The sequence below is a fragment of the Aythya marila genome (genome assembly GCF_965140915.1).
Source record: "Aythya marila genome assembly, chromosome: 1".
In the NCBI taxonomy this organism is placed as follows: Eukaryota; Metazoa; Chordata; class Aves; order Anseriformes; family Anatidae; genus Aythya; species Aythya marila.
The window spans coordinates 65,231,830-65,287,512 of NC_139042.1; the positions used below are offsets into that span (position 1 = coordinate 65,231,830).

At 38.1% G+C, this 55,683-nt stretch overlaps 1 protein-coding gene across 1 annotated transcript; it reads right to left on the reverse strand.

Moving 5' to 3' along the window:
* Positions 1-1,104: 1,104 nt before the first annotated feature.
* On the reverse strand, positions 1,105-31,806 carry MRPS9 (mitochondrial ribosomal protein S9). Its single transcript, XM_082759255.1, has 11 exons — positions 31,645-31,806; positions 27,515-27,694; positions 19,884-19,946; positions 19,759-19,789; positions 17,335-17,414; positions 11,462-11,544; positions 8,699-8,774; positions 5,928-6,096; positions 4,092-4,200; positions 2,748-2,917; positions 1,105-1,438 (listed from the first exon to the last, which is right to left on the reverse strand). Exons 1-11 carry the CDS (start codon positions 31,729-31,731, stop codon positions 1,347-1,349), a joined length of 1,140 nt encoding a protein of 379 aa, XP_082615381.1. The 5' UTR covers positions 31,732-31,806; the 3' UTR covers positions 1,105-1,346.
* Positions 31,807-55,683: the final 23,877 nt, after the last annotated feature.

Consider the following 55,683-nt stretch of genomic DNA (forward strand, 5'->3'; position numbering starts at 1 on the left):
TTCTGGGGAAGCAAGGAGTCAGAAATGCACCAGTCATGGATGCAGACCGCTGAAACCCAGTTTCTAACCTGCTGTTTTCTTCAGTCCAAGAGATTTGTGTGTCTAATGCCACCTCCTGAATTGCACTTGGGAAAACAACGACACATACAAATCACTCACAGCTATTTACTATCAGCTGCAGTGGACTGCTAGCACCTTTTGGTACCTCTGAGGTACAATATTTTTGGCATAATCTACAACAAACATGAGGTAGGGCTGCGTTCTCACACTTAGAGAAACTTAAAAAGGGCCCTGTTGCTACATCTACTGAGCTGTATTTCTTTTTGTCTGCTTTCTCCAGGCTTGAGGAACCATACTTCTTCTGCTACAGCCCAGTTCATATGGGAAAGATACAGGATATGCTTTTCCTGGATGCTCGATGTATTTGACCTCTGTCCCAGGAAGGAAGATGGAAATAAACCAAAGTTTTGCGCTTTTGGGGGAGTGCTGCAACCGCTGATCTATTTTGGAAGGCTACAATTATAGAGAGGAGGTGGGCAGCACTGCCATCACCTCCTGCTTCTGATTTTAAAAAAGTTATGACTGTTTTTGGCAAAGAGTCCAATGCTATCTTTGCACATTAGCCATATTCAGAACACGCCTCCTTGATCAGGCCCCTTGAGATTTAAAGGGTGGAGAAGATTAACTTCAGCCTAACCCCTTCAGCTCTTTCTGCATTTGGGGGAAGAAGAAAAAGCTGACTCCTCCAGAGGGTGATTCAGAGCACCTAAAATTAGATATTTGCTCTGAATCACTCCCCACTTAACCCTAGGGAGGCATCCTGGAGAAAACTGTTTCCACAGACAAAGGTTAGCCTGTGTGACTGTTCCGCTGTCAACATCCCCTCAGTTGTCAGTGTCATTCTCACTCGTTTCTCAACTCCACCATAGCTTAGGTTGGAAGTTATCACTTATCTTTGGACACCTGCGAAACAAAAAGGGAGACACTTCAAAACTCTCCAGACACCTGTCTAGGAGCTGCCTGTGAAGTCCAGAATTTAGACAGCTGAATCACTGAACATACTCGTTTCTCAAAAAGTTACAATCCACCAACAATTTCATACATTGCCACTAACCTCAGTACAGCTAAGATGGAAAGCTGGCACTCAAAATGCATTATTTCGACAAATTGTGAATTTTTTCAATTTTAAATAAATTTAGAAAAAGATGCTTTTTCAACAAAAAACATAGCAGTTATAATGGAAAGAAGTCTTTATTAGTAAATATATTTATACAACAGCTCTAAATCATAATTGTGTATCTTCTGAAGTTCTTGGAGCTTTCTGCCTTTCTTTTAAATACTCAGCTTTATCGCTTTTTCCAGGTGAACTTCCGTCGTGCTCCCTCTTGACCAGGCTTTTTTCGTTCCTTCACACGTGGGTCAACCGTTAGAAGCCCAGCTACAAAACACAGAGAAGCACCCATTTGTTTACTGTTATTAGTTAATATTGTAGGAGTAGTACGTGTGCATGACAATAGAGGGTTTCAAGACAGCCAAGAGGAAAAGTCCAGGATAAAACAAGCTAAAAGGAATTTAATCAGATCCTCCAACACTTCAACTTTTCTTTGGTAACTGAATTTTGTTCACATTTAGAACCTTTGAGCCTTTAGAGCAGTGGTCTCAGCTTTTTTTAATTGCACAATCCTATCCATAAAAGATTTTTGAGCACTTACCCCTATTATGTATATTCATTAATTTACAAATTACATACATATACTACTGAAGTTCTGGTATTTTCTTCCTGCATCACAGTAGATCTTGTGCACTCCTGGGGTGCACGCACCCCTTTTGAAAGACTAAGCATATTCTAAAACAGTGGTCTCCAAACTGTATTTTGCAACGTCCAAAACCTGTTTGGAATCACACTGATGTCCTTAAAGATACCAAATGAGTTAAAATGCCAATTTGTATTCCCAGCAAGTTACACTTGTCAGTACTGAAGAACTATAATCAGAGAAACTTACTGCAAAAATACCAGCATGAATACGGTTTTACTTCCATGGGTGGAAACAGAGTGGAAAAATAGTAACTGTCCTGCAAGTAATACACGCAGGTATTCCCTACTGGTCCAGAAAGAACATAGTTAAAAGCTCATTGTTTGTAATTCTGTATTTGCTACAGCAGTATGGCATCTAATCACTGAGAGGTATAAAGTACTAGAGAACCAAATACCAAGTAATTTCTATCTTGTTTAGGTAAATTGTCAATTCTAAAGCAAGACAGAAAAGAAGCTCCTTTAGTCTGACTAGTTCCGTGTAGTATGCTTACACTCCTTAATATCCCTTTAAAGTCAACACTCCAGTGTTTAACTTTGAGAATACATATTTTTAAACATGAACAAGGTGCAACTATGAAAGTAAAATAAAATATTAATTATCCTACTGCTCTCAAATGCTTGATCCAGATTTTATAGTGAATATACATGCATGTTTTGTGATTTTATATAGATGCAATATAAGCTGGTTTATTGACCTAACAGAGGTCACGAACAAATGAAAAAAATGCTTACATAATCTAAAACGCACACAGAAGAAACTAGGAAAAAAACCTGGAAACAATTTTTACATTCAGATCCCATTCATACAATAGACAAGGTTTCACTTGGATTATCTACTCAAATTTGCACTGATCCTTAATGATTCTTGTATTAATTCAGCTAATTACCAGAAACACACTAAGAAACATTGAAATAAGATTTCTATTCCTACCTTGCCTCATAGATTCCACCTCCTTCTCTGTCACAAAACTCCTCAAAGCTTTTGCAGAGGCTAAACGTATTGCGCCAGCCTGTGAGGATCTTCCTCCACCAGAGACCGTGCAAACCATATCATGTTTTCCAACTCTGTCAAGAAACTGGAAAGGGAACAACAACTGCTCTCTAAAAAAAAATAAAATAAATAAATAAAATTATATACATGTAGGTAAGATTATATTACGTATATTTCCTATTGTAGTATATAGAAAAACATGGTTAACTTTCAGACAGAGATCCAGGAAGACATTTATATCCCTAATGTCCTACTAAAATACACTTTGTCAGCCTGGAGAGAAGAGGCTCCAGAGAGACCTTCTAAAAGGTGTCTACAAGAAAGCAGGAGAGGAATTCTCTATCAGGACAAGGACTAATAGCTTTCAACTAGAAGAGGGTAGATTTAAATTATATATAAGGAAGAAATTCTGAGGTGATAACGCACTGGCACAGATTGCTCAGAGAAGCCCCATCCCTGGAAGTGTTTAAGGCCAGACTGGATGGGGCTCAGAGCAACCTGGTCTACTGGGGGGTGTCCCTGCCCGTGGCAGGGGGTTGGAACTGGATGGGATTTAAGGTCCCTTCCAACCTAAACCATTTTATGAAAAGCAAATTACTAGCAAGGATCATGTTCAAACTGCCAATGGTAAGTACTTGAAGATCAGTTTTGCAATTAATTTTGTCTCACTAATTATCTATGGCTGCCAAGATCTGAATATTAAAGACTGAGAAATCTCTCCCTCTATTCTTGAGCTTGGAAACCACAACATAAAATAATCACTTAGGGTCGACAAAGGAAGCTTTCCATCCCTTTTGAGAAGTCTTCTCTATAGCAAACCGCACATCTTCAAAATCTGAAGCTGTATACAAAGTGTCTTGCTTTGTTTGCTTCTACTCATTACTCTATGACAGAGTAATTACATACAAATACAATTCACAAGTCTCTCAGGAAGTTTGACACCTTTGATTATTATTTTTTGTTCAAATAAAACTGCAAGTCCTTTTTAAGGCAACCAAAATTTGAATTATCCAAATAGCCTACTTTCTTGGTATCTGCATCCCTGCAGAAAGGGAAAGAGAAGAAACAGAGCAAGGCTTACCTATCACTTCTGACAGTGCTCACTCCTGGAAACTAGGAGGAGAGGCAAGACTAATTTTCATAAAATAGACAGACAGGGGAAAAAAAAAAAAAAAAGACCAGCATCAACTGCGTACAATACAGAACCAAAAGTAATAGTATAGCATGACTTTTGGTGGCATATTTTCAGTACGTTAAGAATACAGCATTTCGTAGTGCTCTCACCTGTCCTGCAGCACTGGGAAGTAATGTAAAACATCTATTCCATTCACCGTAATTTTTCCAGTCCCATTGTCATAAACTGTTACAGTAGCTCTTGAAGTTTTTCTTGCACCTTAAAGGAATTAAAAGCAATCTGTTATGTGCCTTCAATATTCTACAAAATTTCAAATACCTAAGAAGTTAAGCTGATCTTCAGTCTTTCAAACCGTACCAGATGTTTGTTTTTTGGAGGCTAACATAATAAAAAAGAAGGAGGAAACAAGTAAATACAGACAGTGAGCAGTCAGCTTTCAATACATTTTAATCAATACTATTAAGAAGGTCAGGACCACTTTCTGGACCTGGTGAAGTCAGTGTGTGAAAATACACAGACTGTTGAACACTCATTTTACCATAAACACAGCTTCAAAGTCTTTAATATTAAAGACTTGATAAAATCATACAGAAGTTTAAGAAAATTCACATGGAAAAGGTTAACACTAAATATGCTGATATAAATAACGCTTACGCATCATTTAGCATTGTTTCCTCTGAAATTACTAGTTGCAATTCAGTTCTGTAAACACATTAGCTTCAAGTTAAAACACAACAAACTCTGTGCTAAAGCCTAGGACCAATCTTCTGGGGGCAGAAAGGAAGCAACCCTAATAATGAAACACATTAGACATTTTGCTTAATTAAGGGGGGTGATGGGACACAAACGAGAATGTTCTTGAACTTATAGAGATGTCTTTTCTTAAGATGGGTTGCACGTTTATCGAACTTCAGCAACTACTACTCTGAAGATACTGTTGAAAACTAACAGTGGATTAAATTCCAGTTTGGCTCTTTCACATCTCCTTGTTTTCGTATCATCTTGAAGTCAACCCAGTGAGAACAGAGCTCATCAGCTATTTTGCTCCTCAAGCTCTCTGAGGTTTTCGTTCTTATCCTCCTCCTACTGCTTAAGAATACATGCTCCTCTTAAACATACAGCACAAAGCGTGCATATGCAGACACAGACTTGCATGTGCTATGTCCAGGAAGAATCTTCAGGCTTTCCTACCCACGTTTTTGATGCATTAGTTTTCCTAATCAATCACCCATATCATATCATATCATATCATATCATATCATATCATATCATATCATATCATATCATATCATATCATTCTTCCACTGTGTGTCATTTCACTGAAAATGTAAGCCACTTGTATTTAGAAGATGCACAGGCCCTCATAGCTTCTCTCTAACATCCCCTGTCTCAGTATCAGTGACTGAATCCTGTCTCTGTAACATAATGTACAGTTCATCAACTTGTTTGAAAATTTAAGAATTTTCAAATTCTTTGCATTTTCCTCAGCTGTTTGTAGATACTGAAATGCCCTATTTGTTATTTGCGTCTTCAAAATTCTCATTTCTTGAATTGCCTACAAAAGTCATGATAAAGGCTACTTAGTGGTCTAAGCACACCACTTTTACACTATGCAACCAACACAGAACTCTCCATATGTGTTTGGGATCCCCCAGTTCCCCATCCTTTACGTTCAGTCAACTTTTCACAGCAAAGTCTTTTTTTTTTTTTTTGTACAATGTGCAGCACAGTGAGGTCCTCTCTACACAGATAGTACTGTATCAGAACTAATAGCTGACAGACTGTGCCAAAATCTGACTTTGTTAAACCAATCTGAATCATAACTTAGTATGTCAAAACATAATTAACAATTATAAATCCCATATACACAGAAGCATATAAGAAGAAATAGTGAAACTGTGTTGTACATACATTAATATTATACAGAAATTAGTGGGAAGAGGAAAAAAATTCTGCATCTTTACCAACCAACTTGAAATTTTTACCTTCACCGGTGCTGAAGGCCACTCCTTGCTCATCATACTTCAAGGGCTCAATAACAACTTTTTGCAATTGCGCAGAGATTTCTCTGGAAAACTTTTTTATATAATTCTCCTCGATGTTACCACATGGCATCATCACCAATTTTTGTAAAAGTTGAATAAATCTCGAATACTGTAGACAACAAGAACTTCATTAAAGGATGCAAGTGTAATTGCATTTGCTAAAAACTTTCTATTTTTATGTACTTAATCTTTCCTACTTCACTCTTATTGATGATTTCTGACAAGATGACACTTTTGCACCTACATGCTGATTTAAGAACAGCATGCAGATGCATCATTTGCTGTGTGACTAAAGATACCTGGTTCTTTCTTCAGGCAACAATGAAGCTTTAATTCAAAGTATAACCACCAACCCCTTTGTAACACAGGATTATTGTATGAGAATGAAGTTCATCTCGCTTTTAGAAAGAAAACATTGAGGGGGTCTTCATTCTTTTGTTGTCATTAAAATGGCAAAAGGAAAAGATTTTTACCTCATTTTCAGTAAGTCAGCATATTCATTGACTTGGAAATAATTTTATTTCACTAAACTGAGCCTCTTAAATGATTATATTTCATAATATATACAGGAAATACCTATCTATCTATCTTTGGCTGTTCAAGCTGAGTTGCTTTAATGTTTATGATTTCCTTTAAACCGAACAATCAAGCTATTTAAAAATTCAAGAGATACTTGACTTAAAGGGCAACCTCTTGAAATAAATTATCCTTTGCTACTGTGTGGTTCTCCTTCCCCCTTACACCTCCTCCGAAGTTCTTCAACATGTGATTAAAGAGTAAACACCACTGTGTTAACCCATTTGTGCTAAAAGCTGGGATGTCCTGTTATGAAGTGTTACTGGCAGGAGTACCAGATAGCTGGGTCACAGGATGTAAAGGTATGCCAGCTTTTAAAACGGATTTTTCATATACATATCACATCTTTATTTTTGAAGTTTTCTTAACTCACCAGTTGTTATGAAAAGTATTTTCTCTTCTGCTTCTAGAAGTTTCTGCACAAAATTAAGTCTTTTTTTGGTAATTTAGCAATCGCTTCTGCAACTCGACATCACTCAAAAAGCTACTTCTGTCTAACAATCTGACACAGATCTGTGGCAAAGCCTTCAAAGAGCAGAAATATAATAATACAAAAATTTAAAAATTATGGTGGCTGTAGGTGAAGAAAGCTTATAACAGTTCATTTGCAGAGTGAAAAGAAAAAAATCAATAGCTTTGATTTTGTTTAATACAGCAAACACCACAGAATATTTTGTTGCAGTGGCAAAATAATAGAATTTGAGTGGGTAACACTAGCAGCTCTTACCTAGGTATTTCAAATGCATTTAAACATTAGTGGGGCTTTGGGGTTTTCACATGTTGAGAAGCCAGGACATAAGTCTTTTTTTTATAGTCTACTGCAGTCTATCTTCACAGACATGTAGTGTACAAAACCAAGCAGAGAAGAACACCAAACTGGTTGGTTGTACAACTAGACCAGTTTCTGGGACTCTAAGAGGAAAAACAAGCATCCCAAACACAGGAGCTAATGAAAACACTGAGATTGTAACTACTACTACTAGGAGCAAGATAGCTGAAATCTCCTGGGTAGATCAGGATGGAGAACTTACAACAGCAACTTCTAACTTACACTTACGGACATAAAACTGCTGAAAACTTTTCCACTTTACTCATAGACAATAAGCCATGACATGTTGCTGTCTGGATGACAAATGAGCAAAGAGTACGTTTGCTGCTGCCATGCTATTCTGTAATGATCTTGTCCACAGGGCAAAAAAGTGATTCAGTACTGCTTCTAAGTGGAAAAAATATTTGGAATGCTCAGTGTTAGATTCTCATACTCAAGCTTAAACTTCCCGAAGAAAACCGAAGTTGGTCACACAGACTAAACCTGCTGTTACAAATCTAATGCTATTTAGGGGATTGCAGGAAAAAGCTCTGAATAAGAAAAGTGGATGACTATCAGGCTTGATAGTCTTATTCCCAGAGAAGCATGTAAAGTACTCCAAATCTTGATACTGATACAGCCTACTGATACTGGCAAAACTACAAAAATCCTCTTCTCTCCTCCCATACTTCATATCAAGGAGAATGTAAAAAGAGCTATCCCAGATGAGACCACAGATCTATTTAGCTTTATATCTTGTTTCTGATATTTGATTCTGTAGCCAATTGCTAAGAAAAGGAATCCTTAGTTCATCCTTCTCTGTGACTTTATCACTATCATGGCCTTAAGATTTAGTCAAACACCCTCTACAGATTTACCATTACACAAATCCATCACGTTTCGCCATCTTGAACATTCACCCTTTCCCTAAAATAAAGAGAAGAGGTTCTAGCCCTGTTTTTAATCTGTAATTAGAATAAATAACTATTTATTTCTATTACAAGCTGTCACTATGCTCCATTTTTGTTAACACAATTAGATGAAAAGAGACAAGGCCTACCACAAAGCTACCAGAAGAAAAAATGAACTTATGTTAGCAACAATGGAAAACCCTTAATTGTTCTGTACTATGCTAGATATAAAAGGGACACAGGGTAAAGAGAACATGAAAATAATGTAGTAGTGCTGTAAACATGTGCATTTTATGGAAAGAAAGTTCTTTTGAAGAGCACTTGCCTCTATGTAATGCCTTTACAGTATCCAAAAATGCAGAGTCCATGTTTTTAAGACACAAGCCTCCTTAAGATTAGAAGGATTAATTACTTACATCATCATCTGACAGTTTTTCTAACAACATTTCTTCCAATTCCGTCTTAGTCAGCCATCTGCTGCCAACCAGGTTCCTGTTTAAAATATCACATATATCCTCCCTTTAATTAACCATGCAATTAGAGTTACATCACAAAGGACCACACATACAGTCTTAGCTCAGAAATATATTTTCCATCACAAATGAATACAGATCACATTCCCATAGTAAATAGAAAAAGGCCTACACTGATTTTAAAAGATCTTTTGAAAGAAATGGTAACGTCACATATTGAATTTACCAAATTAAAATTATGTATTTCATTTACACATTATTCATATTATTGAAGTCTGATATTGAGCAAGATTACTCTTGCAAGAATAATCTATCTTCTCCTCAGCTTAAAACTTAGTTTGACAAATTTGCTGCTAGGAAGAGTTTGGTTTATTAGCAACAAAGAAACACATCAGAAGGCAGGATATTAAAAAAAAAAAAAAAAAAACTTAAGCAACAAAATTTTGCCTGTGGTCTCCAATTCTTTGGCTCAATACCAAACTCTACTAGCAGTAAGTATGGTCAAGGTACTAATGCAGCAATAACAACCATACTGTATTTTAACTACTATATAAACTCGGTCTGCTCAGTACAGAAACTGAACCAACAATAGAAAAAGCAGAAGTTAAGAAAACAGCCTCATACAGAGATGTTAACACAAATAAAAAAAAAAAAGTGTGAAGTCTTTGGGAAATATGTATCATACAAAGTGTCTGACAAAACAGAATGCTACCATGAATATACACATCAACTTTATCAGGTAAATTTAAGGCAAAGCACTAACTTTCTTACCTCTGTAGGATTTTTTTTTTAATTTTATATATATATATTTAAAGAAGCAATCCTAATGAACAAGCTCTGATTCAGAAAATCATTCCTACTCAAGGTGATTTTAAGTAGTACTTCTGAAGTTCTGATTTTCATGTTTTTCTGAGTCAGGGCATAAGAAATATTTACTTAGAGACAGTGCTGGTTTTAACAGAAATCTTAAGAAGTACCTAACCCTGACAGCTTCAAGTATATAGTATATGTATTTACGTATAGCTACTTCCAGTGAAGCCAGTGATTTATTTAGTTTAAGCTTATAGCTTTTTGCACATTTAAGTCTTTCAAGATCAGGTTCCTACCCCACAGTTAATTTTACAGTGTGTCCATGACAGATTGCTTGCTGGAAAAAACAAAAACAAAAACAGTTCCTACCAGCCCCTACCTACATTGAGGAGATGAATTATTGAGGCTAATCTCAAAGGAAGTACTACATCCCTTAAACCCTTTAAATTCTCAGAGTTTTTACAAACATAACAGAGGAAAACAAAAACTTTCAACCCTGACCACCTTTAGGTCATTTTTCACATCAGTAAATCCACTGGCTGAGCTCTCTAAGGTTATTTTTCAGCAGCATACACCAAGAAACTAAATTCATTTGTTCTCGTCTGCTTAGAAACTAATACAGATCTATAATAAAACATTCTGTGGCTCACAGGACACTATATATATACACACACACACACACCATGACCAAAGATGCACTTCTGGTATTTAAGAAGGAAATAATCTCAACAAATTAACCCCTTCTCTTCCTAACATAAATGATAAATGGCTGAGATTAAGAAGTGACAAACCAACACGATGTGCAACTGGAACGGCGCACAAACCTGGCCAGAAAATACACAGCAAGAACATAAATCAAAATTTTTTTCCAGTGTCTGAATTGTAACTATATAAAAACTGGTAAACACTGAAAACAAACCTTCCTAGCTGTATCCATTTCTTTTAGATACTTGCTTGATTTCACATTCCAATATATCAAGATCTTTGCAGAAAAATATATTTAAAAAAAAGATCAAGAATGCAGCCTAAGAGAAGTGAACAGTTTATAAAACATATATCCATTTCAAAGACAACCCTGACAGTATGCACTGAGAAACCAACAACTATAGTATTTCACAGCTTGTTCTGGTTAACATGCATCTTTTCTGTCCAGTGGCTATGGCCAAGCTAAAAAGCTTACTATGCACACCAGAAAAGTTAAAGAAAAGAAAGGAAACCAAATCCAATTACCATTAATGGTGATATTAGAACAAACCGAACCAAATAAACTTTTCTAAAATAAGTACAGCTTTGATGATTCAGCTGTACAAAGCCATTAGAAAAAAATAATGGAATTAACTATTTTGATGCTCTTCAGAATCAACATTGGTAAGTAAAAATATTCAAGAACAGCAATCAATGAAAGACTATTAAAAAGCTCAGCTTCAGATATTAGGATTTTTCCAACAGTTAAACAACATATTTGATATTTACACAGGCCTTATTTTCTCATAAAAATCTTACTACCCTTTTCAAAAAACTTTACTAAAGAAATAATTAGGAAACTTCGTATATGGACAAAGAATACTGGATATTCTCTACATATTTTCAAGTCACACTTTTGAATTTTTATATAGGAGAGAACATTGAAAAGAGCTGAGATATATTAAATAGCAAGAAATATAGTTGGGGGTTCCCTATTTCAGCAGTGAGCACTCCACACATACAGATTACACACAGACCTTTCAACCTGAAATTAACATACAAATATTCAGTCAGGGAATAGGGAAAAAGTCTGAGAATGTGTTAACGGAATAAAAGGCAGGTAGGATGGGAGACTACGACATGTGCCAAAAACAGCATACTGAAGCATTTTAAGGAAAGTAATATCAATATGGAATCCAACTGGAAACGTACTTTTTTTCCTTCTGAGGTGGCAAGTCTTGAGCTGCCAGTTGGTCTTGATGTTTCTGAACATTTAGCAGTTTTTCATAGGTATCCTACAATATATACGAAGAAGAATTTAAATGCATTTTTTCATTTGTTATTTGATTTTATTATGTATAACATGCTTATGTGGTTTTGGCCTCCAAACATCTAAAACTCAAGAGGTTAGAAAACAGAGCTCTATCAAGTTAAAAAAAAAAAAAAAAAAAAAAAAAAAAAAGAGCACATTAAAGCTAAACCAATAAACATTTAGACAGTGGGTGTAATATTTTCATATGTAGTTCAAGGTAATTAATTTTGAATTGTGCTGTTGTTCTTCAGTTTGTTGCCTTCTTATACGTGCTTTTACAAAAATTCTCAAATGTATACAGAAAAGAAGCTACGTTTATATAACGGATATGCCTCCAGAACATACTGCACAATCTTTCACAGAGCATTCGCATTTTAGCTTGTCTTTCTCAAAATAGTGAGGAGATTTAAAATTGTAAATTATTTCATTTAGCTAGATTTTTTTACATTTGAATTGTCAGCTCTATCAGTAGTCTGTATCAATCAGAACTCCCTCTTACCCAGGCACATCCACAAAAACATACACAATTAAATTTATCATAATCAGAATTAGTTGTGTGGTTTTTTTTTTGTTTGTTTGATTTGTTGTTTTTTTTTTCCTTTCCCCTCCAAACATTACAGATATACTGGCTCTACATTTTCAGTACTTTTTTCCCCCTCAACAGTTTTCTCAAAATTCTTAGCTATGTAACTTCAAATCATGCTGTGACAGGGATTTACAACTTCAGAAAACCAAAAGCAAAAACATCCATAAAGCCACACAGCAGATATTACATGAGACATGTTTTTTAATAAATTATCTTCAGTTTCTTAATTTCAGAAACTTTTGGAATCTATTTTGTTTTAAAGTATTACATCTAATACTAAGAATTACAGCAGTGATTTAAACTAGAAATAGGAATATCTGGAAAAATAATTACAAATAATATTGAAACAAAACAGAATTGTATTACAGCAAAGTGCTTGAGTGTAAAATAATTTACTTTCATTAACAAGTGAAAGTACAAAGCTTATAACCACTTTCACATACTTTAATAATGTAAGGACTTTAGCAAATACTAGGGAAACTACAGATTAGGAATTACCGGGAACAGGGAAGGATCTTTTTTTTTTTTTTCCTGTACTACTTACAAAGAATAGACTATTAAAAGAAAAGCAAGACAGAAACATACTGTTAAAAATTAACCACTGAAATTCCAGTTCTTAACACAAGTAATGTCGTGACTTGCAACAGGATGCTATGAGATTTCTGCAAGTTTACAATCTTTTTTTTTTAAACAAAAAACAAAAAAACAACAACTTGCTTAGTTACAAACATCTACTGTCCAAGCTCATTTATCCATTGATATAAAAAAACACTGGCTGACATACTAAAAATATGTGTACTTAAAGTACATGAACTAAGAACAGATTGCTATCTGAGCTGCACTCGAAGCATTTAAACAGGGACAATTCACTGAGGCCTTTGACGCAGGTCATCGATGACATTTTTAACAGCACCGTGGAACAGAAGTATTTTTGGAATAACTCCACAGTATAAAATCCTGCAGTACAAAACTGCCCACTTTTCCTTGAGACTGCACAAGAACTCACATATTATAGTGATATGCCTTCCAGAAATCTTTCAGTTTTGACAGAGATAACCCATTTCAGGTAGGAACTAGGAAAATTTTTCAATTTAAAACATACTCTGACTTTACAAACATGAAACATCACATAAAAGGGCATAACCAATCATATTTTCATATACTCCCAAACCTCAGAAATACATCCGTACCTTCTTATCTTAGAGATCTATGGTAGCACTACTTTGGGTATCATTCATATCACATCATCTTTCATAATCCTAACAGCTCTATTCAGAGCTGACTATTAGGCTGCAAAAAGTTTTCTGTGCAGGCAAAACAGGCACAAGGTTTGGGTTAGAAGGTATGAGATGTGCCTGACACCAAGAATTTTTTTTATGCATTTGTAGTTAGACTGGAAGAAGAATGAGTATGGAAGCTGTCGTGGGGATGGAAGAGAAGGGAAAAGGATTTAGCTGCAGGTCAGGTATCTCTGGAAAGTCCCTGGAACAGGGGCTTCAGAATACTTTGAGTATTGGGAAATCAGCAAACCAGGCACAAAGATGATATTTTAGGAATTAAGATGATCTCTTTAAAATGTTCAGGTTAAATTATAGAAGCAATGGTCATTAAAAAAAAAAAAAAAAAAAAAAAAAACACCAACAACACCCTAACTAAAAAACCTTTACACAGGAGATGAAATCAAATAAAATTAGAAAATAGTATTATAAAACATTTTGGCATGGAAGTCAAATTCTAAATATAATTTCCTGCATATTTCTGGCAATTAAAGTGGACTTGAATCTCTAGTGAGATAAAATTTTGGTCTTAAGCATTAAGAAAAAAAAAAATTAATGCAAGCATTTAATGTCTGTAGAGAGATGAAGTCAACAGACTAAAGAACCACTCACTTGTGCAGTAAAGTACATGGATGAGTCTTTGCAAAATCAGGAATCGCATGTAATGCCCAATAATTTATCTGACAAATCTTCACTCCCCACAGGCTAAAGAAAGCGTCTGAAGACACACTTGCTTTTTCAAAGCTGGCAGGTGAAGATTTTACTAATCACTTCAGGATTCAATAGTCCAATTCATGAATGTACACATCTGTGTGTCTTGTAAACTCAGCTAGTACACAATCAAAATAGCTGATTTTACAAGATTGGCTATGTGCTAAAATGCTTCCATTTCTAATAGAGGTATCAAATTTCAGATCTGTGTAAGGATGAAGTCTTCTAAAACACAAAGCAATATTCTTCTTTTACCCTACATAAAAATTTTGGGAAGAAATTAGCAAATGGAACCCTAGAAAAATGAGGGTTTCTTGGTCCTTTTTTTTTTTAAATGGGAATTTAGCATTGTAGCATTTTGGTTAAAATATGCTGCAGAGCTCATATCATTTTGCCTTTCTTCATGGTTTTTTTTCACTTCAGCATATACTTTAAAAAAAAAAAAAAAGTTAAAATGTTGTATTGCATATATTATCCACAATCTGATATTTCTAAAAAAGTAAAGTAGCAGTTACATAAAATTACTATTTTGCTTCACAGACTGGTATGAAGAGACCATTTTGTCTTGCTCTGTGCATTACTAAAATATGACATTTTCTCCAAAAAACCTTTAAGTTAAATGATGATCAAATATACGAGCAAATACTTGTGAAACTGTTTCATGCAGTAACCATTCTGTTGTGTATCAAAAGTAAAATAAATTGTCCTTCCCTGACAGCTAAACTTTATTCAAACAGGCAGAACAAAGGCAACAATGGAGTATAAAGTGAGTATCCTTTATGAAAGTTCGTTTAATATTCAAGTCATAGCAACATGCATATTGGCTGTTATAATACACGTGAATACATATGGTTTCTATTTTCACTAGGTGGGTAACATTATTCCCTAGCATTAACTACACAAACAATGCTGTGACCATTTATGCCACCAGAAATTAATAAAAGTGAAGTTCCACATGAGTCTGTGTAGTAATTAACAGCATACAAGTTTAAGCTAAATATTACATTTATCCAATTTATGAGACTTAACGTAGCAATTTTAAGGACATCCTCAAATGGGATTGATTACTTACACTACACTGTATTAACATACAACCTTTCTTTTTTCCTAGCCAAATTAATTAGCTTTGAGACTCACAAATATGTTTTCTTAAATACACATTAGCCTAATAAGAGGTTAAAACAACATTGGGAATTTCATGCAGATTTCGTCTTTCATTTGGCTGGCTGAAAAAAAATGTTAAATCTCCTTTAATGGATTCAGGCTTACAGAACTCTATTTAATGAAGATATTTAGAAACATTCTAAGAACGCTGAAGTACTTAAATATCCTATACTAATGAAATTTGTGTTTGTCAAAGTGGCTTTGTTTGAAGGTGGTTGCCACTGTTAGAAACAAGATGCACACTATTCTCTTTGAGATTTCCAAGGCAATCTTGCATACTCTTTCTAACTGCTTGGAAGAGCTAAAAATAAACTTGTGCTCCTTGTAAAATTTGTAATTTCTTCATTATGATGGAATGCAACAAAACATCTTGCCCTTGGGTTGCTCCGTTTCAGCCAAAACAAATGCAAATGGCTTGTCAGATGACAGCTGTTTGATAAGGCTCCTCTACAAGACCTGCATGCTTTACTTTTTTCCGTGAAACTTGGGATGAAAGGCAGAAGGCAGGAAGAGAATTAATGTAGCATACAGTCTAAAGGCAATGCTACAACCGTGATTAAGTAGAAAAGTTAAAAGGCACAGATTTTCCACAGCCTCGCTGCGTGCAACCCATCCGTGTAACAAGTTGACAGGCCTAGCGCGTCAGCTCCATCATCCTCTCCGACAGCTAAAACGCAGCATTGCATCCCTTTTCAGAGAAAATTTGCGTCTGCACCATGAAGCGTTGTACATTATTTCTTAGCACTGCAGGGGGCTCAAGTCCATATGGAACCTTCACAAATATTACCACAGATCAAACCAGCGGCGTTTCGAGGCAGATTTGACATACCTATTTAAATGAACAGCAGGGGTCCTCGGGCTGCCTCAGGCTGTGCAGGAGAAAACCTCTGTGGAAAGCCTATGCTGCAGCTCCATTACTCAGCAAAGATACACTCTACATTTATCATTCATTTCATTTCTGCCAGGGCAAGAAGCTCATTTGCCCAAGGTCAACAACAACAAAAAAAAAAAAAAAAAAAAAAAAAAAAAAGAGGGGGGCTGTTTTTTATTCTCCCAAAGAAATAAATGTACCTGACAAGTGGGGATTTTGTCCTTTGGGTACGCAGTACACAAATAAACATCAGATAATTCTAATAAAATCATGGCACTCCGTAAAACTGTGGACTGACTTCAACAACGTAAATTTTATTCTTTTGAGAACAGACTAATCACAGAAATAACTTTTTAAGACTATCTAATGAGGAAACAAAATCCGAAGTGACTGTCCAGTGAAATATTTCTGCATACAGCATTAATGCTTTCATTTCCTATAAGTACACATAAGAAACATGCATAAACTCTTCTAAGGAGGTAGATAATGCTTGCGCTATTGATGGTCACAGATATGAAGTGCCTATTCATAATCCACGTGAAGACTCAGAAGCTGTATCTGATAGAACATAATGAGACCCTACCATAAAGGTAAACAGATGCAGATCTTTTACTCCTGGAACCATGCTAATCAGAAAAAGCCTTAAGTTTGCATGAATGAAACAGTCTTAGAAAAATCAATTAAGCAGTTTAAATGCAAATTTTCTTCATACTAAATGTCAGCACAAATAACATTTCCTATAGCTTTGCCCTTCAAGGGGAAAAAAAAAAAACACAACAATTTTTTTTTTTTTTTATTCTACAGCGATTTTTCTTAGGACTAGCTGGTTTTGTTGTTTACACATTCTCCACTACTAACTTTATGCTACTAAGTGGGTACAGCCTATAAGAAAGCGGTCAGACTATTCAGATGCAGATCATAGTCAAAACTGTAAAATAAACCAAAAAATAAGCAGGAACTATTATCCTCTGTTCTCTTAAACTTGACATAAAAACACCCCTAGTAATAGATATTGTGGCAAAAATTAGCATTTCTTTCATGTTCAGTGCTGATATGGCCTACCGTGAAAACACTGAGTAAAGTCAGGAGCTCCTAATACACATCCCTAGAATAACGTGTCCTTGACTGGGAACTAACATTATTTACTACAGGTACCATACTTACATGCATTAATGAGTAGTATGACTGCTTGCCGGTATAAAAGAGGAAGTGAAATGGCCGGCCATCTTCTCCCCACTGGATTTCTAATGAAAAGCAAGATTAGACAAGAAAGCAATATACACTCATTAAAAAAAAAAATATATATATATATATATATATTTTTTTTTTTTTTTTTGTATTTAATTGCAGTTACAAACCTCTTCCATAATACTGATTACCCTTTAAAATATCAGAGAACAATGACATTTCGTGGGTATACAACCTGTCTGGAAATCTAATGATTTAGACTACCTTGGTAAAAACAAACAAAAAATCAAAACTCTAGCTGCAATTATAAGTAAATATTTAATACTTCTAAACATCTTTTAACACAAGGGAATCCCTCATGCACATCTTAAATGAACTTTCAAAGACTGTGTAGTTGGTATTACAGATGCAAATATCCATTTTAGAATAGAAAGAAGTACAAATTAAGGGACAATTGAAATCTACATAATGATGGCAAAAGGCTAAATATTAACTGCTCTGGAAAACAGTGCTTTAAACTCTGAACAAATTACTTACTAGTATAACACATCTAAAACAAATTTAGTATTCATACAATTGTCTTTTGCATGTAACTGCAAATATTCAGAACTTGGGAGATTTTAAAGCTTGTTCATGTTGATGCCTGTGGGATATTTAAACACAAGACCTATGCTATGCTTTACATAATTAGTACAGCAACAAAACAGGCTTTGTTTAATTCATCACATCCAGATTACCTTATTTATCAAAAAAAAAAAAGCTATTTATGGACATGAATTTCAACTTAAGAAAAAATTATGTATCAAATTTAAGTGTCTTAACATTACACCCATCTCTTCCAAACACAGAAAACTAACAAAAATAAACACCTGAGAGCTTTTAAAAGATTGAACTGTAAAGAAACTGCCAGCCATTTTATCCAGTAAGTTCAGCTGAAGCAAACTACAGACAAAAGATAAGACTCCAAGAACCTGTCTGATAAGTATGCTGGTGTATTGCACTGAAACATTACCACAGAATACAGCAGAAGTGGAATAAAAAGATGTAAAATTAAAAAAAAAAAAAAAAAAAAAAAACAGAAAGAACACTGGGGGTATTTAACCAGGTATACTACTGGGGGAATGTATGAATTTCTCTTTATGTGGCTGTGAAAGCACGTTTAGTTGAAATCCCTATTCAGGAAACATTCTGAAGTATAAATTTATGGTTTTGTACTTCCAAATTCTTAAAGATGTAATACACAGTCAAGAAAAGCTGCCTTAAAAAAAAAAGATATTTATTGAAAAGTGTTAATTTTAGACACATATATTTACACTAATCCTAGTTCTCAGGACAGAGTTAGAATCTCAAGTAACTCTTTGGTCCTGGAAACATATACAGTAGTAGCTTAGATTTTAAAATTGCGTAATTATGATTAACTGTCTTACCCTTTGCATTCTACTTTCTATTTCATGATACTGTGAAGTTAGAAATTAATGTGTGATACCATTTAATAGCTAACATTCCAAGACTTCTAGCAATGCAGAGATCTTTCTAGAAGATGCACAAAATTCAAAATGAATCTATTGATTCCAGAACAGTAGAAGGATGGAAGGAAGGAAGAAAAGAAGGAAAATGATGGGATTACACTGATTATCAGAAGTTTCTAAATGGGACTCAATAGTTCAGCAAATAGAGAATTTCACATCCATGCTAAGAGTTCATGCTAAACAGCCAAAAAAATGAAAAACAACTTTGTAAAATTCTTTGTAAAATTTAATTTGGTGATTTCAACCAGGTTCTCACTAAACAACATATTGGCACATCACTGACCTCTGGGTGCCTCAGGAAGCAAGGCCGAAGACTGTATGGATCGAATGCAGATTTAAGACTTCCAGGTCAAAGATGAGACATGATGGGAAGAGGTTCCATTCACATCACCCCCTATTCTCTCAACTGGCAATTTTAAGGCTGTAATTTCTCTGCTTTTAGAGCACCGAAGGTACCAGGAAAACTTTTGGTTTAAAATAGCATTAATGAATATTTTATGGATGTGATAGACAGCACTGACAAAAAAGCTACTGAATTCGACAAAAGGTTTTCCAGTGACTTCAACAGATTTTGCACGTCATTCTACCTGCTGTTTATTTTTAAACAATGAAAAACATTTATCCATAATCAGTTCACACTATGCCTCAAAGGGCTACTGGTGTTCCAGAACCCAGCAGTATTTTTATTTTATTTTTTTTTACCCTAAAAGCTAGAATACTAGATCAGGCTTTGTACTGCTCACGTCTTATCAGTTTCCTCCCCCACATTGTTCCTAATAAAAATAAATTTGTGAAAATAAGGCATTCTACATATACAAATTTTCTTAATACTTCGAAAAAGAATATGGAAAAAAAAATTATGAACACTTACTCCTCTGTTCTGGAAAAATTTCTGTGGGATGCTGCAAATAAATAAACAAATAAATATCATCAAAAGGAAAAAGTTACTTGAAATATCATGCTATGGTTATTCAAAAATGCAACAAGAATTCCTACCTTCATCATGGGCCTGGCTCGTTTGTCGAATAAGCCCGAAGGAAAGAGATAGGCAATAGCTCTCTGAAAGCAGAGATCACATATGTAATTTTTCCATAAAAGAAGCATCACAACATTGCTTAGGTACTTTCTCATACAGAAAATTGAACAATTTTTGCACATACATAAGCAAAACAGTTAACAACAACTGCCACATATCTGCTGTGTGGAAAAGAAAAGCAGTTTCCTCAGGAATCCGCAGGTGGAGTAAAAAATCTCATTATGAAGGTTGCGATCTAATATATCAGAATGAGTGAACATTCCTTTGCAAAGTTTATTTTTTTATAACAGTACACATTTACAATGACTCACCAGAACTACTCGAGTGCAAAGACCACGTTTTTAATAAGTAAATGCAACACTCATTTTTCCTTAAAACTTCAAATGCTGCAACTTCTATGAGAAATTACATTTTATTCATCTTTCTGAAAATATCAGATAGTGCCTCCTGACAAACTGAGCATGAGAATTGTATTTATTCAAACACAAAACAACTGGACACAAAGTTTTGCAAATTTGGAAGCCCAGTTTCTATAGACTTAGGTTCCCAAAGTCTACTGCCACAACAAACGTTGCTTTTAGAAGATACTTTACATACCCTAAATAAGCATTTCATTAAACACTGCATTTGGAAACAACTGTGAATCACTGCAATCTTTGCTGAAGTTGAACTAATAGCGCAGCAAAGCAAGACTCCTAAATGCCATTTTTCTTTTATAAAACATCAATTCTCCCACTTTCTCGATACCTAAGGGTTTGGTAAAACAATTTAGAAACAAGTATGACATTACACACCCATGATTTACCACTGTTTGTACGGAGTACAACGTACCAGATGCATCACTTTCTTTTACTTAACCAATATTCTGCGTTTCCTGTGATATATAAACTTTGTATTATTTGTCTCCAACAAATACAGTAGGAATGACAAAATTCAAAGTCATTCTGGCAAAATGCAAAGCAAAGCAGCTTACAAGGCTAAACCCAATGGCATGTGTTTCCATTCAACATCATTTTACTGTCCCTTTTCAGTGCAACTGAAACATAAATGTTTATATTTTTATTTACAGAATGGTTGGGGGTTGAGATTTCTGGAGGCAACCTACTCCAACCCCTGCTCAAGCAGGGCAGCCCAGAGCAGGCTGCCCAGGAGCATCTCCAGGCAGCTTTTGAACATCTCTGAACATTTCTGAACAGGGAAAACTTATTATAAAACATTACTAACATATGAGAGCTGTTCATTTCCATTTGTTTTCAGAAATGGAAGAGACAAAGACAGCCACCAAAACCCCCCAGATGCATGGCTCTGGCGATTGTGGTCAACTTCAGACAGCAGGCAGTAGAACTTGAGATAGAAGTCATTTGCTTGTACAATAACATGGAATAACTGAATAAAACCCTCTGGCTGTCATCTCACTTATATTTCCACTAGACAGTAAGGAAAAATAGAATTACAATAAAATCACAATTAAAAATCTGCTCTTAAGAAGAATGCCTCTTTGTTAGTCAGGCAACCTTAGGGCTATTATTTGCTGATCGTTTTTTCCATGGACATGGAGTAGTTTGTCAGTGCTTCAACAGATTTAATATGCATGGAGTGTAAAAGGACCTAACCTATTACTTTCATTAATCCCCTACTGGTATTCTGAACAGAAATTTTGAGAATTCTGAAGCAAACAAAAGGCTTAACTTGATTTTATGAAATGGTAATTTTGTTTCTCTTAGTGACTACTGTATTCCCATTTGTTAGTCAATGGGCATTTTATGCATACACACAGTAGGTGAACACCTATTTATGAACAAATGGGGATTAATTATGATGACAATAGAGAAATCCGCTGTGAGCCAAATGATGTTAAACAAACACATTATATAATATATTAAAAGAATTTATTACAGGATATTGAGACTGACTGTGCGTGTACTTAAGAGGTAGACGTTATACAAGCATCTCCGGAATCTCAATCAAAACAGCTACTGACACCTTAATAAATGCCAAATTTACAGTTTACCATTTATAATGGAGAGTGTCTGTCATCTGAGATGTGCTACATCTTGGAAGTTTATTTTATATTGCTTGAGTCGCATGTCTTTCATGCTAAATCATAAACAAACCCTGCATTAAGGAATCTTAACACCTACTTTTAGCTCTCTACACATCAACTAGCCAAAGAATAATAGTCCTATTTTATAAGTTTCTTTTTTATGCTGTTGGGGTTTTTGTTTTTCCCAAAATGAAAATAAGTAGTCTTCCTGCCCTCTCCTTTCTTATGGAAAGTTATTTGGAGTATTTCTATCAGGGAGTATTTGCCTTTACAACCTGTTCAGAACTATCCTGGGATGCAACAGACTACAAGTAAAGTCTTGCTCTCCTTTATTCAGAAGACTTTCTTCGTGTTAAATAGCTGTGCCCTCAGTTTTTACTGAATTTGACCAAGAGCTGCTTTCCTTAGGCTATCATTTCAGGTAGGCAAGATTCATCCATTCTCCTCTAACCTCCACAGATTCTGGGCTACTCCTTCACAGTTCTATCTGTTAAACCCCACTATTCCCATTGTTTTCTAAAATAAAACACAGCTTTCTAGAAAAGGCACAGCCATAATTATTTTCAACAGAAATGCTTAAAAATCCATGTACATTGTAACAGCATGGTGTTTCCAAAATGACTATGTAAACTGCTGGAAAAAAAGGTGGAATGGGTACAGTCTGCATTTGCTATGAGTTGCTGCAAAAAAAAAAAAAAAAAAAAGTACCTGTTTCCTCTAAGGATTTGAAGGTGTTTGTTTTTAAACTCTGTTGAGCCATTCAGAAAAAAAAGAGGAAAAAACCATTTGTAATCACACCTGCTAAAATGCTAAATCACAACGAATACACATTAGTATCAAGATGGTTTATCTCAGACATTGCTACACTGCTGAAGGACCACATAGTATTTCCCTTCCAGTTAGAAAGTCTGAATTCGAGCCAGTAGGCATAATGAGAACAAGCTTCTATCCCTATCAAAAATTGTATCTGGCAGTCCTTCAACCAAATTACATGCAAAACAATTCATTAAATAAACTGCCCGGCGCTGCATGGGGCATGTTGTGCAAATCCAACATACCTGCCACACCCTCAGCTTCCCTCCTCATCGTGGATGCTGCACATGCTGACTCCTCGTCCTCGCTCCCCTTCATACCTACAAGCCAGGAAGCTTTTCTCAAAGCTCAACAGACTTTAGTTCTGAGTGAGAGAGGTTCAGCTGGGTCAGGAAGGGTTGCTTCCGGTTTTTCGTTTTCGTTTTTTTTTTTTTTTTTTTTTTTTAAGAAATACCTTGAGGAATTTGATACCTTAATTCCAACGGAGCTGACCGAGTCATACTGGGGTAGGGGAGGGACACTGAGGCACTTCAATCCTTAAATTACCCGCCATGAACTGGGGAGATTTGACAGGGCAAATTCATCTTGCCCAAGTGCCTTCCCGAGCTTTTCTCAAATACAAAACATTCTAATTTTCATTGCTCAAATCACGTGTAAATAAGCTAAGGAGCATCCACTGAAAAAATATGTTTTGTAGAAAATAAATATTAAAAAAAAAGTCCACCCCAGGTGGGCTGCCTTGCAGCAGCATCTTCCTTGGCATAGAAGGCTCAAGAATCCAGCTCGCTTTTTTAAATATAAATTCTGATGTGGACAGAAAAGCAGAAAGACAGCATTTTAACCCCATCACTTGAGAAAAAAATACAGCCATTAAATGCAAAAAAAAAAAAAAAACAACCACTTCTTTTAACATTAAATTATATTAATTAAACACTTTCAAAACTAAAAAGGTGATATCTTGTCCAGAGCTCAGACAGCAAAAAGCTTTTGAAAGAAATAAATATTTGTTTCTTTATTTTCACTGTAACTTTTTAAAAGACTGAACGGTATTTGAAAGAAGAAAAAAAAAAATAGCAGTCATCAGTTCAAATGGACTGATGTGGAGTTTGTCTCCACTAAAATGAAGTTTTATAAAAGTATTCTAGATTCAACTAACTATTTAAATAAACACTGCAAACCCCAGTGTTTCTGGTAAGGGCAGTGCTGGACATCATGTTCTTACAGACATGAGGAAGTTCAGAAACGTATTTTGTTCTGAGTAACGCTCCTGACATTTCACATATGTTAATATTCACTCACTTCTAACAGGCTGGGTTGCTAAAACTGGAACGCTACTTAGAAATCAGATGCTCTGAGCCATTTTTAAAAGCAACCGAGTATCACCCATTTTTCATTAGAGAAGTCTTAATTCATTGAAAGAAACCATACCCTCTAAGGAACAAAGCTTCTCACGTTTATAACATTTTCATGCTGAAAATGCTGCCTTACTGGTAATTTTGCAACAATATATATTAAGTGAAGATATTTATTTCTAAATGTGTATTTTAGATTTTTTTTCCCCCATCTGCTTGACAACAATCTATTAGGTCATACAGCAGACAGCAAAAGAAAATTAACACATTTCCAGCTTTCAAGTTTTGCTAACTTATGGGGAAGAGTACGGCTTCATGATGAACTCCTCCTATCTTAGAGAGCATTTAGCAACTGCATGGAAATGAATAATAAAAATACTGGCATATAAATAGGTCACAGAGATTAAGATGCTTTTCCTATATTAATCTTACTTAGATTTCTGGTCTTTAAAGTAGAATATCTCAGGACTGACAGTGGAAAATGAAGGTGGGCTGTTTACTACAACCATAAGTTAAAGTTAAATCAAAAAATAAAAGGATTACAGCCTTGACTGGGAAAAAGCACTGGGTCAGGACTGCAATCTCTATTAATTAGGTATCCCAGCTGGGCAGTGGGTATGCAGCTGTTAACTTGATCAATGACTTACCTAAATGTCATCTCTACTGATTCGCTTATAAATTACCAGCAAGTGAGACTAATGTACAGGTGCTAATTTATTTAAACTGTTCTCTGCAGTTCTACATAGCTTTATAAACTGCATCTGGCACTTAATGTTAGCTGTCAGTTGTACTTAGACATGCCTGTCCTAACGACTCTGTTCATTAGAAATGAGCACAAATTATGAAATATTGTGAAAAATGATACATCAAATGGAATGGGCAAAGCAAATCAATTAGAGAAACTTCATACCACGTATTCACACATAGGAGAATAAAACATCTCAGCTTCAGAGCAAGGTCTGTAATACCAATTAAAAAGCAATTGGTAGACTTCTGCAGAGTTATATATCAATTTGCTGGTTTTTTTTCTCCTCCAGAAATACAGTTGTAATGCACAGCTTAACTTTTCATTCCCAAATAAAAGCATCGATAAGAGGCAATTCTGCTTCCACAACATCCAGGAGAAGGATTAACAAGTCAACTTATTTTCCAGTTTAGAACTTTACAAGGTTTAGCTTCTATTAAACTATACCTAAAACTCTAGTGAAGGACAGAATCCTGTGATGCTTACTTTGGAAATACACTGCACAGACTGATTAACAGTGGAAGACATGGAGCGCTCACATGCTCGATGTAAGCACTCATCAGAAAGAATTACTTCTGTTTGAAATGTAAAGCTTGATAATTCTCCTGCCAGTGCTTAAGCAGCTTTTATATTTTTATAACAGAAATTTAATTATGCATAGCAGACACTATTATAGACTGAGTATTTTCCAACACCTGATGGAATATGAAGAAATTAAACATGCACCACAGATACTTGGTATCCCTAAACAAAATACTACTCTTTTAGCTCCACTTCTCCATCTTTTAAGAAACGGAGCCAGCAAAGAGGTCACATACTTATCACCTGCACTGCATGTGTTAAAGCTAATTTTCAGAATGAATCTGCTTTTACTAATTATGGAGCTCAGTTAATGTTGTGCAAATTATAATAGGGCTGTGGATTCATAAAGAAAGAACAACTACTTGACTATAAATGGTCACCTTTCACTTGCAGTCTTGCTGTCTGTAAGCCTTCCTTGTAGACTCTATCAAGAGAAGGAATCCAGACTGCAGGTAAATGCACTGTCCTACCTTTAACCTTTCAGGCAAGCTAACTAAACTATCAGGAGCAGCATCTGTAGTAAAATGAGAGGGCTTTTTTTTTGCTGACAAATCTGCGCATGCATGCCTTTTTTAGTTACTTTCTTGTAATGTGTCATTAAACGTAGCGGAAAAAAAAATAATAATAAAAAAAAAAAAAAACAACATCTGAAAAATGCAAGGAAAATAAATTCTATGGTCTGTTAAAAACTGCAGAAAAGAAAGCCAGAGTAAAGCAGGCTTTTATCGCTGACCCAGATGGCTCAATGAATACTTTCACTGTTGACCGGAAGGGTCTGCAATGCCACTTGTCTTTAGAAGAGCAAAGTGATATCTGTGATTCTGAAAGAAAGCAGCCACAGTACCAGTGCATAGCTTTGTCCTCATGAAGTTTGATTTCCTATGGACTTCTGACTCAAAGTCAACTTTCCCTTATGGATTTTGTGATGCCTGACAAGACTCAAGTCTCATTTCAGCCTTTTTCTCTGCAGGCCATTAACTGCGTCTCTTCTCACTCCGCCATCTATTTTCAGAGAAGTTTAAAAAATTCATTTTGAAGCCTCTCTGTCAAATGTGGTTGAAATCGTCCTGCATTACCACCTACAGGTGTAGCTCTTCTTTGGCATAAGCATGCTGTCACAACCTCCTATCTGGACACAGCTACGCTGACACAAGTTTGCCACAGAGAGGTGACAAAACCATGCTAGCAAAACAATCCCCTGGAAAAAATAAGCCACGTACACCTCTTTCGGCACATACAACATCAACCCTGGGGGACCCACTGCTACACTGTGCTGCCATGGCTCGAGTAATAGTATCACTGCTGCGCAGAAAAAGCTCCGGCTACGAGACTTCATAAAGCTTCACCTAAGACTGAATGTCACCAAATGACATTTCTCCTCACTGCCTCTCATGTGTGATAAAAGAAATGACAGAAGTGAAGCACAAGTTGGACGTTAAAAAAAGAAAAAATTTAAAGAGAAAGCACATCTATACACGAGCCTAAGTGATATGCAGAAAGAGGAGGCCACCCACCTGTCAGTTGTCAGAGGGAATGGCAATAAAATAGTATGTTTTGAGGTACTGATATGAGCTTAAATGCAGGTCTACGTTAAAATCCCTAAGCTAAGCCAGAGTGTTAGTTGTAAAACATCCTATAAAATTTAATTTGCATTACCAGCAACCACAGTATCATACAAGAAAACCCAACCTAAATACACACAGCAGGTCAAATTGTGGGTAAACGTTTCAAAGTGCTACATAAACCTTCACAGTGCCTCTTACAACCTCAGATCAAGGGGATTATCCATTAGTACTTTTAAAAAGAACCTACTGTGCTTTAGCAAGATATGGTATATAGCTCTATACTGTGATGCCTGACCTCACTTGGTAGCAGGAGTAGAATCTCTATTCACAGTCACAGTTGCAATGTTTGCAATGTATAGTAGTAGTCTTTCTTATTCTGACAGTTTGATTAAAATTCACAGAGAGCTGAGGGGCTCATGCTGAAGTAAAGTGCTTTCAATATCTGAAACTCTACAGTAAATTACTTCTCCAACAGAGCAACTGTACTTACATCAATATCCTCTTGGGTAAAAGTTTCGGGATCTTCTCCCATCATGTTGGCTAAATGTCTCTTTCCTAGGTTGAACTCTTCAATCTGTTTTTTAATAAATGCCTCTGTGTACTTTTCAGGTCCTGAGGCTGCTACATTTTTCTTCCACGCTGCTGTAGTGGTATAGATTAGCCTCAACGTCTAACAAAAACAAAACAAAACAAAAATGAGAGATTTATTTTGTATTTTTGGCACAGTGAGCTCTACATAAAATGAATAGTAAAACAAGCCATGCATACCTATAACAGGATTGAACATATTACTGTAGTAAGTTAGAAAAGGCAGGTATACTCACAAAACCACTTTCTTCCAATTGTTTAATGCCCGTAAACAGATAAACACATTCTAGAAGGTGAACATTTCTGCACATTACCATTAATCTTGGCAATTGCTTCTCTTCTTATTGAACATATTTGTATTGCACCTGCCTTTTAAGTTTTTCTTTTTCTTCTTTTTTTTTTTTTTTTTTTTATTTATTTAGCAGGATTTTTCTGATTTAAAAAAAAAAAAAAAAAAAAAAAAAAAAAGATGTAATATCCCATGTTAGGATCATCCAGCAAAAGCAAGACACAGATCTGATCAACAGATGCAGTCTTAAAAAAAAAAACAGAACAACAATAAAAATAAAATAATAATAATAAAGAACAGCACATAAGGAGGTTTTGCATTCACCTAAAGGCACCCTATAGTGAAGTATGAAAAGAAGGGCAGCTCTCTTGTGGCTTTTGGAAGCACGTGGGTGCCCCATGTCCCACGGCACAGCGGACAACCACTGCTGAAGGCTCTGGAAAGGCTATGAAGCCCCCCAGTTTTCTCAGTGCCAGAACATTTCTTCAGCTATCTTGTTGTCTCAGGTAGAATGATTGGAAAATGAAGCAGGGTAATTCTCATCAGTATCCACTGCTGAGCAGGGTTCCAGGTCAGAAGTCATAACTCAGGGGACACTTACCTTTTGATGTTTGTGGGAGGCAAATTTTTCTTTTCTTTTACCAAAGGATGACTAATTTCAATCAAGACCTCTAGCAGAGGAACAGGAACTTCAGTACCAGGGCTGCAGTGTCCCAATTTCAGCGTAGTGCCAATAGCATGCACTATTTTGCCTCTCCAACACTAGCGTTATCAAAGTCTTCTGCAGCTTAATTATTCCACAAACTGACCAGAGAGAACTGATTATCTGCGTGGCCTTCTGGGGTGAGAGGGTGGTAGGTAATCACCAGAAAAAAGGACACAGAGTAGAGAAAAGCAAAGATAGAAGAAGAATCCCTTCTGAATCAGAAAAATGCCAACTGTTGTTCACCAAAGAGCACCCTACACCATTTATCTTGAACCTCTTCAGCATGTCACTGCTCAGATGAGCAGTTTCAGATGGCAGAGCATCTCACAGCTCACCAGACCTCGCATTGCCCTCCCCCTGTCCCATTACCTACTACTTACTGCTCGCTCTGGCACTCAGACTCTTCCTCAAGCCAGCTCAGCTGCCTGGCCTTGGCAGAACACTAATTCCTGTGTCCTCCCCAAGAGCAGGGAGCTCTCTGCTGAGCCAGCAAAAGCAATTCAGAGAAGGCTCTGAGAAGTGCCAAAGCCGACGGGGAATGCAGCTGAAAGAGGGAGAAGGAAGAAGCGAAGTCCCCTCTTTATTTCTTCCAGAGAATTATTAAATTGTCTCTCCTTCTCCTGGAGTTGTAGCTTCAGTGTACCTTTGGCCAATTATTAAAATCCACACACTTAGAGTAATGAGATCCCTTATTATGAGGGACAGAATAAACCCTAGCATTTGAAACAACTAAACACCCCGAGAGTCACAGAAATAGTCCTCTGCAGATCACAATCACTGTTTTGACTTGACTTCTCTTAGTTAAGCTAATACGAATAGCTCAAAATACTTACAGTCCTCCTATAACTAATACAAACACAGCAGCAATCTTCAGGCCTGGATGCAACCACAAAGACATGAACACACAGATGTTCATTTGCCACAAAAGGCTTAAAAACAGCCCCAAGAAAGAACTCAGTGCTGAAGATCCTGCTGTTGCTTTGTGTTCTCCGTGGCTTATAAGCATCACATGCAATGCTAGTCCTGGTTTGCCCCTTTTTTTTTAATTTATGTTTTCTGTAAGATTATATTTACACAGAGAATTAAAACAAAACAAACAAACACACACCACAATTTTAAATTTGAACCATTTCTACTGGCAATGTTCTTATTACTTCCTTAGAAAGCAGGAAGGTATCTGCATATTCCCTATTCTTCTCGCAGTCGCTCCTCAGGAAAGAATTCATCTTCTGTCCTGCTTGTCTTAATAGTAACTAATTATTTGTAATTCTTGTCAATGAACATATGATTCCTTATTACTTGGCCCAAAATTGCTTTCTGGCTGCTATGCTTTAAACAGGATACTTTAGAAAGACTGCTTTCATCTTATTCTTGTCAATTTCTATTGTAATTTTCTCATTTTTGTCCTCCTTCCCTCAAGCTATTCACATTCTTCCCTGGTTTCAATTCGTCACTAATCAAAAGTCCCCGGACACACAAACTGTTCATAATTAGAAAACAGCCTCTTATGCAAATTAATATCTATTGTATTGGGTACCTCTTCGGGGATAAGAGGCCTATTTCATGGGTGGTACAGGCGAGAACTGCAAAGCAGAGCCAAATGCTTCTGGCATTTCAGTCAAACAAGAAAGCCCGCTCCTCGGCTTTCTAGGGGAAACCACAGAGGTCTGCATTTACTTTATTACACATTTCATGAAGCACTACTGCAGACAACAGCCTCACCATTTCAGAAGTAGTGATGGCCATTAACAGCACCCCTGAAATAACAGGCTGTTCCACCAGGAGAGGGAGAAGGCAAAGCCATCTCTTCTGGACCCAGCTCCTGAGTGTTAACCCTTCCCAACCAATCCCTCCCCAAACAACCTAGCATTAAAACAGGATTAAAACAAATCCTTATTTTCCACGGAGACAGTCAGTTTATAGAAAATCAGTTTCTGTAAAAGTTGCCTCAGAAAAAAAAAAAAACAGCTGTTTTCAGGCAGCTTCAAGTTCGCTGGCCTACTAATTACAAGATGAGAAGGAGCAAGGACCTGTTTGCTTACTGTTGTCCCATGAATTTTGCTTCACTGGCGTACAGGTGGAAAACTAATGCATATCACCAATAGAGGAATCAAGCTTCCTATGCTTTTGCAAGGGAAGAAAACGGGAAGCAGAGACAAAAGAGAAAACTTTCAAGAGAAAACTCTATTTTACCACGTGGCATAGCTACGGAGGTGAAAGGAGATATCCCATTTACGAGGCATGTTTGCACCTGCACCATTTTCAAGCTGCTTCCACGCTGTAGGCCAGCAGATTTCAACCACCTCCCTTCCCAAAGCCATGCAGGATGCAGAGATCACTTGTTTTGGTTTTGTGTTCTCTGTCAGCAGAGAAAGGTGGTATCATCTTCCTAATATTGATACAGATATAGTGGTTCACATGGAGCACTGGTCCCGGTCAAACACAAATAGCATATAAGGTACCCCAAATCTTTTTGTAGAGAAGAGAGCTATACAATCACAACAGAAGCAGTAGACAGTGACAAAGCTAGATCATTTTCTCTTTATAAATTGTACTAAGTATCCATGCTTTGCTTATTAAGAAGAATAGACTACACCTATTGTCCAGTAAGAGGTAAGGGGAATGGAATTACAGTGACTCTGCCATTTCCACTCTCAACATGACAAGCTTAAAAATTAAAAAACAAACAAACACACATATTTATTATTATTATACTGTTTTATATAGATGTAACAACTTCTTGCTATCATAGTTGGGGAAACAGTTTACTGTTCTGCAAGTTGCTTTTGGCGCTCCTATAAGCGGTCAGCGCCCACCCCGCGCAGACCTCACGGCCGCTCAAATCCCTCCCCCCGCGCCCCCTTCCCCTTCCCTTCACCTCCGCCGGCTCCGCCGCGACCCCACGGCTCCCAGCCCGCCCCTGCACCCACGGCAGCCCAGTTTTTTAATCACACCGCGACCCCCTGAGCGCCGGCACCTCTCAAATCCCGCGGCCAACCCCCGTGCATTCCCGGGAAGGGTCCGGCCCGGCTCTCACCTGCGATCCCGGCCCGCCCGCCGCCGCCACCAGCGCGGCGCCCCGCCGGCCGCCCGCCCGCAGCAGGCGCCTGATGGCCGCCGCCATCACCGCGGCTCCCGGCTCGGCTCGGCGCGGCGCGGTACGGCCCGGGGAAGGCCCCGGTGCCGACGATTGGCGGGCAGGGCCGCGGCCGCGCCTGCGCGCTGCGCCGCCATGAGGGCGGGCGGGGATGGCGCTGCCCTGCGCCGGGCACGGGCAGGGTGGAGATGGAGCTGTATGGGGAGAGGCTCAGGTCCTTTGGTTTGCTCAGCCCCGAGCAGAGCAGGCTGAGGGGAGGCCTCATGGCGGCCTGCAGCTCCCTCACGAGGGGAGCGGAGGGGCAGGCGCTGAGCTCTGCTCTCTGGGGACAGCGACAGGACCCGAGGGGACGGCATGGAGCTGGGACAGGGGAGGGTCAGGCTGGGGGTTAGGGAAAGGGTCTGCACCCAGAGGGGGGTCGGGCGCCAGGACAGGCCGCCCAGGGCAGTGGGCACAGCACCGAGCCTGAGGGAGTTCAAAAAGCGCTTACACAACACTCTCAGACACATGGTTTGATTTTTAGGGGTCCCATGGGGAGCCAGGAGTTGGACTTGATGGTCCTTGGGGGTCCCTTCCAACTCAAAATATTCTACGACGTGGTGATTAACAAGCTAAAGCCGATACATGGTACAATTACAACATACATCATTAAAACAGGTGGAACTGCTCTTCAAATAAAAATCAGAAAGTGGTTTTTGTTGTTCATTTGTTTGTTTTTCTGGTTTTATGCCTCCAGACCTGTTTCACCCGGAAGTTGCAGTGAGTCTGGTGTGACCCCGCTGCTCTTGGCAGCTGTAACAAGAAGTTTTATTTCATCCTCACCTTTAGTTTTTCTCAAAGTAAAAAAATGCCTTTTTTTTAGAGGTAGTGTAGTTGTCTTGTTGATTGGGGTTTTGGGATGGATGCTGTCACCTTCCAAGGTGGCATTAGTCTGGATGCTGAATCTCCAGGGCTTCAGAGGGTGTTTTCTATTTCCCCAAGTTTTATGGTGTATATATACCCCTAGAGGTGATTGGATTTTGTCAATAGTGTTTTGTGCCACAGGAAAAGTGGAAAAAAAATAAATTTTTAATTCAAAATATATGTATATATACTCTAGACTTTTGGGGGCCTTCTCTCTAGAAGCACTTGTTATATGAGAGGACAATGGAAGCCAATCTCAGCTTTTCCAGGTTTGCTTTTGTTTTCACCTTTTTTCTGGTGGCCTTTGCTTCCTCCCATTCAATCGTAAGTATGATTTCCTTCCTGGGATTTAAAAGGGGGTGTAAGAAAACTGGCAATGGGCAAGGGCAATCACCCATGCGGGGAGGTCAAGGAGAAGCCGGCTGGATAGGTATTTATTCCTAAGGTTACCAACAGTGAAAATGAAACCATCAGTGTTTTTATTGACGCGGATATATATAAGTGACTGCTATGAATCCTGTGCCAAAGGCAAACGATGAAACATCTCTGTTCTGCACACACCTGACCAAACCCTGGGAACAGCAGACTGCTTTCATTCACATGGTGTGTAGGGATTGTGCCTGTTTAGCAGCTGTTTCTCCAAAAGAGAACAAAAGTGGGTTGGGTTAGGGTCACGGTCCTACTGATGTGCTCGTGGAGAGGCCAGCAGAGCTGAAAGGTAGAGAAAGCCAAAGGTGCTGCAGCCTCTTGAAGGTCCACAGCGAGTCTCATCCGCCACCTGTTGCCCCCTTGCTTGGCTTTGCTCAGCATGGAGGAGTTCCTCAGTCCTCACCGTGCCAAACAAGCGTCACCTCTCACCGCTGCCAGCTGTCTAGAAGCAAAGTGCCGCTGGAGTGAGCTGCTTTCATTCTCCACATACAATTAATTGTCAATTAAATCCGAGGAGCAGGGCTGCCTATGCAATATTGGCTGCTTGCACTCTGAAGCTGGTTGATGTCAATCCAACTCCCTACACTCCTTAAGCCCATTTACTCCTGTGCCCACTGTGAAATAAAGCCAAATGCTACTGCAGTCCAGCATGTTTTCAAGGACGTGGGAGTCTATATACCATCCATGGTTTTAGTCTGAGGTTGTAAAATCATTCTCGTGAATGAAGAACTCGGTATACGTGGAGTCCAGTATTTAGTGAAAAGGACCATGTTGTGCCTCTTGTGGATTTTCAGAGTGGTCAGTTCTTACAAATTAATTGCTACCCCTTCAAGATAGAAAACTTTTGCACAAATTGTTTTGAAATCCCTTCATTCGGGTACTTTTCCAACCATCCTGCTACTGCCAAGGACTTGCTTGTCTCCCTGGAAGACATTTCTCCAGAGATGCCTGGGTTATCATCAGTTTCTAGACTGATCATGCAGCCAAATGCAAATGAGTGTAGTTACTTCTTGGGATGCTTTGAAGGAAATGGCTTTTGTGGTGGGCACGGTTCATGTATTCCAGTGGGATTCCTTCTGCTGGAAGGATTCCCACTTCTGCTCAGATGACACGACTCTGCATTTACCAGACCCAAATCACATTTTAGCACAAGCCAAATTAAGATAAAAATCAGTGGAAGTTATTTACATGCTCAGCTCCTGCATCCCCGTCCCTCTGTCAAAAGTTTATTAAGACAGAGTTAAGGAAAAATGCAAGAAAACCATGTTTAATCTACTTACCCAAGACTAATTCCAAAGGGCTTCTTTTTCTATCTCTGTATTTAGTTGACAGATTGTATATGCTATACCTAATCCGTGCAAACTGTCCTGATGCTTTGCTAAGCCCTTGTAGATCTTCAGTCTTATGTGTGGCAGGAATGTCCTTTTGAGCCCAGCTGGGCAATGCTCGACTCTGGGAACTTGTTCAAATGTGACCCTTATTACCCATATACTGGCATCAACTTGTTAATTGTGCTCTACACAATCACACAACTGGGAACTGCTGTTTGCAGCGCATTACCTGCTCTTGTTTGGAGACTAGATAATGAGGGTTAGGATATAATTGGGGATAACAAAAGCTTTGGAGTCTGTCTTTCAGGGACAGCCTGAGACTCAGAAAACTGGCATTTCTGTGCAAGGCTTGAGATTTCTGAAGTGAAAAATCACTGAATACAAAATAAGGAAACCAGGCTGAGCGTAGCATGTACGTGGGTTAGGGGACAGCCTGAGGGGCACATCTGTAGTGTATGCAAATTCTGGAGTGCAGACCTGAGGCTGTGCTTCAGTCCAAATTTGCTGATTGCTTACATTACTAGCCCACACTCACACAGTCCTGCAGTGAGATTCAGGGCATCCTTTTGTAATCAGAGATGAGGTTTGTAGCTAGCCTGCGTACAGGTTACCAGTATGGATAATGTGAATACCACCTGCTTGAGAAACATGTATCCATGTGATAGTGACATGCATGGTAAAAATCAGGGCAAAAAAGCACACCAAGTTTCAGCTCCCTGCCCCACAGATGCAGACAGAAGACAGCAAGGATGGCAGTACTGGGTCAGACCTCAGGTCATTGAGCTTCACTCTAGCTGTGGTCAATGGTAGATGGAAGAGTAGAAAGGTGAGGAAAATATACTGGGATATTTCCCTGATACAGTCTCCAGACCTGCAATGAGCCAAAGGCTTAGACACACAAAAAATGTATGCAGGAGAAGAGGGCAGGTCTTCATGGATGATGTAGCAGGATCTGCTGTCACACAATCGAAAGAGCTAATATGCAGCACAGACAGTGGGACTCGATGAATCAGAAGACCAAAGAAATTTTTCTAGGAGCATTAAGACTTCTCAGGATATTATAATTTAAATCCACTTCTGAAGAGATGTCTGAATTTTGTAGTGTTTTCACTTCTGCACTTCTTCGCTACTTCAGAAATAAAATAATAGATTTGCTTTTGATTTCTGAAGTTTTTCCTAGAAACTATTTTCTCTTCTCTTTCACCTGTGCTTTTCCTCCTTAATCTGTGAGCATTTTGGCTGAAGTGACACCTGTGCCAGAACAGACACCAAACACCAGTGCTCGTCCAGGGACCAAGAAGCTGGGTGGCAGAGACAGAGCATCCACATGTGGAGAATATTCCTCAGATCTTAGCCAGGGGCAGCTTCTGATTTCTCTTTAAAGCCAGAGAAGTTCAGGAAAACCCAGGTCCAGTCAACTGAAATTCAACAACAGCTTGAGGTTTTGGCTAGGGAAAGCACTGGAGAAGGGTGGCTCAACCAAAAACTTTGTATTTCAGAAGCTGATTGGTATGTGTTTGAAAAAACAAAACAAAACAAAACAAGTGTTAAAAATGCAAATAATTCAGCGGTATTTTAACTCTGTTCCAGTTAAGTAATTTCTCAATATTTTATGGCACGTGTGTGTTTTTTGACGTTGAAATTGTTTTGCATTGATTTTTTTCATCACTATTGAAAGGCCTGAGGCTGATATATCCAGAAGTCATGCTTTCTTAAATGCAAACACATTAATTTTACTTTTAAAAAAATGAATAATAAGAACAGCTATTTCATTGTACCTAGATTTCTTCAAACGTGGACTGAGCACACTCCATTTTGTAGACTGCATATGCTAGCTACCTAAGGGTTGTCAATTATGTTATGCTATAAAAGGCACAGCACTTAGGGGGCTGTCAATCAAGTCTGTTGTGAGAGAGGCTTCAAGAATCATTATTCCAACGGTATTTATTGAATGTAAAAATAAAACAAATTTACGTGAAAACACTGAGTGCAGATGGATCATATTTCATGTTATTGTGAGAGGGGTTTGGAGTGAGCACAAAAACAGGAGAGGTGACACCACCAGAGATCTGTGCTTGTGAAGCAGTGCCCTCTGGTTTCTCCGTCAGACAGCTTTCCTTCTTCCTGGAGGAAGGTGGTACCCAAATCCCACTGATTTCAGTGCACTTTGGATCACAGCCCCACATCTGTTTCATCTTTTCTTCACAGTACAAGCACTGGTGTTCTTTTTATTTTCCCTCCACACACCACTCACACACACACACACACACACACAGCTGATGTGTATCTTTGAGCACTGCGAAGCTTTTTGGGGAGTGTTCTTTTCCGTAGCGTTATGTTCCAGCTCTACCATAATTTATGTGCTCGAGTAACCCCCATTGAATTTACAAACAGTTCTCAGAAGGAAAGAGAACTTGTATGGATGTAATTTGGAGGCATCTGAAGACAGTTTTATTCCACATGGATGCCAGAGTCAGCCCAAAGAGATCCAAATGCAGTGTCTGGGCCTATTTTTAGTTGGCAAGTGCTTTTAGACTATGTAACGTGTCTTTGTCATTTGTCTACCATACGCTTTGCCTCCATATGTTTATCACTGTTGCTATTGCTGATTCAGTATTTCAATAATAGAATCACTCAGAGCTATGCTTTCGACTTGGTTTCACATCAGACTTCTTATCCCTGTATAATTAGACTAATGTCACTACTGATCCTAGAAGCAGCTCGGAGTCAGAGCTGACATTAGACCCATAAGCTGCATCTATACAGCTAAATAAAGGAGGCCTTAGCGCTGGCCCAGCAACCAAGTGACCTTGATTGAGTCACATCAGTGCTGATTTTAGAGTAATCTTCCCTGAGCAGTGATGCTGGCTGGAACAGCCCCAAATGGAACCAGAAATACAAATAATCTCCCTCGCCTGTAGACAGAGCAGTTGTAATTTTATCTCTTCATCACACAGGAGGAAATTTATTGCTCTTCCCATTACTGAACCTTCTCAGATTTATAAACTTTCCATTATTGATTTTTCTAAGTACTGGAGACGTACATATATTCAGAATAAATGGAAGAAAGCAGTGATTTCTCAAATTGTATATGCTTCCCAAGATTCACTTACAGATAGGGAGCAGACACTGTTAAGTCCTGCCTACCTCACAAGATAACCAGAAAATACCTCTTAAATTATGCCCTCCTGGGACGATGCAAGGAATTTGTCTGTGCTATTTGAGGATGCTATTTGAGGTTGGGGACTCCATACATATATATCTTTGTCAGGCTGCAAGCTCCGTCTTGGCTTTAAGGCTGGGATTCTCCTTACTGTGGTCTCACATCTTTCCTACTGGACTGAAATCCATGCAGGGTGCAGGCACGGAGCAGCAGACAGTTGATGCCCAAGTGCTATCTACCCCATGGAGCACTGTAGCCCTAGGCACCGAGTTACTCCTGTGGAGGAGGTCAGGTTATTGAGAATGTGGTCACCTTGGCCACAAAATAATCTGGCAGGAGACTGCATTTGCCCACTGAAAGCTGAACAGGAACTGACAAGGCAAAAAAAACCACAAGTGTTCCCTGGGCCACCTTCAGCAGCTCAGTGTTAGAGCGAGGAGATGCCACCTGCACAACAAGGCAGGGCAAATCTGCCCTTCTGGTGTATTCATGTACTCTGCCAGGAGCTTCCAGTAGAACTGGGCTTTAGAACAAGGGGTCATCGTTGTTGCTTTTCCAGAAGGTGCCTTTTCCAGAAGTGCTTTATCTTTTACAGAAGGAAAAGGTGTCACCTCAAATGGCATAGGTGGGCATTGCATTGGTCTTCTGCATTCCTCCAGAAGAAGAAGGCATAAGCCTCACCTTTTAAGAGAGTATCAGAGAAGAAAGCTGTGCATTCTTTATCCTTGGAGTATTTTGGAGCTTGGGAACTGGCAAATACTGCATCTAACATTTTCCATGCTTCTTGGAGATGCTCAACAGAGGTCAAAATGGTTATTCAGGGGAATTAAATCTCTTCTTCTTCTCAAAATGGGAATGATGACCAAAGTACTGGCCAAATCAGAGCTGAAAATGAAGCTTTGCAATTATTTTAACAAGCTTTGGACAAATCTGTGAAGTAATGAAGCCCAAGAAAGTATCACTTAAAGATTTCAGGTTTTAAAACAGCAATAGCAGCAGAAGCTTCTGAGTCATCAGGGCTTCCACTGAAAGTCTAAAGAAATACATATGAAGCATCTTTCACAGAGATAACAAGGAAGGAGAATGACAAATTGAATCTGGATTTGGGAAGAAGAAAAAAAGCACCAAGTACTGATATTACTTTCTGACTACTATATTCAAATAATAACACAAATAATCTGGCCAGTTTTCTGCCGTAGAACTCTTTCCAGAAAAAAAAAAAAAAAAAAAAAAAAAAAGTTCATATGTCTGTATTGAATCTATATAAAAGCTTTGGGATCATTTGCTTTCTTTCATGATAAAACAACTAAATATGATAATAAATAATGTTTTTATACCTGCTATAATATTTTTAGGTACTTCATTTTATGATTTGAAGGCTATAGAGAGTCCAGCAAAAGCAAGTATCTAACACAATACAGATGTTCTCCCCAGATGTTCTGATAAAGGAACTGCTGGCTCTTTTTGGCTTCTCTGTTCTTACAGCAATGAGGCACTACACACAGTCTGCCCTCTGGGTGCCAGCACTTGAAGAGCCAGCCAGAAGGACACCTGGAAAAGATGCTTCCCATATTTATTTCTGCAGCAAAAGAAGGGTATAGTCCACAATAATCTTCTGTTGGTCTCTTTGGAGGTGAAATTCATGCAGGGTGCAGGCACAGAGGTGGAAGTCACTCGCAGATGGAAGAGCAGGCTCTGTTTTGACATCTCTTACTCTGCCCTCTTCAACTAAATTTGCTTGGCACCTTCAGCTTAAGAGGGCAAATGATCCAGTCTGGAGCTAACTCATGAAATAACACTCATAATTAATATTATTCTAAGTATCAGTAGAAACTGCCTGAATCATCACCTCCTCACATGTGAGAAGCCAATACTGTACGTCAGCCTAAATCTGAACATCTGCAGCAAGCAACTGCATTTCTCAGATTATGGTAGCTCTCTTGCAAAACAGGAGGCAAAACAGAGGAAAGTTTTCAGGGTTTGGGGGAAAAGAGAAAGGATTCTGCAACTTCTGTGAGCATTGTCACAGACTGACAAATATACCTGCATGTTGATGGCACAAGTCATGTGTCATTTATAATGTGCTGTCACAACTTAGCCGAACATGGTTGGCTGGCAGCAAATTATCCTGAACCTTGCAGAGGTAAGTAGGCTCCAGCTTATTCAAAAGGATGCCAGACATTTTGTCTCTTTGGCCAAGTCTTCCCAGTCATTTATAAAGTTACATGCAAAGGTCAAACTGTACTTAGGTATAAAATATGGTTAAAAGAAATCACATTAAACCATTTCAGTTTACTTAAATAAAAGCAAAGCAACATGGAAAAGCTTCTTAAATATCTCCTGGGAGAGGACTCCACTGTCCCCTACTAAGCGGGCTGTGATCACTGTTTTTCCACTCTTCTGGTTAGACTAAAAATAACAAAATAAAGAGGAGTTTCATCAAGAGTTTCTGTTGGGGTTCTGATCAAATGTGTAAAGAAGCATAAACTCCTTACGCAAGGAATCTTCAGAAAAAAAATCTAGAGTGGAGTTTTCAAGGAAAATATGATGCTATTCAAAATTAAAAATAATAATAATAATTTTAAGCACTGAAAATAAAGGGAAGGGAAGTCAACTACATGAAACTCTTTTCTGGGATCAATGGGATAGATATTTTTCTTTGCTTTTGTTTTGTATTTCTGTGGGACTCTGCTATCAGCATACATTCTTCTACATTCCTATAAATCTAGCACTGAATCAGAATTTAAAGGCAAGCCTAACTTGACCACAAAAGATCACATCATTTGGCATTTCACTCTTACACATACTTCAGGGACAGCTCCATACCTTACTGATCCTGCCCACAGACTGGCTTGACCTTATTAATCTGATTTGGCTATGGCAGTTATGACACTGATCAGATCCCGTCTAAATGGTTTTTATATGTTCATTTTCTTAAGATTTATGTTCTGCTACAATAGGAGAACTAACAATGACTACTTTCCCTGCAGTGTTTAGCAGTCTTGGGACCAGAAGCCATTAAGAGCAGGACATCAGTCTCACTAGAGGCAGAAGTCACCACTTGTGTAATGACTAAACAGTAGAATGATAAGGAAGGTTACTTTTGATTTTACAGGTGCTTTCCTGAAAAACTAGTAGCGTTGTCACTCTTCACAGGAAATTTTTTTCAATTCTAACACTTGCTATAAAAAACATTTCCCTAAGTGGAAAAGGGTGAGCTGAAGAAGGAGCCTGAGATGCTTTCTGTCCCAGACGTAATGCTGATTCCAAGAAATCACTTCTCTAGCAGACCTCAGGCAGTTCCGTGGCTCTGTGCAGATGCCACTTAGGAGAGAGCTCAAGGAAAGAAGTCTGAAGTAGGATTTATCCTTTATCTTCTGTGATTTTATTAATCAAATGCTGTAAATGACTGATGCTCAAAAGTGAAACAAACAAACAAACAAACAAAAGCTACCTACAAATAAACAAGCAAACCAAGATCCACCTTTCCTCCATACCCCTCAAACAGTTGCAGCATTATTTATGTACTCCGTGCCAAGGTGCTGATTTGCACTGGATAAGGCCTTTTGATGCATTTGTCATAATACATCTTATTCTGAAAATGCTCAAGCAAATGAGTAACTTTACTCCTGTGAATAGTATTTACAGTTCTTTCATGGTTAGGCATTTGGCTATTTCTTCTATATTAGAAGTACTTTCTCTTGATGTCTGGATAGAGGGCTGAGAGACACAGCAGGTAGAAATGTTCCTTACATGTTTGTACCTATCCTTTTCTCATCGCTTTTTTTGATAGGGCTATTCTTGTCTTGATATGGACATTTTCCTTCCTATCCTGTCAAGGCTATTTCTTCATCTTTACCTGATAATGATACCTCTTGCTCAAGCTGATGGAGTGTTTTAAGAAATACAGATGTGTACTATACTTAGAAATAAGAAAACTCTCTGGTGAGGTGCTTTGTCACAATGCCATTTCATCCAACGAGACATACAATGGAGAGTATGAAATGAAATGGTGAATTATTTGGTAAAGTATTTCTACACACGAGATAGTATTTCTACACTCTGGTCACTGTTTGAACATGTTTTGGTAGCCTACAAGAAGTTGGCCTCACAAATGAGGACCAGGAAAAATGAGGACCTGGGGAAACAAAATTTGTTTTGTTTGTTTCTGTTTGAAATTTTCTGCAAATGATATGTAGCTTCATTGTTATTTTTAATTGTTTATGTAGGTTTGTTGAAATGGGTTTTTACACTCTGCCAGAATATGATAGTCAAGCACCCTCTAATTATGTAGAGAACGTTTGCAGACATACATTCGTTTTCATATTTTTTTTTTCAGATTAATATAATCTTTTGATGCACAAAATTGGAATTGTTTGAAATTCTTAAGAGAAAGCAAATTTTCATCTCATGTTCACAATGTAAATCAGATGTGAAATATTTGGATCCTCTGTTCCAGGAGTAGAACAGATCTGGCAAAATGGATTGACATATCTGAGTGAGTCTTCTGCTCACTCATTACAAGACACTCATTGATTCTCCAACCTTCTTTGCAATAATCTACTGAATTACCAGCTAAAGTATTAGGTAGTGGCAATGTATGTGTTTTAGCTTTTGCAATGTGTAAAACAAGTTGTGACTATCACTGAGTAATTATATTGCAGTTACTGGTAGTGAATTCTGAAACAGGTAAAATTTAGAAACCTCCAGAAGTTAAATGTAAGGTCAAGAAAGCACAATAATGGAAATGTACAGTCAAGGATTATAGCAAAATTAAACACAAATAGCAGAACATTTTTTGTATCTGAAGAATCTGAATTGTGAACAGAAGCTGAAGAATAGTTTACTCCTCTGGGAAAAACAGATGCCAATAAAGAAGGCAGAGTATAATTGGCTGAATATATGGCAAAAATTAGGGTATTCTCTTCTCTTGAAATTCTGAACCAACTGCAAGATTCTACTCCACGTTTATTTAAAGACCTCCTCACCTGGTGAACAAAGCTTTTGCCATCAGTGGAACATTAAATGACATTATTAAATGACCCAAAACCAGGTCCTAAGCATTTCCAGGACCAATTCATTACATTTTTTTTTTTTTTTAGGCCAGAGACTTTGACTGGGTGGTAGATGATAGCAGCTCTGCTGAGGGACTGTTCCCAGGAGCCCTGGAGATCCCACCCATGACTGATGCCTGCCTGGTCAGCAAAGAGTCTTCAGATGCCTTGTCAGTGTGTCAAGCTTAGATGTTAAATCCTAGCTACCTTTTGTGTGTGATGGACATTAAACAACTGATTTACACTTCAAAGATATGCACATACTTCTTGAAGACCCTTTGAACCCTACTCTAGACATCTGAACAAGCTGGCCCAAAGGAGGAGCTGTAAGGATGTATGGGTATTCACACCTCTGCTGAAAAAAAAAAATAAAAAAATTAAGAGATTCCCAAAATATAATATCAGAAAGCCAATGTGTTAAGGGTTGGTGCTTTTTAGAGTTGTAATGTTTAATTAATTTCTTCTTCTTCTCCTTGTAAAACAGGTATTAATTTATCTCATATCAGAAACTCTTATTTCAAAACCTTATTAAGGGTTTTTCTTAGTGCTCTCTCCATTCCAGTCAGAGCTGTGGCCATACATTTAACTATTATGCTGTTATTGCTATACCAAATTGCCACCAGGAAAGAGCTTTTCTTACAGTCCCTTACATTATTTGTTGCCATGCCTTTCTCCATTACCTGAGCTACATTTTCAAACTGCATAAACCACAAGACAGGACAGGACTAACAGTCAGGAGTGTTTAAGAATTACCAGCTGTACATTTGAAAATATTTTCAAAATCTCTAACATTATTAGAGGGGAAAAAAACATATTACACCTATCATATAAATGTTTATCACACCATAGCCAATGGAAATCTCCTTGGTGGGCTCAGTAGAATTGCTTCAACTATAGTTTACATGCCTTTGGAAGACACTACTTTGTTTTTCAAGGTGTACTCTGGATTCATTATATTTACTGCTATCATCAGATTTATTTTATCCCTTGGCAAAAGACTTCTAAAAAGATTCTGGATTTCATAGTCAATATACTTAGTCTCTCTTATCCTCAGTTTATGATTTAAAGCAGCAGCACGAGAGTCATATGCTCAAAATGAGTCAAAAAGTACTGTAATGCAGTTGACATTTGAAAATTGATCCATTTAATTTGAATTGTTTCTTTTCAAACCATTTACTATCTGTCTTTCCTTTGGTTGGTCAAAACATTTTAAAATACAAGCACATTTTTCATTGAAATAAAGCAGTGGAGACCTAGAAGGCACACTCAGAAAAGAAAGCTTAAAGCCAAATCACATAGACTGAGGCTGATGGGTTCAAATGTGTGATGAGAAGTTCAGTGCTCATGGTCTTATTTGAGATACTATTTTCTATAATTTTCCAGGGGGGAAAAAAGCTGTCCACTAGCTTTTAACTCCTACTTTAAAATGTGCTGTTTACTTCAACATGTATAGTGCTAGTTTATGCTAACACAAGTATGATCATATCCATAAATCAAAGACAAGAATAAAAAGTGTAATTAATATTCTCTCTTTTATACCTATTCTGTGCTTGTTTCATAATTTGTAGCAGATGGAAGCCAAATGTTTTTAAAGAATCAGAACCAGTTTTATAAGAAGATGGTTCATCTTCCCTAAATAACTTCCCCTTAAACTGCCGGTTATACTTATAATTTTAATCTATAAAAATATGATTGTTGGAATATATTATATTATTTTGGGTAGCTCAAAGTAAGTTCACATTCTTGAACTTTCTTCCCTATTCCATGGCTTAATTTTAATACTAATGGCTTATTGTTTTATTTGTCTTTGGAAAAATCTAGAATCCTTTGTGACATAGCAATATTCTCACTCTCTGTTAACAAGCTGTTATGGTATTATTTATGGTAGATTTTCTTGATATAGATCAAAATCTGGCTTTTAAATTTATTTTATTTCTATGACATATATAGTACACTATGAGCAGTTCCAACACAAAACAATAAAGATGTCTGTCTTTTAGTTAATATTTAAAGAATTTGTAAGCCAATGTTTGAAGAAATTAAGATATAGAAGTAAAAGAAGCAGATCTGAATCAAGTAGAACACAGAGAGACATTAACAAAGTAGGCTTTCTCTTAAGTGAAAATTCCAAATAGGAAGGAATAAAGATAAATGGATGATGGTGAGACAGAAGCGCACCATTTAAATCCTTTATTTGGGTTATCTGAGTCACAGAATCACAGAATGTTAGGGATTGGAAGGGACCTTGAAAGATAATATAGCCCAATCCCCCTGCCAGAGCAGAAACACCTAGATCAGGTCACACAGGAACATGTCCAGGTGAGTTTTAAATGTCTCCAGAGAGAAGGAGATTCCACAACTCCCCTGGGCTATATATCCATAGAAAGAATTATAGCATATTGTTAGAAGAAAAAAAAGAAAAAAAGAAAAAAAAAAAAAAAGTATAGATCTAGTGTCTATCCAAAACATTTGAGTAAATGCAACCAAGAGGAAAAGCTCTTGTTCACAGAATTTATTGAATAACTCATTTACCAAGTAGGCCATCACTTAGAAGCTGCAGAGAAGCCATTATTTCTTGGAAAGCATCTAATGCCTTATTATTGCTGGGAGCTATCCTGGTATGTCAGTATCACTGTAACCCTTTCAAAAATAAACAAGAAGAAAGTTAGCCAAGTGGAATGAATATATCTGTAGACAGAAGACTTTTGTTCAAGAAGTTTGTTGGTTTTTTTTTTTTTGTTTTGTTTTGTTTTTTTTATGTCAGTCCTGAAAGAAGAGTTCACAAAATTACCTGTTATTATGATTACAGGAATTTCAATGAGAATTTTTCTTAAAATAGAGAATACAGTTTCTGAATAGTTACCACAAGGAAGGAGTATAGTGTTTTTGAAGCAAATTAGTGCTTTCCCTTACTTTGGTAACAGAGAAGAGTGCATAGCATTTATGTAATTCCACGTCAGAAGTACAAAAATTGTATGGAGCAAGGAAGTAGATACTATTACTGTTAAGTTGTTCAGAAAAGCACATTATATGTACTTTGCACTTCACATTTTATGATGCCAAAAGTTAAATGTATAATATGAAATTTCGAGAAGCTGAACTTTATGGTAATTATGATAATTAGGGATACGTCTCTCCAGGGAGTGAGCTCTAATAGATAAGGAGTAACTTGATGTTAAAATAAAAATTTCCTCATGCATTGATTAATTACATAAAAGGAATCCAGGAGGTTTATTACATAGCAGTAAGGCAAGATTGTACTTTCTGTGGGCCACAGTATGTGTTTATTATCAAACATATCTGTGTTTATTGGAAGTTGAGACTGCAGTGAGACATATCCTCTCATCTGAAACATTACAACTATTGAAATAAATACCTGAGTGGGGAGGTGTATAATCCTTTTCATTTTCATATCGCTTGCAAGCCCATGCTCCATGGTGTTTTCATTTGCATTTCTGGAAGCCACCAATAGAAACACCTCACTTCCATTAACAAGTAGTTCAGAATGACACCACCACTCTTGGACTGTTCTCTAGAGGCATGTCTAAGAGTGCTCTGACCTTCTTAGGGTCACACACACCTTGTCAACATCTCCAGACCTTTTGGGAACAACAGCTCACATCTGGTGCTGAATTTCTGTAGAGGCTGAGTATGTCTTCAGTTGGCAGACTCTTAAGCTATGTTGGTGGTGATAGACCAAGACTCCCATGAACTGTTTCTGGCATTGAGGCCAACTGTCTCAAAGTGTCTTGAAAACCTATTTGTAAAGTTCTTATCCTTCAGCAAAGGGCAGCCACATCCAAAACATTCCTAGGAAGGTGCTGCATTAATTCTTGAACTATGCATGGCAAAGTTCTAGTTAGCACAGACCAAAACCGTGCCAGGAGTTACTGTAAATGTGATTTTAGAGTACAGCTGGTGGACTTCCCTTGACCAGGATCTTTCCCTGATAATCCTTAATTTATTAGTGTGTAACCCTAGAGTACCAAAAGAACCAAAGCCACCAATTGCTGGTCCAGTGGTCTCCGTGGCAGCATGCTTCCTCCTCTAGTTCCCCCAGGCACTCCTTCCCTCTCCATACTGATCCAGGCCTTCTTCTCCTCTTGCCTCCCTCTCCCCTGCCCTCTGTTGAAGTAGACATGGACCTGGGAGTGTGACCTTCTAGGCCCTGGCTTCAGGAATATGGAGGAAAACACCTCCTCTCTAAGATTCCCTCTCACGATGACACTGGGTCCCTTTACACAGATATTGCCTCTGGGGGAGATGTCCTCCTCACACCAGGCTTGAAGGCTGGGTGGCCTGGCCTTAGTGTCCTTTTGAGGTGCTGAGGTGGCCAGCACCAGGTGAAGGAACATTTGCCTTGATCCATGGGGAGCTGGGTGGCAACACACACTTTCAGAGCTCATTCTAGTCAGATGAGTTCTGAGTTATTTTTTTCAGATATGGCTACAAGCGACTCAGTTGTTTGTTGATATATTTAAATAACATGCTATAGTTCTAGAATGGGATGAATTCAGCTGTTTCTCATCAGGAAGTGATGGTGTTCTGATCAGTCATGAGCCAGCTTAGGTAGCAGATTGGAGTGTTTCCCTCATGATCTCTGAACTGAGGATGTTGCTAGCTGCTGGATGTGTTAGGTGATATTTAGAGTAAAAAACAGGCTTTTTCAGAGCCTCACTGTCATGCCTGGTAGAACAACTGGTTTAACTGACTCATCGGAGTTATCTTAGTTATATTAGGTTGTAGAAGCGTGATGACAGTGTAGTGATAAAACCTGTTGCTCCTAGGGAGTTTACCTGTCAACCTTTTTGTTGTCTTTTTAAGTACATTTTATTAATGGCATATATTTTTACTATGTAGATGATGCAGTGTTAAAAGCCGCTTTACATGCCGTTTATTCTGTGATTGTATGCCATAGCATTGCTTAAACTGATATGAATATTACTTGAGTTTACACTGACAGAGAAATAGCTATCTCAACAGGATAGTAAAACAGCTGATTACTTCCTGAAGCACCTCTTTAAATCAGAAATCCTCCCAATAAAATGCCTTTTAAAAAACCTTTTAATATTAGAGCACACAACAGTTAATCACCTTCAAAAACTGTAGGTACAGTGGTAAAAGGAGGAAAACATCCTTCTTCTTTCCACTGGTACTTCATCTTTGTTTAAGTTCAGAGCAGCTTTGGCTTAGTATTTTTAAATGCCTTCATTTAATCATGAATTCAATGTGATTTTTTTTTTGCAAAATTGAGAATAACGCAAGGATGTCAAAAGCCTCCTCTCAGTCTAGACTGCAATGTTTTGCCTATGGAGGCAAAACATTTGATGTCATTCCTGAATAATGTTGAACAATGTTTTATCAATCAGACTTATCCAAATACAAGCAAAGGGCAACTCCATTTTTCAGTGACCTCCTTGACTGGTACTTTTGGTGGATGGTCAGCTTCACATGATATAAAAGTGTAAGGCATCACCCAAATAACAACAACAAAAAAAAGTACTGTAAACTCTGAGACTTTTTTTTTTTTTCCCCAGCCTGTATTCATATTTTCTTTTGCACTTGATCTTGTCCACATTATAAAAGTTTAAAAAGTTTAAATCAGTTACTTTGATATGATCTATGTAAACCTGAAAAAATCTCAGGCTGAAACTTTGAATTGTTTAAATTTGTTCAGACTAACTTTTCTTAATTAGCCATCTAAGTCAAAAAATGCAAGGGTAAAATCACTTCCTGTGCACTGTAGATGGATGTGCCTTCAGTGAAGAGTTAAAATGAGTTATCAATGTATTACTTATTCTATTTCTATTAGCTCTGTTTGAGTGAAAGCAACTACAGTTTGAAATAACACTTGAATTTCTTTTGTCTGTACTTTGCTGTCCTGTAAGACCTGCGTATGGACATCCTATGGATTTCTTTACTGGAGTAAGCTTCAAAACAAAACAGAATAAAAAAAATAACAATAAATAAATAAATAAATAAATAAATATATTAAAAAAGATCCCCAGTTAATTGTTTATAAGAAAAGGCTGAAATCTTTACATAAGCAGAAGGCACTGAAGGACTACATATCTTTGAGGCTTTCCCATGGAGTAAACCATAGAGTCCATGCTACAGGGAGAACTGTTACACCACACCTGTTATCAGGCCAGCCATTTAGTGCTAAAAGCTTCATCACACTGAAGTTTGGATCCCATCTACTTGAACAACATTATGGCTAAAGTCAGCTTTTGGATTGCATTTGGGATGTGTGATCCTGCAGACCACCTGTTAGAGCAAGACTGCTGGTGCTGCTCAGATCTGCTGAGTGACAATAGGATGCCCCGCACCTCCTGGGCTCACCCGGGTGCACCCTCTCTGCAAGAGCTTTCGAGGCCAGATGTCTGCTCAGGGTGGCAGTCTGTATATTTTTCCAAGCCTCCTTCTATGGCATACCCCTTTCTACCTACCCTCTGGCATACGTATAAAACTTAGTAATTACATTAAGCCATACATTTCCTCCCACAAAGTGAGAAAAGAAAAAAAAAAAAAAAAAAAAAAGAAGGTAACAGTTTGCAGCACAAGTCAGCAAGCCTGGCAGTTCATTACTGAAGGAAATCGAAAACACTAGCCAGCATTTTCAAGTGGGAATCTATGGGAAGCTGAATGCGCATTTGCTCACTTAAATGGATGGCCTGAGATTTGGAGGTGCTGGATTGATGCAGGCTCTGAATGTTTTTCATCCTCAAAGATCAGGCCAATTGCTTTGCTGTCTCAGTGTGGAATGTAGTCACCCAAGTCTGACAGTTTTGGCTCTAAGGTTTAGCTTGACTGAAAACAAACTGGCTTCAAAACTGTAGGGGAGGTTAGCAGCAGCTGCTCAAACCTATGTATCCAAGAAAGTAAATTTTAAAATGTCAGATGGATTTCTTCTCATGAAGTCAACCAGCAATAGGCAGGAACAGAGGCATACCTGGGAGGGTAAAAACAGACCTCATTCTTCTGCTTCTTGGTAGGATGATGTTTCTGAGCAGCCCTGCCCTGGGTCAGGGGCTCAGGTGGGCTGACATTCAGGAAGCTGAGTCTTGTCATGTTCATAACATCTATGATTTAAGTACTGCTCTCTTCAGTTCTCACCGGAGGAGCTGTGAGCTGGCATGATGATAACCTCTGCATCATCCCTCTTCAAAACAAATTAATATTTCTACAGGAAACAAGAGCTGCCCAGACTGTGACAGACTGGTGGAGAACTGCTGTAAGACATTTGCAATGCCTTGCTTGTGCATCTGCAGTGAGGTTCAGCGTAAAAAGATAAAGGTAGTTAACAAGCTTTCCTATTGAATTTGGTACTGCTGAAAGTCAAAAGCTGAGAACAGAATTAGTGAGCCTTTTGGATTTAAGTATTTGAAATTCTAGCATAAAATTATCTTTCAGTAATGGAAAAAAATAGAAATTAATATTAGAATGATTCTGCATTCAAGAAGTGCAAATCTGTCTTCAAGTTCATTTAGCAAAGTGACATTTAAATTACTATGAAGAATTGTGTGCACTATATGTTATTTGTAATTTCATAACATGTTGGGATGAGATTGTCCTGGGATCAGCATGTGATTAAAATGATTATATACCTTATATACACGGTATGTTTCTTATTCAGTCACGATCAAAACACAATTTACTTTTATTAATATAATAATTTAGATGTTATAAATGAAATCTCAGTTAAATATTTTTTAATTTCTATTCATAGCCTCCTAATCTCAACAATATTAACAAATCCATTCCCCTCACCTAGAAAAGATTCTCCTTTTCCCACCACCACGATGGCTGACATCTGCTGGGATGACCCCTTGCCCCTAGCAGCAAAGCACAGCTATGTAAAGACGGACGACAGACAGATGCTCCTCTCTGATTGTAAAGAGCTTTAAAAATATGGATGGGTGCAGAAGAGGGCACCAAATACTAACCAGCAAAGCAGATGCTGTTTTCTTCTCCTTAACACCCATGCTGAGTATTTTTCTTTTCCTCCCTCTCAACCCCTGTGTATGCATATGTGTCTTAATACTAAAAATAGGTCTTATTATTTAAGTTTGAGTCCCGGAACACTGAAATCCACCATCATTCAGGCCTGTTGATCTTTCTTTTCTGCTCTGAAAATACAGGTGTGAGCAGTTACAGCAGACAACGAACAAATATGTTAACATAACCCATGCTGGCATGGAGTGCATCTTGCCTGACTGGTGTATTTAGTGTTGAGCAGCAGAGGTCAAATTTACTAAACTCAGAAGCCCACATTTCAGTTCCTGCTATGCCTGCTGAGCACATCCTGGGCATTACGCAGAGAGGACTTTTAATATAATGTTAAAGCCATATGGTTACAAGAAGAAAAAAAAAAAAAAAGGCAGGAAAAAACAAAATTAAGATTTTGTGTGTGATATGTTAATGGGACTGCACTGCACAATGAGTGCCCTTTGCATTTTTTATTGATTTTGTAGTTGCGGTGTCTTCTCTGTTATGCATGCAGTCTGACCACTTTTTCCAAGTCAGAACTGAAGGTGTAGTCAAGGTTTTGTTACAGCAACCCAGGAACTATCTAGGAATTACACACTGAGGATAAGATGCCGGGGCAGGGCAGGAATCAGAAGTAATGACTGCTGTACCCTCCTATGGGCTTCCTGTTGTCACTGGGCTACAGAATCAGACTCCATTCTTGTTCTTTTCTTTTGGCCTTGCATATATTGCATATTTTTTGTATAGTGTGGCTGAATATGTATAGCCTGGTCAATTCATAACTCCCATGGAAAAAAAGGAGTCAAAAATTAGGACTTTGGACTCAAACAAGTGCAGTTTTCTTCTGGATTAGGAGAGCACTGAAATATGTGGGAATTAACTGCCTAGTTTGTGACGTATGAAAGCAAAGCTCTTGAGCTTGTGCAGAATGCTTTGTTTTGGTGTCTAGGAAACTTCATGTCTGAAAGCAAAGGCAATGGTAGGTATTGGACATACAAAAGGGAGTTGTGCTGCGCTTTTTCAGAGACCCAAGAAACAAGCAAACAAACAAATGCTGGTGAGAAAGAACTGAAAAAAATACAAATCAGAAAAAAAAAAAAAAAAGTTAGTATGGAAACAACTTTACTGACATTGGAATATTCTGGACATACAATATGTGGGATGATTATTTTTATTTTATTGTCTGTCAGTCTCTGTGTCTAATGATATATGCCCAAAGAGACATAAAAATGTATTCACACTTTTCCATACATGGGATTAAAATCTGTTTAATACCTTTTCATCAGATCTGCATGCTGTTATGGCTATGTACACACATAGCTCAGACTATGGAAAGGCTTGGGAGGTGGCATGGGAGCTAATAGCTCAACATCAAGATCTCTCAAAATCTAGAAAAGGCACATAACATATACCTGCAGTAGACTAATAGTGGTTCTCAGAGACCAATGACACTAAAAACTTCAACATGTAGTAGCCGTCTATGGGGTTTATAATTCAGCGACTCCTCAGTGGGGTCACTGAAGGATGTCTTAGGGTCTATTCCAAGTTTGAGAAGGGAAAGAAGGCTCAGATAAAAGTTGTGCAAGTATGACAGTCAAATCATGAAAATTTGAGTGCCACTCAAGCCTATTCTGACTGCTATTGAAAACATTATTCTTTTAGTTTGCAGCTTCTCTCTACTGTTTTCTACTCTGGTTCCTGTATTGCAACTGATGTAAACTGCTTGTTTCCATTTTTCTGAAGTTCACTGCCTATTCCTACTTGTCCCATGACCACTGCCATTAACTGACTCTTGGATCTAACTGCCCCATTAAGCCAACCGTTCCTGCCCACCTATCATACTCCCAAATAAGCAGTTTCAGCCTTTTGCTCATGCTTCCCCTTGGGAGGAACTCCCATCAGATGACTGTAAATTTACCTCATTTCATGCTTTGAAAGTGCCAGGTTCACCAAAGCTCCTGACCATGATGTCAAACAATGTTGGCTCACTCTTCCTTTGCATTCCCTTATCAACATCCATTTTCCCACTGATGTCTCTAGCTTCTTTATGCAAGAGTTTGTTGGCATGGCACCTCACCTTGTAGCACAATGTAGGCTCCAGGTGAGAGGATAAGACAATGCACCTGAGCCAGATGGTCCGAGGCAATGACCATTCTCCCCTCTGTAGAAGACTGCTGGACAATTCTTGTTCTGGATCCCCACGCTGCTGGTGGAGGAGGAGAGGGCCAGTTCAGGTGGCCCTTCTATACGAGGATTTCCCAGGAACAGATGGATGTGAAGGCTGAGTAGGGTCAGGTCACACTTTCTCACTGCTATAATGGCCTTTGGTCTGTGAGAAAAGTTAAATTTGCCCTCCACAGTGTTTATTGGGAACCCGCTGCCTGGTGGTCTGCCCCATCTGCTTCATCCAGGCTGTGACTTGATCCTGTTGTTCTCAAACCATTGTCCCCTATACTGAGAAACAACAGAGAAGAATAGACTTTAACTAAATCTTTCACTAGTACCCTCTCCACTTATTTTTCTCTCTCCTCCCCATTGTTTTGAAGCCAAGTCACTTTTTGTTTGCTGGAGGAAGATTAAACAAAGAAACCCACTAATGTTCAAGAAACAGCATCGGTCATCGCAAGGCCATTCTCTTTTCCATCCTGGCTGTATGATTCTTGCAATTTTGTGGATGTTCCTGCATCAAAGATACTAAAATGTTTGTTACATTTTAACACCACAAAACATTGAGCAATTCCCAACCAGGTAATCGTGAGATTTTCCCTGTAGAGTGTCTGAGACACTGTGGAAAAGATTCTCATGGAAACTGTGGCATTTGAAGCTGCACTGATGCCTTTACAGGAAAGAAATGGGAGGGGGAAGAAAGCCAAAAACAACCCAACAGCTAGCACTCGGATTATTATTTGGTAGCTTGGCACAGTTTGTGGAGAGAAGTAACAATGTCTTCTGCAAGCCTGTACCTAGTTCATCACCCACAGATTTTGTTCTCACTGTTCACAGACAGTGAACTGTCTTCCTCAAAAACCTTGCCAACAACTCTCCCATCCAACAGTGCATGAATTTCATTTGTAGCTGATTCTCAAGGATATTATATTAAAACTAATTTGAAATGATACCTGGCTGTGTCAATGCTAAGCCCAGGGCCTCCCTACAAATTATGATTTTGGCTGTCTCATAATCATATACAGTAAAAAGATGTATTTCTTCTCTGTCTGCTCAATATTCGGGTTACATAGCTAGCCAAACACAGTTACCCAAATATTTTTGCTTTCACATGGAAAAAGTATATTTAATTATGAGAAGTCCAGTCATTTTATCCAAAGGGACAAGTGGTCTTCTCTGTTCTCTTCCTTAACCAGTATAAGTTTCATCTGAAGCCATAATAGATGCAGACAAGGGGAAATAACCTCTAGGCTCCTAATTCAAAGGGCACAGTGATCAGTGAGATATCAGTGAGAAATCAGGGAGAGGTGATCTCCCATTGCCTTCAGTGGATCTTGGATCATACCCCAGCAGCTGACCTCTGACTTTGTAAAGATGGTTACTAGCCTTTTGTTCACTTTAATGATGCTTAATGAACTTGTCCAAGGCATGTTTGAGCAATCTGAGCATCGCATGAGCAGGAAATATGCTGAGTACTAACATAACTTAAACAGATAAAAGTTATCTGGCATTTTTTAAAGATTAGCTCACACCATCCAAACTTTTTATCCAGATGCAGCTAGCTGTTACGGTTGTGTTAGCCATCTGGTACTATCGTCTTTGGCTGAAAACAGAAGCAATACGTATCACCGCTGGTTTGTGTTTCCAGGAAAAAAGAACGCTGTTTTTATGATCATCCATTCATTTAGTATCAAGCACATTTCACACATGAGTTAACTGGAGACCTGCAGTTGATGTATTCTGTGGTAAGAAGAAGAGCTTTGTAGAGCTAATGGTAGAAGCAGAGATTTAGGAAGAAAGGTTGTTTTTCAGCATAACAATATAATATCATTGGTTTGTGTTTGTTGTTTTTTTTTTTAACCTTTCCCTTCACAAAAGATTCTTTACTCAGTGACATATTGTCTCGTATAACAAAAGGTTTTGTAGTAGTTTCTGGTTTTGCAGCTCAAAGCAGAGAATATCTGCAGCCATACTGTTTACTAAGCACAAAAACATTCGTAATTACTTTTCACTATCCTGCCCAACAAGCTACCAGTAACTTATTATTGTATATTTACACACTTGAAAACAGCATTTTATTTTATTCAAGTACCAGATGCATGAAAAAAAAAATAAAAATAAAAAAAATGCCAGTAATAGAGAGCAGAAAGGAAACCATGAAGTCAGAGGACACAGTGGCTGCTCCTGATTCCTCTCCAAGGAGGCACAAAGTCCTTACAAGAAGAAAAGGAGTGCTTCTGCCATAACACACAGTAAGGGGCTCCAAGGTCTCCCTTATCCTCTGTCTCCCAGATAGAAGTGGAGTTGGAGCAGGTTTCTCTGTGTCTCCTGGAATAAAATCCAGAACCCCAAATGATGGTAGAATAGAATAAGTCCTGGGATGATTGTTTGTGTCTTTGACTGATGCATAGATTTAGGAAGTGACACAGCCCAAAGAGGTCACTCAGCTATTGACTGCCCGGCAATGCTTGCATCAGCTTTCTGGAAGATAGATTACAGACCCTGATGTGTAGCCGTTAAACACAACCCCACTCTGTATTTCAACCAAATCTGAACTTCCAGCAGGTTGATGTGAGGATCCCCCCTCTTCTCCCAGCTATGTCCACACTGACTTGTGGTGCTTACTCTTCAGAGAGCTCAGGTCCCAAAAAGCTGGCTTAAGAGGAGATTTTCTCTGTGCCATGCCTTCTGTATCATCATAACAAATTTCATACCCCCATGGGCCCGTCTGCACTTACTGCCTGACAAGTTTGCCCCTGGTGCTCAGGAGATGCCTAGGAGGGCCATACAGCCTTTTCCTGAGCTGCCACTCAGCTAAGGATGATCCTGTATCCCACGGTGCTCAAACACCCATCTTTATCTTCTGCGTGTCATCCAGCTATTGTGCACCTTAGGTACCTGTCACCTCAGTATCTAAATCCCAAAGGAACAACTTACACGACTG

Coding starts and splice junctions, on each gene's coding strand:
- MRPS9 (XM_082759255.1), bottom strand. CDS start 31,731: ATGGCGGCGGCCATCAGGCGCCTGCTGCGGGCGGGCGGCCGGCGGGGC. Junction 19,947..27,514: donor TTACCCAAGAGGATATTGAT/GTAAGTACAGTT, acceptor CTCTGCTTTCAG/AGAGCTATTGCCTATCTCTT. Junction 1,439..2,747: donor GGTGGAATCTATGAGGCAAG/GTAGGAATAGAA, acceptor TGTGTTTTGTAG/CTGGGCTTCTAACGGTTGAC.